Source organism: Borostomias antarcticus (assembly GCF_949987555.1).
Source record: "Borostomias antarcticus genome assembly, chromosome: 26".
Lineage (NCBI taxonomy): Eukaryota > Metazoa > Chordata > Actinopteri > Stomiiformes > Stomiidae > Borostomias > Borostomias antarcticus.
In genome coordinates this window covers 3,709,753-3,781,841 of record NC_140259.1, presented here as the reverse complement: position 1 = coordinate 3,781,841, position 72,089 = coordinate 3,709,753, and the positions used below count along the sequence as shown (strand labels likewise).

General features: G+C 45.1%; 1 protein-coding gene and 1 pseudogene across 2 annotated transcripts; one reads left to right on the top strand and one right to left on the bottom strand.

The window, feature by feature from the left end:
- The first annotated feature begins 24,143 nt into the window (after nucleotides 1-24,143).
- On the top strand, nucleotides 24,144-30,810 carry LOC311326314 (ribosomal RNA-processing protein 7 homolog A-like; annotated as a pseudogene). Its single transcript has 7 exons — nucleotides 24,144-24,204; nucleotides 24,475-24,617; nucleotides 24,942-25,067; nucleotides 29,441-29,564; nucleotides 29,680-29,777; nucleotides 30,040-30,251; nucleotides 30,387-30,810. The product of its transcript is annotated as a ribosomal RNA-processing protein 7 homolog A-like (transcript).
- Nucleotides 30,811-31,661: 851 nt separating this feature from the next.
- Nucleotides 31,662-34,771, bottom strand: LOC311326211 (zona pellucida sperm-binding protein 4-like; the record flags this gene model as incomplete). The annotated part of the gene is made up of 8 exons (XM_084459082.1): nucleotides 31,662-31,771; nucleotides 32,126-32,270; nucleotides 32,599-32,776; nucleotides 33,250-33,383; nucleotides 33,727-33,806; nucleotides 33,925-34,097; nucleotides 34,346-34,466; nucleotides 34,718-34,771. 8 exons carry the CDS (start codon nucleotides 34,769-34,771, stop codon nucleotides 31,682-31,684), a joined length of 975 nt encoding a protein of 324 aa, XP_084315208.1. The 3' UTR covers nucleotides 31,662-31,681.
- Nucleotides 34,772-72,089: the final 37,318 nt, after the last annotated feature.

Sequence of the window (72,089 nt, the reverse complement as noted above, 5' to 3'; positions counted from 1 at the left end):
TTCCTCCAATTTCTAAAGTGCTGACGGTAGGCCTCCGGCACTAATTCGTATACCTTAAGAACCGCAGACTTCACTTTAGCATAGCTCAGACTATCAACCCGAGTCAAAGAAGAATACGCTTCTTGAGCCTTTCCTGTAAACACACACTGCAACATAAGGGTGCGCTCAGCGTCAGGCCACCCACGCGTATCAGCAACTCGCTCAAACAAAGAGAAAAAAGACTCGGGGTCCTTCTCGTTAAACTTCGGCAACAGGCGCAAGTTGCGAATAACATCAAAGGAACTGTGGGACGTTCCCCCAAAAGTCTCGTCACCTACAGCATCACCTGGGAGTAGACCGTCCCTAATCAAACTCAACTTTTGGTGCTGCAAATCCAATCGAGCCTTCTCAGTTTCCTGCCTCATTTTTTCCTTCTCCATTTCAAGTTCATGCCTCATTTTTTCAAGTCTCAGCTCCTTTTCAATTTTCATTCCCTCATGGTCCATCTGCAGTTTAAGCAATTCCTTCTGTTGCTCAAAGGTAAGACTAGGGTTCATTACAGGAGACACGCCCTCACCCAATCTGTGAGAAGCCTCCCCAGCAGGCTTTGGCAATATCCTCATCTTTATCAGATTAGACACTAAACAGGCCTTGACCCCAGGCTTCAACGCCTCCACAATCTCTATGCCAAAATGCTCAGCGACAAGCAACAGTTGAGCCTTGGTATAGCGATCTAATAAATCATACGAGGGATCCTCAAGAAAATCCTCTACTCCGGACATGATTCACAAATTCACTTCAAGCTTTACGGGGAGTATGCATATACGGACCCAAGACGAGTCATAACACTGACAGGACGCATAGGAAGTAACCACTTCGTAACGGAGCGTACCCTCTATCTGACTGCCTAACGCAAATCTAGCTCAATAATCTCAACCCTAGTCTTCATGCAGTTTTAGCGGGAGGCTCTTTAAACCCTAGTTCAGTAGCCCGGTGAAGCTCCCAGCAAAGCTGATTACCCCACCTTACGGCTCTGAATGGGTCCCCGAGACAACTGCTCTAGCCGCACCACCGCAACATTACCGGGAGAGCACAGCAAAACCCAAAGGGGAGAAGCCGTAAGCCTAACCAGGGTAGCCCCGTAACTATCCGTCAAACGACAACCAATGTATACCCCTGCTTGCCCCAATATGCAAGTCTCGACCCAAATAAGCTCACCACGAAGCGACAAAACCGTCTCCACCCCACAAACAGAGGCAAAAATGCAAAACCAAGATCAAAAAATGAGTCATACAAAACAAACTACACAAGATAAACTACCAAAATTCCAAAGTGTGTGTCTCCAGAACGCTTACCAAACACGTTGCTTGAAATAACAGTCATATTCGCCAGTAGCCTACACATAGCAGACCACAAGTACGACGGGATTACCCAAGCGACGACGTCACAAACACTGGTTCATTCACAAGAAAAAGTGGCCTCCCTGTCAATTTACGAACACACAGGAGACCCACACCAATCAAGTGGACCAGGCTACAGGTGCGCCCCCCGCCAATCAAGGGAGCCACACAAACACAACACAACAATGAACTGCCCAGAACAAAACCGACGAGCCCCAATTTGTTACGACCAGGCTCATGGCCATAACAAAAAGGGAGACACACACCGAATATAAGTAAAATAATCAAGAATTTAATAGAACTATAAACTAAACAATAATCAAATGGGGTATGAAAATCAGTGTATCAGGCATGTAGGTGAGTGTATGCAGTGAAATGTATGGTGAAGAGGGTGTTGTATGGTGTAGCATAACCAAACCAAACAAAGACAAAATAATGGTGCTGGTGGAGCACACAAGCGTGTGGCCTGGAGCGCCCTTTATGGCCACACAGGATATGGCAGCTGTCCCGAATTGTCCTGATTGGCAAACACACAGGGTTACCCATAGAGGGCCAGAGGGCCGTCACAGTTACGTATTGTTTGTGTTGGCTGTGTTGTTTTCCTTTGGGCCCAGTATGTGTTTGGTGTTGTCTTGGTGTTGTTTTTGTCTCCCCCTTCTGTTTCTTCATTGTCAAGCTTCTAGCAGATGCGGCCGCCTGGTTCCAATCATCATTCATCATTCACACCTGTTCCGGTTCTCCAGCCCACCTCCCCAATCATCCAATCGCCTGGTGTCCCTCCCCTATATATATGTCCTTTTGTGTTCAGTTCTGTCTCTGCTACCTGAGCGGTGGCAGAGCTTTGGGTATGTAGAGCGGTTTGGTTTTGTTTAGCTTTCTTGTTTGTGTTATTGGTTAAGCTTTTGTTGGAGCTTCAATGTAGTATTATTAGTTGTTAACCTGATCCTTGTTTTGCTTACCAGCCCACTTTAGTTGTATTTGTTTGTTAACACTTTTTGTCTGTTTGCACACAGGGAGCAGTGCCTCTTCTGCCTCGAGCCACCAGGGGGCGTAACATAAATGGGGGCTCGTCCGGGATCTGTGATCCCTTCGGGCGGCCAATGGGGCAGTGTTGGTGTGCTGGGTGCACGTTAGTGGGCTGTTGGTTGAGTTAGTCTGGTTGTGTTGTTGGTTTTGGTTACTGGTTGTGACATTTGCCCTGTAGTCATGAGCGCCTTTAATTTGGAGGAGTTTCTTGGTGATCCTTCTTTGGAGCGCATAGATCGCTGTAGGAAAGAGGATTTGAGGGCTATTGCGGTCCACTTTGATGTTACTTTTTCAAGTAGTCTGATAAAAGCTCAGCTGAGAGAGGCTGTAGTACATTTGTTGGTTGAACGTCATGTGTTGGGTACAGGTGAAGGTGCTACTCCTGTCCCAGATGGTGATGGGCCTACTCCTATCTCTGACCCGCTCAGTTCTCAGCAGCCTCCTATGGATGAGGAGGTAGGGGAGATGAAAGAGTGAGTTTTCTGGGTCCGAGACTGGGACGGCGTCTGAGGAGGAGGTGAAGGAGGAGCCCGCTCTGATGGACAGTACTCCTATGAAAGAGGCTAACCCTCCTCGTACGTTTAGACGGTTTTCTCTTCCCCGGTTCTCTCCTCCCCCCTCCCCTCCTGGAGGAGGTGATGCCCAGCCTATCTTGAGGTTCGTTCGTTTGCAGTTAGAGGCGAAGGAGAGGGAGAGGGAGGCTCAATTCAACCATCAGTTGGCTATTCGGAAGCTGGAGTTAGAGACAGAAGTAAAACTGAAGCAAATGGAATTAGATGCTGTCACTGCTCGTTCCATCCAATCCTCTGGTTCCATTCCGTCAGTCTTACACTCTCCGCCGTCCTCTAGTCTTGTTAAGACAAACGATTCATCCGCAGTTGCGGGTGGTTTCAATGTCAGTAGACATATAGCCTTAGTCCCCCCGTTCTGTGAAGCAGAGGTTGATTCCTATTTCAACGCTTTTGAGCGTGTCGCTCAAACCAACAAGCAGACATTTTCCCGTAGCGAGAGGAGTTCAGCTCCCTTTGCCTCTCCAGCGAGAGAGCAGGCTGGTGTGCACCGCCCGTCATCTCCCCGGTCTACTCCACGGTTCACTCCCCGGTCTGTCACACCACGCGCTGATGAGGAACGAGTGTGTTGGCATTGTAACCAACCTGGCCACGTCAGGGCCGACTGTTTCATGTTAAAACGTAAAATGTCGCAGCCCAGCAAAAACCCCAAGGAGGTTGGGTTGGTACAAGCAATAGCGCCTCTGCCACCACAGTTGGGTGGAGTGTACGGTTCATTGGACCCTGGTTACGCACCGTTAGAGGTGTGGGTGTCTCTCAGTGGTACGGCGGCGGACCAGTGTTCAGTGTGTATCTTGAGAGACACGGGAGCAGCCCAGTCTTTCATACTCTCCGACATTCTGCCTTTTTCTGAAAAGTCATCCACTGGGTCTAGTGTTTTGGTGCAGGGCATTGAAATGAATTATGTGTCGGTGCCTCTCCATCTGGTGCACCTTAGTTGTGAGCTAGCCAGTGGAGTGTTTAAGGTTGCCGTGCGGCAGTCTTTGCCAATCAGAGGTGTAACGTTTTTGCTTGGTAATGATATTGCTGGTGGCAAGGTTATGCCCATGTTGGAGGTTCTGGAACATCCCATTGTTCTACAGCCTGATGTGTTGGCCCAGAGGTTTCCTGCAGTGTTCCCTGTGTGCGCAGTCACCCGTGCGCAGGCACGAAGACAGAGTGAGGTAGTTGACTTGGCTAATACCATGTTCGCGACTGAGTTATCTGGCGCGTCAGCTACCCCAGTTCCATCTACAGCCACTTCGCCTACTGCTGAGACCAGTGCTTGTACTCAGAGCATTCTCCAAAGACGAACCCTTGTGTCCGAGCATACCCAGCTACCTATGACACGTAGTCATCTGATGTCCTTTCAGAAGACAGATGTTGGGTTGACCAAGTGTTGGGAGGCTGCTCGGGAGTTAGACATGGGTGTGGCTACAAATAAGGATGTCAGCTATTTTGTAGAGAATGATCTCCTAATGCGGAGATGGAAATCCCACCGTGAGTCTGACAGTGAATGGAACACAGTGGTTCAGATTGTTGTGCCCACACCATATCGTCAGTCGGTTTTGACTCTGGCCCATGATTGCCCCTGGGCGGGTCATTTGGGCGTCACCAAGACCTATGACCGCATATTGCGCCATATCTTTTGGCCAGGTCTAAAAAAAGATGTGGTTTGTTTCTGCCGTGCGTGTCATGTTTGCCAGGTAGCGGGAAAGCCTAATCAGGCGATTAAGCCTGCCCCTCTGCACCCGGTTCCAGCTATTGGGGAACCGTTTGAGCATGTACTGGTCGATTGTGTTGGTCCATTGCCTAAAACAAAATCCGGCAACCAATTTTTATTGACCATCATGTGTATAGCCACCAGATACCCTGAGGCAATACATCTTAGGAAGATTACATCCCAATCTGTCATAAAAGCCCTGATCAAGTTTTTTTTCGACATTTGGACTTCCTAAGATTGTGCAAACTGTTCAGGGAACTAATTTCCTGTCAGGGGTATTTTAGCAGGTCTTAAAATCTCTTTCTATCTCTCTCAGAATCTCCAGCGCGTACCATCCTGAGTCCCAGAGGGCGCTGGAGCGGTGGCATCAGTCTTTGAAGTCGGTGTTGCGAAAGTACTGTACAGAGAGTGGTAAAGACTGGGACGAGGGTGTTCCCCTGGCTCTCTTTGCCTTGAGAGAAATTGTGCAGGAGCCGTTGGGTTTTAGTCCTGCTGAGCTGGTATTTGGTCACACTGTGAGGGGTCCTCTACGGGTGTTAAAGGACCAGCTCATGGGCACAAGCAGTTCATCTGACCAGAAACCTGTGCTTTCATATGTCAGTCGTTTTAGGGAAAGGTTACATGAGGCTTGTAGCATGGCTAGGGATAGCCTTTCGTCTGCTCAGAATGACATGAAGCGTCACTTTGACAAGCGCGCTCAGTCGCGTTCCTTTGAACCTGGTGATTCAGTGTTAGTCTTGCTGCCGGTTGTTGGTTCCTCAATGTGTGCTCGGTTCTCTGGACCATATACAATCGAGCGCCAGCTAAGTGAAACAGACTATGTGGTAAAAACCCCTGATAGGAGGAGGAACACCCGGGTATGCCATATCAATATGTTGAAGCGCTTTTATTCCAGAGAGGAAGCTCAGCCTACTGTGCAGCGTGCGCCTGTTGTGGTCACGCCTGCTGCTTTGGCGTCAGTTGTCCCCTCTAGTGTCTCAGTGGGTGCAGTGAGTGATGAGGATGGTCTGAGTCTGCGAACCGTTCAGCAGCAGACTCCTCGGTTATGTAACTCAGACATGTTAAAGAACCTTCATTCTCTCATGCCTCATCTTAGCCGAGAGCAGGAGGCTGACCTACTCCAGCTCATTTCAGAATTTCCCTGTCTGTTTGGGGATGTTCCCACGCGCACTAGGGTACTTGTGCATGATGTTGACGTTGGCGAGGCAAGACCTATTAAGCAACACCCTTATAGAGTCAATGCCTCCAAAAGAGCTCAGATGGAACAGGAGGTTGCATATCTTGTGCAACATGATTTAGCGCGCCCTAGTTCTAGTCCCTGGAGCTCTCCTTGCCTACTGGTGCCTAAGCCAGATTCCACTGTCAGATTTTGCACTGATTATCGTAAAGTTAACCAGGTAACCATGCCAGATTCATTTCCTATGCCGAGAGTAGATGACTGTATTGACACCATCGGTTCAGCCCAGTTTGTCACTAAGCTAGATTTGCTCAAAGGCTATTGGCAAGTTCCGCTGTCACCTCGTGCCTCCGATATTAGTGCATTTGTAACTCCGGATTCATTCCTACAATATACTGTGATGGCCTTTGGCATGAGAAACGCTCCTGCTACATTCCAAAGACTTGTCAATATTGTGTTTTCTGGGGTGTCCAACTGTACTGCATATTTGGATGACGTAGTTATTCACTCGTCTGACTGGTCATCTCATGTGTCCTCGCTGACGACAGTGTTCCAGCGTTTATCCGATGCGTGGATCACCTTGAATTTGGCCAAATGCGAATTCGGTAAAGCGACTGTCACTTATTTAGGGAAACAGGTGGGTGGCGGTGAAGTGCGCCCCCTAAAGGAAAAGGTTGCTGCTATTGTGTCTTTTCCTGTGCCAGCTAGGCGCCGAGAGTTGCGCCGATGTCACGGCATGACAGGTTACAACAGAGGCTTTTGTAGAAATTTCTCATCCGTTGCAGCTCCACTAACTGATCTTATTAGTCCTTTAGTTCCATTCGTATGGACAGATAAGTGTCAGGTGGCCTTTGGCAGCTGCAAAGCGCTCTTGTGCAGCGCTCCGGTTCTTATGGCTCCTGACTTAAGCAAGCCTTTCTCTATTGAGGTGGATGCTAGTTCTACTGGGGCTGGTGCGGTGCTGTCCCAGATGGATTCTACTGGGTTGGTCCATCCAGTTGGGTATTTCTCAAAGAAATTCAGTTCCTGCCAGAGCCATTATTCTACCATCGAGCAGGAGACCTTGGCTTTGTTGCTTGCAATTCAGTTCTTCGAGGTCTATGTTGGGTCTAGTGCTGAGCCTGTGGTCGTGTTTACTGATCACAACCCACTAGTGTTTTTACAGCGTATGTACAACCACAACCGACGACTAATGAGGTGGTCTTTGATTTTTCAGAATTATAATTTGGTTATTCGGCACAAGAAGGGCAGCGAGAATATCTTTGCTGATGCCCTGTCTCGTGCGTAAATTTGTGCGCCCAGAAGGTTTGTTCTGATGGGGGGGATTGATATGATGGGGAGGTTTGGAGTGTCGTCAGCTGTAGGCTGACTCTTTGTGGGGGGAAGTGTTACGTATTGTTTGTGTTGGCTGTGTTGTTTTCTTTTGGGCCCAGTATGTGTTTGGTGTTGTCTTGGTGTTGTTTTTGTCTCCCCCTTCTGTTTCTTCATTGTCAAGCTTCTAGCAGATGCGGCCGCCTGGTTCCAATCATCATTCATCATTCACACCTGTTCCGGTTCTCCAGCCCACCTCCCCAATCATCCAATCGCCTGGTGTCCCTCCCCTATATATATGTCCTTTTGTGTTCAGTTCTGTCTCTGCTACCTGAGTGGTGGCAGAGCTTTGGGTATGTAGAGCGGTTTGGTTTTGTTTAGCTTTCTTGTTTGCGTTATTGGTTAACCTTTTGTTGGAGCTTCAATGTAGTATTATTAGTTGTTAACCTGATCCTTGTTTTGCTTACCAGCCCACTTTAGTTGTATTTGTTTTAACCCTTTTTGTCTGTTTGCACACAGTGAGCAGGCCTTAGACACCCTGGGGTTTCCATTTCTTTCACCACATGTAGTTATTTTCTGTTAGAACCCCAGTTTTAGTTGTGGTCACCATTCCTTGTATTTTGTTGGGTGCTTTGCACCTGTTAAGGGAGGGGCGGGATTTATGTTTGGTTCTTTATTTTGGTGCCACATTTAGTTTCTCACTGACTTCCCTGTGTTGCCTTTGTTTGGTAATAAATTCTTTATAGCATAATCGTCTCTTGGTTTTGTGTACTTGCACCCTCACTGACCCATTGTGTCGCCCTATGTTGCGCTCTTCTACCTCGAGCCACCAGGGGGCGTAACAGTCTGAAAGACCCCGCCCCGGACATATCTCAGTTAAAGTTCCACTGATTGTTACACACCTGAGTGTGTGAATTTTTATCTCCGCATTTAACCGCAGTGGTGATCTAGCCCCCAATTCCTACCCTTGATGCTGAGTGCCAAGCAGGGAGGTCCCATTTTTATAGTCTTTGGTATGACTCGGCCGGGGATTGAACCCACAACCTCCCAGTCTCTGGGCGGCCACTCTACCACTAGGCCACAGAGCCAAACTGCTTCACTGAGTCCATAATCAACAAGGAATCGACAAGCAAGTAGGCGAAGGGGTATATTTTAGGAATGGAATGTGTCCCCTATGGTCGCTGTCCCATATGAAATGCTTTCTGTGTCCTTGTATAGTCAGACGAATCAGACGTCACTTTAAGTACAGAGAGAGAGAGAGAGAAAGAGACAGATGAAGAGAGAGAGAGAGAGAGAGTTGTGACAGGAAAAGGACATCCGTGGAAGACAACCACCTTAAAGACTATCAATAAGTATCCCTGCACATCGCGCACTGTACTTAAAAGTACCAGTTTAAATACATTTGTAAATATTCCTACACTTATTCATTCATTTCACCAATTTCGTATTTACATGTATATTTGAAGATTTTTGTGATGTTTACTTTGGCAATAAACGGACGTTTCCCATGCCAATAAAGTCATTTGAATTGAATTGAGAGCAGAGAGAGACAGCAGAGAGAGAGAGAGAGAGAGAGATGCAGAACGATTGTTTGCTTGTCATTGAAAATCGGCTTGTTATAAATTGTTTTGTCGTAATATCTTTGTTGATATCCTCCGCTTTTTCAATATGCAGTTATTTTTAGTGTTCACAACGACAACGGTCGGTTTCAAGGCTGTCCTGGCGCCTCGTCTTGGGGTCCTTTCAAATGTGCTACGAGTAACTTTTAGTCTCCAAAATAACTAGCCGTCCTTGAATATGAATGATTCATAGAAATCTATCAAAACCGCTTACAATACATCCCTCTCCATAGAAAACGTGGGCAAGATGAGTGGCGGATACGGATATAGGTTGCAGCATGCATCCGACCAGCCTTTTAAGCGCTCCTATTTGATTGTGAGTGTGTGTGTGTGTGTGTGTGGGGGGGGGGGGGGGCTGACTGAATTATCTTCGTGATTGAGTCTATTAGCCTAATTGTAAAAAAAAAAAAAAAAACTAGTTCAGTGTTAAACTATAGGCTGATATAAACAGTATAAAAAGTATTCACCCCCTTGAACTTTTTGACTTTTTATTGTGTTACAACGTGGAATCAAAATTGATTTAATGTCCTTTTTGTGTCACTGATTAACACAAAATACTCTACAATGTCACAAAAAAGAAAACATATTGACATATTTTCCTAAATTAATTACAAACAAAATACTTGCCACTAGCACATTTGTCAGCAATGTGGCCTCTGTCTTTGTGAGTTTCCAATCCCTGCCGCAGAGAAGCATCCCTAACATGATGCTGCCGCCTCCATGCTTCACGGTAGGGGTGGTGTTCTTAGGTTGATCTGCAGTGTCTAGGCTATTTGATCTAGGCCATGGGTCCTTGACCACAGACAAGAACAGACCTTTGGTGGCTAGGGCACTAGACCATGGGCACTAGACCGACCATGCACCAGGGCCGTCTGTTTGGGTGAGGACCGGTGGGAGGAGGATACGTGTCTCAGCCCTGTACTGCCACCTGGTGGCTAATATGTGATGTAAGTGACAGGCACACTCATTGGTTTAGTCCGATGTTCGCCTTGTTCTGCTGCACCTCAAATCCATCACAGACCCCCTGCAGCCCACAGAGCCAACCAGGGGCACCACTCCCCCACCTCGAGGACATCTACACCAGAAGATGCAAGACCAAGGCCAACAGGATCCTGAAGGGCAACGGGCTGTTCTCTCTGCTTCCAAAACAACCAGCTCAATGCTCTTAAGACAGTGGAGATGGTTCTATACTTCAGGAAGAACCCCCCCCCCCCCCCCCCCCCATCATCCTGAACGACTCCCTGGTCATCTCTGCGGAATCCAGTGGGAGCGAAACATCAGCTCCAAGGCACAGCAGAATGTATTTCCTGAGACAGCTGATGAAATACAACCTGCCAAAGACGATGATGGTAGGCTACTCTTATACACCCCCATTATCGAGTCCATCAGCATCCTCATCAGCAAGGCTCGTGTCCCCCCTCTGACTCTCCCTGACTCCCCACCCCTAACTCCGTCACCGCTATACTTGCACAAGACTGCTGATTGTAGGCTACTGTAGCCTACATAGCACGCACCGGCACCACAGTCCCATATGGTATCAGGGCTGCCAAGTCTCACGCATTGAGCGTGAGACACACGCATTTCAGGCTCTTCTCACGCTCACACGCCACACATAACAATTCTCACGCGGAGAAATGACCAACCCTTACATACTACAGGCCCGTAGCCAGGGGGGGATCGGGTGGATCGAACGAACCCCGCCTCACGACCAAAGGTGCAGAATTCAGGGCAAAAGTCCTTCCCCCGTCAACAACTCGCGCGACAATCACAATAAAAATGATCAATCCCCCCCCCGCTGTCAACAACTCGCTCGACAATAAAATTAACGGGGAAGGGGATAAATCTCACTCCAAGTTTTTGGTCAAACTTGGCAGCCCTGCTTTATGGCAACGTCTTTCCTAGTGGCTAGAAATAAGACGGATGACCGCTTACGGCTCACTACGTCTAGTACACTGTCAGAAATGTAACCAAAAGTGCCAATCAAGTGATTTTAGAACTCAACTGTGACTCACAAAGTTGGTAGTTTTGTCAAAAGAGCCTTGTAAATCGTGACGTCACAGAGCGCCCTTGTGACGTCGGCCAGGGGGTGTATAAAAGCCAGAGAGCCCCGGAGAGAGGGAGAGTGGAGGAGGAGGAGGCAGAGAGAGAGATAGAGAGCGCTCTCTCTCTCTCTCTAGCGCTCTCTATCTTTCTCTCTGGCTCCTCCTCCTCTCTCTCTCTCTCTCTCTTTTATAGGAGGATCCTCTCTATCTCTTTCTTTTCCTCTCTTTCTCTCTCTCTATCTCTCTCTTTTATAGGAGGATCCTCTCTATCTCTCTCTTTTATAGGAGGAGGAGGAAGAGCCAGAGAAAGAGAGAGAGGGGAGGAGGAGCCAGAGAGCGAGAGGAGGAGGAGGCGGGCCGGCGGGCCTCTCCTCCTCCTCTCTCTCTGGCTCCTCCTCCTCTCTCTCTGGCTCCTCCTCCTTCTCTCTCTATCTCTCTGGCTCATCCTCCTCTCTCCTCCTCCTCTCTCTCAATTCAATTCAATTCAATGGGCTTTATTGGCATGAAAGAACAAGTGTTCATATTGCCAAAGCAACCGTGGAATTACATAAATATACATATAAATTAAAGTCTTATACATAAAAAGCTAAATAAATATCAGTAACTCAAGAAAAAAAGGAAAGAAAAAGTACTCATCCTCTTCCTCCCACAAAAGCTCCAGTACATCCAGAACAGTGCTGCCAGGATCCGGATGGGAGTGTGTAAATACCATATCACCCCTATCCTGGCATCTTTGCACTGGCTCCAAATCAACATCCACATCACATACACATTATTAAACACGCAAGCTCGTCGTTGCGGAGTGGGATGGTCCTGTTTCTGCACTGTGTTGCCTTGTTAACCCCCCTCCCCTAGCGATTCAGCCCCATGGAGGTATAATTCAGCCCCGACAAAATGTAACAAATTAAAACGGAAGCAGTGGTGGTGTGTTGGAACACTGCGGATTAGGTAACACCTCCATGGGTAACACAGAAAACGTGTAACCTTGACAATTTCTTGCTGTTACTGCGAATGTCATCAAAATAAATACATTTTCTACCTTTTTTTATTTTTTATTTTTTAAATCTTGGAAAATACTTTTTCTCCCTCGGGGGGAGCCTGGCCAGCTGCAATCCCAGCAAGAAGAGGCCTTCTCTGAGTAAAGGGTGGCCCGGGCATGGCCCTCTTCTGGAATGTCTGTGTTACGTATTGTTTGTGTTGGCTGTGTTGTTTTCTTTTGGGCCCAGTATGTGTTTGGTGTTGTCTTGGTGTTGTTTTTGTCTCCCCCTTCTGTTTCTTCATTGTCAAGCTTCTAGCAGATGCAGCCGCCTGGTTCCAATCATCATTCATCATTCACACCTGTTCCGGTTCTCCCGCCCACCTCCCCAATCATCCAATCGCCTGGTGTCCCTCCCTTATATATATGTCCTTTTGTGTTGCTCCCAGGTGCTATCACAATTTAATTAAAATGTAGCCTACTTCTCTTTGTTCCTAGGAACGGGAGGCTAGTCTAATAAATCAACATTGAAGACTTGACAATTGAATAAAAAATGAGTGTTTTTACTTGGTTCTCCGCATCACCCACAGCCTACACGAAACTGCAGGTAGACTAATAAAACACAAGCCAGTGCATAGCTTACAGTCTATGACTAAATGCACAAGGCAAAATATGGCTCAAGCAGCTGTCATTCTGCAATATTTCATGATATCGGGGAAAGCCAAAGAGGGTTTTGGCGGTTTGTAAAAAGTCTTCTGAAGAACCTCTCGCTGTTCTCGCACAGCAGATTATTGTTTAATTCGCACACTGAAGTTCCATAATAGAATCTTAACATTCATTATGCCTTTTTCCAAGTGAATTGATCGGTCAGCGGGCAGTGCTTCATACGTTTTGATTCATCTGGAACTTAACCTGCCCCGGAGCAGGTTAGCTCGGCAGCATAAGTTACCACGGCGATATAGCACGGGGAAAGATGAACTACCTTCGTAGTACGGATAAACCAATCTTGAACCTGAAGTTATCGCGCTAACCCTGTAATCCTGTTTCGTAGTACAGGGCTCTGGTCTCTATCTCTAACCACAACAATTGCTGTTGTCCACAGAATGTACCAACCAAGGAATGTCAGCCTTATCTCATAAGTCTATGGAAGGGAGACAGTTTCACTCAGGGGTCAATCATCATAATTAGAAACAGCTAACAGGATCAGGTTAAACCAATACATTTCTCTGAAAATACAGCTATTTTCCTCACTACAATCTCAAATTGTACGTGTTGGTCAAAAACAATTCAAATAAGAATTTGAAGATATTATTACAATTGACCTTTCAAGTCTGCCTACACTTAGGTTACTTAGCTAAGAACCATTTTAATTAAAATTTACTTCTAAAGGCAAATACTTTACTTTCATATCTTCATATCAATATAATATCAAGATCCTAAATGTCCAAATAACCCACTGTGTCCTGGGTCTACTTATTCACCACCTAAAGGGAAGTGCAAAACAGCAAGTCATGAACGTTATCCAGAAACAAAAGTTGAACCCATTGCAGCAAAATAGCTCACATTACAGGAATCATCAGTGTAACTGCTTGAGCCACTGACCGCTACCATTAATGTTATGGAAGCTGCTACTAGTTGTTGTGAGCCCATGAGCTTACTGGCTATCCCGCTCTCATTGTGCTGAATTAGCATTGGAAGCATTGGAACTGATGTGTCCAGGTGACAAGACCCATCTTTATTTATCGGACATTACCGTCCTACCAGTCCCGCACAGAAACAAGCCAGCCAACACACATAAGCCAGGCGTGACCTGGCCTGGTTACTCAAGAACAGCACAAGAACTAAAACAGCACAATATTCATCCATCCCTACTTTTGAAGCTTCCATGTTGACAGACTGCCTCCAGGATAAACTGTAGCTGGCGTAGTATTGTATGAGCTCCTAGTAGTAATAGTCCAAAGGGTTTTCTAAAGAAACAAGCAAAAATTTACATTTTGACAGGCCAACTATTGTAACCAGAAGGTCTTCTGAATAAAAGCACACCCCATCTAGTCAATATCCTATTAATATGTTTCCAATGAAACAGTGGTGATTTAATTGCAGCAGTAAGGCTGGCAGATAGTTGTTGTATTATCAGCCTCTTTGATATTATGCAGGCTGGCCCACTAGTCCATCACATCTTCATGTGTTATTTGAAGGGTAGAAAATGCACTGTATCACAAAGTCCTTGAATAAAGAATGAATATGATATGGATGTAAATGTTTTTGTGTGCATTACTACGTTATCTGAACTTGGATGGTCATGTTTCAAGATTCCAAGTCAATCAAAATTCCCAAAGTTTATCCATCAAGGACTATCAAGGAAGTCTGATGGATGCTGGTCTCACCATTAGCCTGTTTAGAGACTTTTGAGAAGGGGCGAACCTTGGCCCCAGGGTGAAATCTCTTCTCCAGGTCTTTGGCAATGCCCTCACACAGCTAGCAGGCTTTCAGAAATTCTTCAAAAACAGTTGCAGTTGAGCTGTTCAAGATTTTGGAATGTGAAGGTTTTCAAAAAGGTTTTTCTGTGCTGGGGCGTATCTGCTCAAATATTGTACTTTAACTTTTAAAGCTCAGCTGCAGTGCCTCTGGGGATGGCAGATGACTTCACGAGGCTGGTCAATAATGTGAGGCTAGTCATCTGTTTTAGTGGTATTCTGGGTTTGGGCTGCAAAGGCTCTCACAGACCGGGAGACAAGGTTGGGAAGATGGAGACGGTATTGTATAACTTTATACTACACTCCAGTAGATCCCTGGGCTCACGAGAGATGAATGGTGCCTCCACACCTTGGGAGAACAGATGACACAGTGGTCCTGAGACTGATGAGACCTTTTTCAATTCTGACCTGATTCTGGAAGCTGAAGGTTCTTTGTCTTCTTGTCTGATCTTTCTGATTATAAGGAGATGCTAAGATTCATCAGCAGGGTTTTTGAGATATGAAATTCAGCCACAAACCCCCATACACACAAATGAACTCCCTACAGTACTTCTCTCAGGTTTGTTTATTAAAAAAGGTTTATGAAAAAATATACATCATGATCAAGTTTAAAATGCAGCTGTCCAGACATCCAACCAACAGTCACCAACAAATACATTTCCATCCCATGCCAGTGTTTGTTCCATGTCTGATGCACATTTCAAGTCTCGTCGTAATATGCGAGCTATATCGTGAGGGAATGGATGAAGGACTTAAACAAACTGATTGTAAGGACTATATATTGGAGAATTCAATCAATCAAAGTTTTATTTGTATAGCGCATTTCATACCCAGAGGCAACACAATGCGCTTTACAGAGAACAAGGGAGGTGGGCATACGACCCATTCTCTACATATTCCAGAGGGAAGCAAAAAAACAGTAATCACCCGGGGGCCAGATTAGAATATTGAGAATATTATTCTAAAAGAAAAGGGCAGGATTGCTGGAAAGTTCAGACTGGTGTGAGGAAGGTACTATTTGGTCGGGAACAAAAAAGATCAGTCCGCTTGGCTGATTAACTATCGTATCCACTAAGATGCTATATAGCTCAAACTCGTAAATCTCCTGTCTGATTGTTATAATGTGAAGTGAACACAGCATTACAATGTAGGCCTTTTCCTATTTTTTTCAAAAGCCTCTGGATCTGCCTATTACACTAGAACACAGCTCCAGATTTTGAGTGCTGAAACGTAGCCCCAGCCGTATCCTGAGGCCTCTGGGTTCAAGCTTCATTTTGGCTGCGGTAGTGTCATTGCTAGGCACAAATGTAGGCGAAAACGCAGTAGTGTAATCAAGGCCTAAGAAACCAGGTCCATTCCAAATTCCACGACAGGTCTTTCTCTTTCTCCAACTCCCTTCTCCTTCATCTATCTCTTCTTCAATAGCTGGTGGTGAACCTGAGAGGAGAGAGAAAGGGGGAATGAGAAAGAGAGAGAAAGTAGGGAGGGGGGGGGGTGGGTTTGTGTGGAAACTCTTCTTGTACTGTTCTCTATGTGTCGTTGTACAGTATGTCTAGTTGCCTTCCAGGGACAATAAAGATGTTCTGAATATAAACAATAAAGATGTTAAGAATATAGACTGATTTTCAGATCATAAAAGTCAATTTGATATCAAATTGATATCAAACACACACACACACACACACGCACATGCACACTATTGCTTACAAAGATGGGGTCCTTTTTGAGGCAGGCTTCAGTGAACTCACAGCTCTTGGATGAACTGTATGAACACGCTGGTGTCTCTTCAAGTGTCCTAAAGAAGTGAAGTTCTTTCCACACTGGTCACAGTGGTATGGCTTCTCTCCTGTATGAACACACTGGTGTGTCTTTAACTGTCTTGACAAAGTGAAGTACTTTCCACACTGGTCACAGTGGTATGGCTTCTCTCCTGTATGAACACGCTGGTGTGTCTTTAAGTGTCCTGACATAGTGAAGTTCTTCCCACACTGGTCACAGTGGTATGGCTTCTCTCCTGTATGAACACGCTGGTGTGTCTTTAAGTGTCCTGACTGAGTGAAGTTCTTTCCACACTGGTCACAGTGGTATGGCTTCTCTCCTGTATGACCATTCTGGTGTTTCTTTAAATCTCCTGACGTAGTGAAGTTCTTTCCACACTGGTCACAGTGATATGGCTTCTCTCCTGTATGAACACGCTGGTGTGTCTTTAAGTGTCCTGACGTAGTGAAGTTCTTTCCACACTGGTCACAGTGGTATGGCTTCTCTCCTGTATGACCATTCTGGTGTTTCTTTAAATCTCCTGACGTAGAGAAGTTCTTCCCACACTGGTCACAGTGGTATGGCTTCTCTCCTGTATGAACACGCTGGTGGGTCTTTAAGTGTCCTGACGTAGTGAAGTTCTTTCCACACTGGTCACAGTGATATGGCTTCTCTCCTGTATGAACACGCTGGTGTGTCTTTAACTCTGCTGACGTAGTGAAGTTCTTTCCACACTGGTCACAGTGGTATGGCTTCTCTCCTGTATGACCATTCTGGTGTTTCTTTAAATCTCCTGACGTAGTGAAGTTCTTCCCACAATGGTCACAGTGGTATGGCTTCTCTCCTGTATGAACACGCTGGTGTGTCTTTAAGTTTCCTGACATAGTGAAGTTCTTCCCACACTGGTCACAGTGGTATGGCTTCTCTCCTGTATGAACACGCTGGTGTGTCTTTAAGTGTCCTGACGTAGTGAAGTTCTTTCCACACTGGTCACAGTGATATGGCTTCTCTCCTGTATGAACACGCTGGTGTGTCTTTAAGTGTCCTGACGTAGTGAAGTTCTTTCCACACTGGTCACAGTGGTATGGCTTCTCTCCAGTATGAACACGCTGGTGTGTCTTTAAGTGTCCTGACATAGTGAAGTTCTTCCCACACTGGTCACAGTGGTATGGCTTCTCTCCTGTATGAAAACGCTGGTGTGTCTTTAACTCTGCTGACGTAGTGAAGTTCTTTCCACACTGGTCACAGTGGTATGGCTTCCCCCCTGTATGAACACACTGGTGTGTTTTTAAGCTTCCTGACTGAGTGAAGTTCTTTCCACACTGGTCACAGTGGTATGGCTTCCCTCCAGTATGAACACGCTGGTGTGTCTTTAAGTGTCCTGACATAGTGAAGTTCTTCCCACACTGGTCACAGTGGTATGGCTTCTCTCCTGTATGAAAACGCTGGTGTGTCTTTAACTCTGCTGACTCCCTGAAGTTCTTTCCACCCTGCTCACAGTGGCATGGCTTCTCTCCTGTATGAACACAATGGTGTGTCTTTAACTCTCCTGATGTAGTGAAGCTCTTCACACACTGGTCACATTGGTATGGCTTCTCTCCTTAATGAACACGCTGGTGCGTCCTGAGATTAGCCTTTAGACTGAAGTTCTTCCCACACTGGTCACAGTGGTACGATCTTGGCTTGTCAATGTCTCTCTGCCTCTGGCCAGGAGCTGCAGTGAGCGGGGTGTTGGAGGTGGTGAAAGGGAGTGATCAAGAGGAGCAGGATGGGAGAGTCTCTGGTCAGATCTCTCCGTTCCTTAGCAGAGAGATCTAGAGGTTGTCATGGCTGCTCTTGATGTGATTGTGGAGGGAGATCTGGGAGTTTTAGGAGAATTGGCACTCGGACAAGAAGTACACCTGGGGCAAGTCTGACATCACTTCTGCGATTGAGAGTGAAAGAAAGACACACAAACATTAAAATGATTATCACACATTTAGTACAAGTTCAAATACTGTATAGGGTGATTATATGTAGCTAGCGAAGGGGGGGGGGGGGGGGGACACAACCACATGACGACTTCAGATTGTGGACAGGAGAGAGAAAGATATGCAACAGGTTCCTCTGGCTGAGCTCGGAGGGAAAGCGACAGAGAGAGAAAAAGAAGTGACAAAATATAAATAGGAGAGAGGAGAGAAAACAAAATATAAATAGGAGAGAGGAGAGAAAACATGTAATACGTTGAAGCCCACGGTGTTAACTTAGATAGCTAGAATAAGCTAGCCAGCACTCCTTAATTTATGTCAAGCTACCATGTTCCATGGCAACTAAGAGCATTCCATTCTGTTCATAGATAGCGTGGCTGCCTAATATCGGCAATTTGCGTGCCCCACAACAGCAATTTGCACAGGCGCCATTGCAGTGCATCACATACTGTCCCCTGTATCGTTGCAGCCATGAGTGTCCTGAATTTCACGCTGTATGCCCACGTCTTGCCTGCTCTCTTGCACCATGGGAAAAAGACAGAGGAGAGAGGGAAGGCCGGAAGAGGAGAGCTACTTGGACAGCGGTTACTATTATGACTAGCAGACCTCTGGTTGTTTCAGCTTTAAGGAAAAGAAGTGGATGAGAGAGAGATGGAGATGACAGAGGGAAGGAGAGTCTAGGACAACTACCTCCAGTGGTGTTCTTTTTGTCCTAGAAGTAGTCGAAGGAGATGCTCTTGTATCTGTACTCCTGTCTGTACCAGACCAGCAGCTCCTCCCCGACAGCCAGCAGCCGACAGCAGCGATACAGGATCCCTCCACGGTACTGAAACGCTACCAGGTTCTGCTCTTCCTCAGTACAGGCACAGTTCACTTACCTAGGAGAAAGGGGGGATGGTTTCTTAAAAACAAACTGGTGAGGGAGGGAGAGATGGAAGGAAGGAAGGATGAAGGAAGAGAGGGAGGGAGAAAACCAAGTGGGTGAGATGTAGGGTCTGACTGTATGGAGGGAGGGAGGGAAGGACACTTTCAAGACTGGAGAGGTGGTTTATTTTGAGTGGGAGCAGCAGAATAGATTCTGGAAATCTGAGAAATCAACATGTGTTCATATTTCTTCACCTGATTGTAATGCCTAATTATTCTACAGTTTACACATGCAAAGATGGGTCCATTTCCTGATCTCTAAAAAGTCCTATTCTGCCTATTTTTGTCCTGTTTAATTGTTCATGAAATCTTTCCTTTTAACATAGCCTGTAAGAGCCAAATTCGGGTTAATTGGGTCAATGCGTTGCTCCTCCCATGTTAATAGGAACTGATGATATTTAGGTAGGAACTCACCTGTTGTTGGCTAGGTGTTGCTGCAGTTTTTGACCACACACACACTCACAAACATGCGTACCGGGTTGTTTGCTGGATTATTGATTATGGAAGGACAATAAATGGACCAAGTATTCGCACAGCAGTTTATTGTCCGACTACTTGATCAACAAACAAGGTAACGTAAAATGTGTCAATTAGATAAATCCGGAGTAGCAGCAAATGTCTTTTACAGTTTGGTTAAGGTGTTCAAACGTATTGGTTTTTGCTTTGGTTGAGTGTGAAGTGACCCAAGTTCTCTTTTTATTCCTGCCGTTTACTGTCATCCATTCTTGGTCTTTAGTATTTTGTATACATTTTTTATATTTGACTTTTATTTAACGAAGGGAGCCCACTCTGGTCCAGCAAGGTCTCAGACTTTTCCTGTAGTGTTGGCCCTCATCTTTGAACAGGTTTATGATTTTTAATCCTAATTCTCTTTTGATGTTCATCAGATTTATCTCTTGGCCTGTAGTCTTTATCAGATGTATCTCTTGGCCTGTAGTCTTTATCAGATTTATCTCTTGGCCTGTAGTCTTTATCAGATTCATCTCTTGGCCTGTAGTCTTTATCAGATGTATCTCTTGGCCTGTAGTCTTTATCAGATGCATATCTTGGCCTGTAGTCTCTTATTAGGCATTCCATAACCTCACACACACCCACATCTCAAGTACAACCCTCGGGCCATGCTGAGCTGTGTGTTTTGTACATTTTCCAGAAGTTTTCTCAATGTCCTTTAATAGTGTTTGATGTTTGCATCCCACAATGGCCAGTGGTGATGGTATATCCATTGTTTTCCTACTTTGTATTTCTGATTCAAACTTCTTAAACTAGAGTTTTTGTTTGAGAGTTTAGTTTTGCTCCAGGTCTGTGTCTGCCCTAGTGAGCAGATAGCCCTCCCCAATTTGAAAAGCTCTGCTCTTTTCTGTGGAGAATCACCACTATTTTAGATCAGGTAGGGGACTTATGCTCCGCCTATCCTATAGGCGTACTTGTATTTCCTGGTGGGTCTCAGTTTGTCTCTGAGCTTTCAACAGTATGGTACACTTCTCTGCTCCCTTTTTACACTGCGCCGCTAAAAAGCGTGGCAAGTCGCAATAAAATATCATTTGTTGTTACAATATAAATATACAAGCATTCCAGCTAATTCCAGTGATAGGAAATGCAACTTATACACAATTACACAGACTTTCTCCCAGATGATCTAACATCTACCATTTGATTCACAAAACATGTTCAGCTATAATTAACCTGTTAAAACTAAGATGCCTGGATAAAAAATAATGTCTCCAATGGATATATTTGACAAAAACAGGTTAATATGCAAGCCGGTTTTCATTTCATTGCATTTCACATAAACATGAACTTGTTCGTGGACGCCCGTAGGACAGAAAAGCACAACTGCGCAAGTACAAAAGCTACCGGAAATAGCCAAATGACTACAAATGTAACCAAGATGGCGCGGTTCAATAGGGTTTCACTTTAGATTCCTGGGGGCTTGGGCTCCACCCTCCTATGGGCTCGCTCTCGCTCCTCCCTGCTCAATCAATCAATCAAAGCTTTATTTGTACAGCGCTTCGTCCCCACGAGTGGCGAAACCGCAAAATCCGACGCCAAGTGACGTAATCTAAGCAGTAGGTGGCGATATAACTTCAAAAGTAAAGGCCCTTTTAACCAATCAGAAGCCAGAGTCAATACCGGAACAGAAGCGCGGAAAGGGAAATACGAAAACACAAACAACAATGGCGACTCACAGGGCAGAATATTTTGTTTGGACAGATAGTGAGGTAGAATTGCTCCTTAATGTCACCAATGAATACAATGTAAACACAATAAATAAATAAAAAATCTTTGCTCGTCCAGGCGCCTCTGTTCGTTGACCAGGTTAAGCAGCTGGATATGACACCCAAAGACTGCCGACAGCATGCTAATAAGTAGCAACAACATTTTTCTTACGTTTACCATTTTACCTCAACCACTAGCACATACGCAACCGCTGAAACCGGAATTGTTCTCCGGTTTCAAACGAACACGGTTTCAGGGGCCCGAAAGCTTGGTTGCATGTGGACGAACAGAACCGCGAAGACAAAGGCACGGGTGCAGAAGTACACGGGCTCGTGTGATCAATGCATAGCTACTAAAACCCCCTCCCATGAATTAAGAACGGTCCCTAAGATCACGATTCATCAGCTAGCGTGTTGACTTGGCTCCAGGCTTAAAACCCTTTAATGATTTTAAAGAACGAACCCTAAATGTATGAGAAATTCACTTTCTAAACCGAAGCCCAAAACCGTTGAGCTCTATTCTTAAATATAAAAGTTAACATACAACTTACCGAATTGAAGATTGTTGTAGCCTACAGTGAAAGGTTGGTGAAGAGGTTGTGATGGAAACGTGTGTTTACTCTCTAAAAAGAATGAAGAGCGTGTCTCTTGTTTCCTTCAGATGGATAAAGGATATGCTATTCCAAATCTTTACAGGCGTGACAAACGGGGAAAACGTCCCAAGGTAGAGAGAGACGGATTACAAACAGTCACGGCTACTTGACTACTTCTTTTGAAAGCCCTTAGCCAATCGGTGAAAGCCGGGAACAATGACGCGTTGAAACACGAGTAGCTAAGTGGCTCAATCAAGCCCCCAGGAATCGAAATCTAAAGTGAAGGCCTATTGAACCGCGCCATCTTGGCTAGATTTGTAGTCACTTGGCTATTTCCGGTTACTTTTGACTTGCGCAGTTGAGCTTCTCTGGCCGACGCGCGTCCACGCACGTTCCCGGCTCTCCCCGCTTTGATTTAGCAATGAAAACCGGCTTGCATATTAACCTGTTTTTGTCAAATATATCAATTGGAGAAATTATTTTTTGATCCTGGCATCTTAGTTTTAACAGGTTAAATATAATTGAACATGTTTTGTTTGCTAGTAGATGGTATTCATTCCGTTCGCGATAACGTTATTGCAGCCAGGCTAAATTCCTCCAGGGAGCCAGTGACAGGCGAGTTGAAGAGCTTCACTCCCCACCAGCAGGAGCTCTGGCCGCGGCTACCGCATCTTGGATAACCCGCTGAGTTCATGGCTGCTATTTCACACTCGCCCTTGATCAATCCCAATACCGATCCATGGTAATAATGAATCAATCGTTCAGATCAGATCGGCAGTGCTGCATGCATGTTACAACATCATTGTTAGCTTTATTAACATAACCATAGCCTACATTTATCTAGAGAGATAAATGTAGGCTATGGTTATGTTAATAAAGCTAACAATGATGTTGTAACATGCATGCAGCACTTCCGATCTGATCTGAACGATTGATTCATTGTTACCATGGATCGGTATTGGGATTGATCAAGGGCGAATGTGAAATAGCAGCCATGAACTCAGCGGGTTATCCAAGATGCGGTAGCCGCGGCCAATGCTCCTGCTGGCGGGGAGTGAAGCTCTTCAACTCGCCTGTCACTGACTCCCTGGAGGAATTTAGCCTGGCTGCAATAACGTTATCGCGAACGGAATGAATACCATCTACTAGCAAACAAAACATGTTCAATTATATTTAACCTGTTAAAACTAAGATGCCAGGATCAAAAAATCATTTCTCCAATTGATATATTTGACAAAAACAGGTTAATATGCAAGCCGGTTTTCATTGCTAAATCAAAGCGGGGAAAGCAGAGAGAGCCGGGAACGCGCGTCTACATTTCAGATAAATGTGAACTTTTTCGTGGACGCGCGTCGGCCAGAGAAGCTCAACTGCGCAAGTCAAAAGTAACCGGAAGGCCAGAAAAGCACAACTGCGCAAGTCAAAAGTAACCGGAAATAGTCAAATGACTACAAATTTTGCCAAGATGGCGCGGTTCAATAGGGCTTCATTGTTGATAGCGGCCAGTGAATGGAGTGGCTGTATCCAGTTTATATAATACATCCATGGGCTCAATGCAAGAATCGATAGCCGAAGCAGGAAGTGCACGTGCCAAAGAGATGCCGCAGGAAATCACATATAAATAACGTTCCGTCTTCCTACACTGTCAATTATTGCAGATTATTTTACAGCACTCAAACATTTGTTTTTCTCACACTGATTTAATTGCCTCAAACAAAATCGAAGACAAAAATAGGAGAACATCACTTTATCCCTATATCACTTGACTTGTAGCAAACTCTTAAAAGCCTGTATTCATAGCCGACATAAAATAAATCTATAGGCCTAGGTCTACGTCAAATGTAGCCTACATCATATATTCCTTTCCATTAGGCTGCGATATGCAAATGGCTCTTCACAAAAGAAGGAATGCTGCCAAAGAGGCATGGGAGTAAGTTATTAATTGATTTATGTATTTGTCTCGGGACAGTGTTATAGTATTCATTTAGTTAGAGTTCATTTGAAAAAACATATTTCCGTTTGGACTTTTGACCATTTCTCATCATACATGGATTTAATTATAGTGATTTATATTTGTATTATAAATCCTAAACATTTTTCCCATAAATCACCTAAACATGGTGACGGCCCTGTCCCGGTCGGTTCCGGTGGAGTGGGGAGTCCGTCCCACATTTGGCTTCCATTTATATACCCTCCCCCTCGGTTGAGAATGCCGTCCACAGCTGAGAGGACACTTCATTTGGAGGGACACTCGGTGGTGGAGTGGGAGTGGGTAAGGGGTGGTTTGGGATTGGGCCGAAGTAAATCGCTTCCTGGCCCCTTGGGGGTTGTATCGTTCTATTAATACATCCATGCTCTTGGGTCACTTCGGGGCTATGTACTTCCTATGTCAGAGGCCACAATAAAGATGGCGCCGTCCAAGACGCAACATGCCAGCCAGGCTTATATTATTCCAGGAGGATTTACTGGTAAGTAAAGCATTTGTTTCACGAATAAGGTTATAGAATGAGATAAACGCGTTAACCGATTTAAAAAAAAAAGATTGTCCAAATGCTAACGTAGCCCGAGCTCCATATAGGCTACATACGATGCGTGGTGTTCTTATGCCCGCTAGCTTACTAAAATGACTTTGTAATTCGTTAAATATTTGGCTTCTGCTGTATTTTATTTAATAGAAATGTTACTTAATAAAACATAAAACGTATTTTATTGACGTGTCCGTCTTCTCTGTCTGTCAGTGCTGTCCCTGCAGTTCAGTTCGGACTGTGCTGCGCAGCACAGAGTGTGCTTAAAAGAGCACAAGGTGCGAACAGAGAAGACCTCACAACGACCCTTCGACAGAACGCTGTTCGCCATCAACATTCCTCCCTATTGCACAGAGGTATAGTGTCACATCCATCTAGCTAGTCCCCACCTATTTATATATTAATACATACATGGTCTCCACTTACACTGGAGCTGAGTAGGGTGACAGTCTACTGCTACTGTGATTCAGCAGGGGTATCTAAAGTCGACTGAACATGCTTTTGTATACTGTTACATAAACAAAAGCTTACAGAGTCAATTGTGGCCTAGACTCGGCTTCCCCAGACTGCTGCATCCCTATCCAATGGGTGTAACCTTTAGAGAGAGTAATCCCAGTGTGGTCTGTACAGGAAAGATATATTCAGTGTGTTCTCTCCCACCATCGTTCTCCCTCCTCCAGAGTATCGTAAAGGAACTGTTCTCTCAGTTTGGTCCTGTTCAATCCGTGGAGCTGAGGGAGAAACCAGGGTCCTTGGAGCACTCAGGACCCAAACTGGCCAAGTACTTCACACCAGCACAGAAGCAAGTATGTCTCTCTATGAAGATCAAATGCATTAACACAATTGGCTGGATTGCACCTGTCGGAACATCCCTGCTTCCCAATAGATCCAGAGCAACTGTTTCCCTCAAATGAACAGAGAAGATCTGTCTTTGTGATGGACTTGGGTCTGGGCGATTGTGTCATACTTGTAGGGCACAATCCTCAGCAGGGCGGAGCCTCGAGGGGGCACATGTCCTCCAGGGCGCACTCGCTTTCACTCACGAAGAATGCAAGTTGCGCCTCGGAAGATAATAATGGAAATTGCAATTTATCGTCGTCATATCCCCTGTTGTTACGCGTAAGCACTTGTATGTTTGCCGATTTGATATAAACGCATGGCTGTGTTCTATACCTAGAGCCAAAACTGTTTGGAAATACTGCCCCTCCCAAGTGGGGGCAGATCTAACTGATGAAGACGTGGCCTTAAACTTTGCATCATTTATGATTGTTATTAATGTTCCTGAAGGCAACCTCAGATGATTTTTATGTGCCTGTATGAGGTAGGCCTATTTTTCATAATGGCCTACTATTAGTTCCAACTGTGCTTTACACACGATAACGCACCCAAAAAGGGACCCCGTTTAAAAAAAACACGTAACCACATACCCTAAATAATTTTATTCCCTTGCCAGACAACTTGGCTCACCAAGGAACGATTGCTTGTCCATAGTCGCTTGAACATTTGGACACTTTAGAAGTCAAATGTCATTGGAAACCAGTGCGCACAGCTCCATCTGAGATCAACAGGGATGATTTTACCCAGTCGCAACTAGACATCATTCGAACTACAAATAGGCTGCTTGTTGTTGATGTCACATTTGCTTTCGGACTTCTGTTCCACTCCTTTGATTTCTAGCCCTTTATTGACCAGGAGAAACACAAGAGTAACATATTGGCAACCGAGAGCAACAAGAGTTATGGAGTTGAATTGACACGGTTCTTATGACGCGTTGCCAAACCCTTGCACGGTACAAGGGTCCGCTCCTCAATGTGTTTTCCATGTTCGGCCTCTTCGCTTTAGTAGACTATACTGCCCTGCGTTGCCTGTTATTGTATGATATTCTAATATAACCAGCGGGCGTTGCAATAACATTCTGAACAAGACCTAGGACTAGCCTATTGACTGCAGAGGTAGAGACCTACTGCATAGAAAAATGATTAGAAATAACATAGTAATTTGCTATATAATAGTAGTAGTAGTAGTAGTAGTAGTGCTACACCATGAAGCCCAAGGTAGTCAATATGGATGAAAGACAGGTCATTTTTAGGTTTACATCATATCTGTGTGTGGTTAAATATTCTTTAAAAAAAAATAAAAAAAATAACCAAACTAATATAACAAAATATACATGTGTTAAGACAACTTACTACTTCCAAATAACTATAGGGCTGATGATGGTCACAGGGCTGATGACTCATGGCACATTGCCAGACTCCATGTTGTCGGTTACTCTTGTTCCAGTAATTAAAGACAAAGCTGGTAAAGTAGGTAGTATTGATAACTACAGATCCATAGCACTAGCCAGCATTCTGTCCAAAGTGCTTGAAAAACTGCTGCTTGAGAGGTTAAGTGTCTATATAACCACCACTGATAATCAATTCGGCTTTAAGCCCAGGCACAGTACTGACCTATGTACAGTATAAATGCTCTAAAAGAAGCGGTAGAGACACATAGAAGGCAGGGCTCTACTATGCTTATTGGTTTCATTGATGCATCCAAAGCCTTTGACCGCGTCCACCACTACAAGCTTTTTAACAAGCTTAAGCTTAGGGGTGTGCCTAGTATACTAGTACGCATCCTAGCTTACTGGTATGCTAACCAGCGGATGCAGGTAAAATGGGGGAGCATATTATTCACCCCGTTCAATGTTGGTAATGGGGTCCGGCAGGGAGGGCTTTTATCCCCAGCCCTCTTCAATCTCTATATGGACGACCTGTCTAAGCAGCTGGGGGGGTGCAGGACAGGATGCATGATAGGTGAGACCCTGATCAACCATTTTATGTACGCGGATGACCTGATGACCTGGCCATTCTATCCCCCAGTAGCGCTGGGTTTCAACATTTGCTTAATATCTGCTCAGTCTATGGTGTTGATTTTGATGTTAAGTATAATGCCAAAAAGAGTATGGTACTGATATGTAGGACTAAGGAAGACCTGGAACTTGAGTTTCCTGTGTTTCATCTCTCAGGGCAAACCCTGTGTGTGTCCAATAGTACAAAATACCTGGGACACATTATCACTGACACAATGGAGGATGACGCTGATATGTACAGACAGAGGAGAATGCTCTATGTCCAAGCTAATATACTGGTCACAAAATGTCACTACTGTACTGTTGATGTTAAAGTGACCCTGTTTAGAGCTGACTTCACCCCTCTCTATACAGCTCCCCTCTGGGTGAACTAGAAGAAGGAGAGCTTGCGCAAGCTGCAGGTAGCTTACAATGACTGCCTTAGGATTCTGCTGAAGAAACCCAGGAGTACCAGAGCCAGTGAGCTTTTTTGTAACCTTGGACTCACCACCTTCATGGCCCTGTTGAGGAACCTGACCTTCACATTTATGTGCAGACTTGACCGCTCTCTGAATGACATCATTGAGCTGATGACAGATCCTGGCCGTAGCTCTGTCAGGTACTTGTCTACCATCCGGGAACACTGGCATGAGTGCCTCTCTTAGCCTTTGTGCCTGTTATGTGCTTCTAATTGTGTGTGTGTGTGTGTATATATATATATAATGTACTGTCTTTACTGTGGGCTACGAGCCTGTAATAAAGTTTATATAGGCCTACATTTTACACATTGGTGTGACAGGTGTGTGAAAACCTGGCAGAAGCAGTGTTATTAATAAAGGATGATGTTAAATGATGTCTTATTTGGATATGTGCGTGATATTGTTGTAGGCTCCCGCAGGGCACGGTAGCCTATGAGTAATAATTGGTCAAGAGTTCATATAACACGTAATGTCACCTCCAGTAAATAATAAAAATGTAATCTACCGTACCTGAAAGACTTGGATACGTATTATATTACAGACAAACTATTCATTTAACATTTAAATGTAACTATTTTAACTATGACTAAAAACCAAATGATTCGGGACACAGAAGAAAATGGTAAATTGCGTTTATATCAAAAACGGCAAACATACAAGTACTTACTTGCAACAACATAGGGGATATGATGACAATAAATTCCAATTTCCATTATCTTATTCTGACACGCAACTTGAATTGCATTCCTTCACAAGTGAGACTGGCCCAATCCCAAACCACCCCCTACCCACTCCCACTCCGCCACCAAGTGTCCCTCCAAATGAAGTGTCACTCGCAGATGTGGAGGGCATTCTCAACCGAGGGGGAGGGTATATAAATGGAGAGCCAAATGTGGGACGGACTCCCCACTCCACCGGAACCGACCGGGACAGGGCCGTCACCATGGCATGTTTAGGTGATTTATGGGAAAAATGTTTATGATTTATAATACAAATATAAATCACTATAATTAAATCCATGTATGATGAGAAATGGAAAAAAAAACAAACACATATGTTTTTTCAAATGAACTCTAACTAAATGAATACTATAACACTGTCCCGAGACAAATACATAAATTAATTAATAACTTACTCCCATGCCTCTGGCAACAAGAAGAGGCATTTGCATATCGCAGCCTAATCAGTTGCTTTGTCTGTTCCATTGTCCCTGTAAATAATGGAATATATGATGTACATTTGATGTAGACCTAGGCCTATTTAGATTTATTTGATGTCGGCTATGAATACAGGCTTTTAAGAGTTTGCTACAAGTCAAATGATCTAGGGATGAAGTGATGTTCTCCTATTTTTGGTTTTATCTTTTGACACCACATTCTGCGATTTTGTTTTAGGCAGTGAAATCAGTGTGAGAAAAACAAATGTTTGAGTAAAATAATCTAAAATAATTAACAGTGTAGGAAGACAGAACTTTATATGCGGTTTCCTGCGGCATCTCATGGCACGTGCACTTCCTGCTTCGGCTATCGGGAGCTTGGACCGATGCAGGCTTGCTATTTAAGGGGTTGACAGCCCACTCACACTCCAAGCGCACTCCGCGCTAATTGGTTTGGGACGGCCCTTAACATGGCGAAGCTCGGCGTGAACGCCGGAGGGGGAGTGGATAGGGCGAAGGCTTAGGGGGTGGTTTGAGATTGGGCCAGTGAGCGTTTTTCTTCCTCATCGGACATCAGTGCACCCGGGACGTCATGCGCCGCCATGCTGAGGATTGCGCCCTACAAGCATGGAATTCTGGGGGACAGTGTCCTTGTCATACGGCGGCCTTGGTCAGTAACGTCCACCTTACCCCTGTGCTTGTGTCTTTCAGGGGTTCCGAGTGGGTTACATTGTATTCCAAAACGCCTCCACCGTAGCAGTGGCTAAGTCCCACCCCCACGATGTCCCACTGGTGGTCTCCACCGCGCAGCAGCCCATGAGAACGGGCGTACAGAGTGAGTAGCGCTGAATAAACTAGCTTGTGTTAAATATGTGTAGTGTTGGTTTTCTGAGAGGGAAGGATACTGTAAACTTGACATCCCCACGCTCACGAGGTTTGTATTTTCACAGAATGGATCCAACAGTACAGACGGGCGTTTGTTCAGCCAGACAAGCTACAGGAAGCGGTCGACTTCTTCATTCAGGGCTATGACAAGAGGAAAGACGAGGTGAGGTCTCTCCTCTTTATTTCCTCAGCCTCGTCGCATGGGTTGAGTCTCACGTCTTCCCTCTATTCACGGCATCTGTATATTTATATTCTTTTGCCCTCTGATTTCATGAAGTGCCATATAAATAACATCATCATCATCTTTGACATGTTCATGAGTCTCCGATCCCCTCAAATCTATGCATAACAGGAAGAACTTTTAGTCATTTCGGGACCATAGATGTCTGTGCCTGATAGTGCGTATGTTTCTCCCGCTCTCCCAGGAGGCGGAAAGACAGAAGAAGGAGCTGGAGGAGCAGGTGGCGGACGAGGAGGGCTGGGTGAAGGTCACCAGAGGAAGCCGCGGGGCCAAAGCCCGCCCGCGCGCGCAGCGAGGCGGCCAACCAGAGGACCCTGCATAAGGAGAACAGGAAGAAGCAGAGGAAGGAGCTGATCAACTTCTACACCTGGCAGCACAGGAACACGCAGAAAGAACGTATGTCATGGTTACGTCTCATTAGGACTGTGGCATTGCAAGACCGGTCACTGAACTGCACCTCACTGTGACCTTGGGAGAAAATCGGCTCAACAAACCTGAAAATATACTTAACCCCCGACCCCTCTCTTCCAGATATTGCTGAATTGAGGAAAAAGTTTGAAGAGGACAAGCAGAGGATCGCTTTGCTGAGAGCACAGAGGAAGTTTCGACCTTATTAAATCAACAAGGCCCTCTTTCTCCCCTGTTTTATCACCCTAGTTATTTTTGTCTGCAATAAATCATCCATCAGTTAAATCTATTTAGATGTGCTTTATTTATGTATGTATTATAGATATGCAAGTTCACTATAGAGTTTACCTCTCTGTATCACATTTAAATGAGTCATACGGTCAAGTGTGTTCTACTGGGAAGCCTTCATACAGTAATTTGGAGTGTCACTTCTATCGTGTACTCTAGTAATTCAGTTTACATTACACTCCCTATGAATCCCTCAGCCTGAATGTAATCTTTGTATCAAAGGTTCAAAAACCATTTGATGTATTGGAAATTAGAATAGGTGTGCATAGAAAACTGACAATTTCTGTATTATAGCACTAAAAAGAGACTTGAAATGGAGTGGAGGTGTTTTATTTTGGTTGTTCAGCGTCCTGGCTGGGATTATCATGCCTGGATTCCTCCTCAGTGACATTGTGTGTTTGTTCTGCTGACGCACGTCTCCTTATCCTCCGCCAAGCAGAGAAGAGCAGGATGAATACGATGGACGGACAAATGACAGCAATGGTGTATAAGGACACCTCTAACACTAAAAGAGAGGGAGCAGGAACACAAGAAAATGTATTAGTATAGAATACCGTGAATATTACCATTTGTTACTATTTTACTGGATTCATTGTGTGGGTTATTTAACTACAACATATCACATATACATGTTGTCTTTCTGCTATACTTCTGTCTGTTCTTTGAAGTATTTTTAATGTTTTCATGTTTCCTGCATGTGTGCCAAAGCTGTAGCTGGTAGGAGCGTACCTGTGCCCAGCCGAGCCACTGGCTGTTTCTCCGGTCCAGTTCCCCTCTGACCGAACAGCAGAGGGCCGAAGGAGACCAGCTGGGCCTGCTGAGAGTCGAGTCCGCTCCGCTGCCTCTCCCCGTCAGACACTGTCAAGAGCAGGACGCCACTTCATCGCTACAACATAACTGGATTGGTAGCCATAGTGGTTAACAATTGCCCGGATCAAAAATGCATCTCTCCCCCCCCCCTTGAAGATACCATGATCGCACATGATTGGATAATGTAAAAAGTAAAAGCATGTGGTTCTCTACATATGTGTCACCGGTCTAGTCATGGCAGGTCAGTGGTTTTTCTGGGAAGGAAGTATTCTAAGGTTGCATGTTTTAAGATTCCCATATGGGGCTTGAGTGCAGTATCTCTATGGCAGCAGCCACTCACAGGGGATGGAGCAACGTTGTGCACACTCAGTGTCCTCTGTGCAGATCTCCACCCAGCAGTAGAAGTACATCTGAGAGAGAGGCAGAGATGGAAAGAATATAAAACTACGTAAATAAAGAAACTTGCTAAGTAAAGAAAATGAGCTGATTTTTAAATAAAAAACGACATTATCTAGAGTAAATGTAATCAGATACTGTCTGACTCTAGTAATAATCAATATAGAACTGCAACAAGGCTTCACCCATGGTAGGCTATATCATAAATAACCAATTCCTGTCAACCAATCAGCTTAGACTAAGTTCAGAACTACTGCAGACAAAGTGTGTACAGTATACGTATCGTATATATAGCAAAATAGCGATCAGAGCTGAGAGATTAGAGGATCTGAAATGTCATGCGTTTCATCTCCACACCGGGCCAGTACCTCCTCCATGCTGGGGTGCCCTGTCTCAGGGTCCAGGAAGGCGAAGGTCTTGACATTGAACCTCCTGACCTGCGAGTGGGAGGTGGTCTTCGCCATGCCGTTCTTGGGGATGGAGCTCCTCATGTTGTCTAGGGGGTTAGGACACCTGACAGGGTGGGGCAGGAGAGACAATGCCAGTAAACACCTATGGAATCCACTAGGTTAATTTGAAAGAGAGCACAGTAGGGATCCATCATCTATCAGTAGGGAACCATCTAATTATAAACATTAAATGATAACACGGCATAATATATAGTGTATAGAGAGGATATCCAGGTATCCAAGTCAATAGGTCCATTCACACAGGCAAAACGTAATCCGCATATCTCCAGGGATCCCTTGGTGCAAATGGAGACGCATCGGTGCGGATCCAGATCGTAGTGGTGTAGCAGGAAAGGCGCTTGTGTCCTCCCTCCTCTCCCATCCACCCTCACCCATCGTAGAGCAGTGTCCACACAGAGTGCCTGGAGGCCGGGTAGGCGAAGCAGTCGCGGACGCGCAGGGAGAGGTCGGGGTCGGGGGGCGCGATGGACACCTCCACGTACACTGGCTTCCTCAGGGACAGCGTCAGGGGCAGCTGGTCCCCGGAAAGAAAGGAGGTGAAGGATTCATCTGGAACACAGAAAAGAGGGGAGTGGGGGGGGGGCAGGGGGGAGACTCACAGCGAAAGAGAGTGCCTGAACTCCGGGTCATGTTCACTGTTCAAGGGGACGTTCACTTGCCTCTCAAAGTTAAAAGCTTAAATCAGTGGTCAGAATCAAAATTAGTTTTATCGCCATGCAGTTTTTCAACGTACTAGGAATTTGCTTTCGGTTGCGGTGCAAAACATGGAGACAAAATGCTAGTGGAAAAAGAATAAACTAAGAAAAAGAACATACAAAAAGTAGTGTGGTCGGTGTATATATAGTGAATGTGCAGAGTGTAATGTGTATGCGAGTGTGTATATGGTGTGTGCGGCGTGATATGTGAGTGAGGTGCGTCCTATACAGTGCATTCACTATTGTGTTTGCTCCCTACTTCATGTTCATTAGGTTCACAGTTCCCTCCTCGTTGGGTGCTGGTGAAGATGCTGTACCAGGCAGTACCTGTGGCTATTCTCATCTGGACTCTGACCGACCCCAGAGCAGTGACTGGCGGAGGGTTAATGGTGGGACTCAGGGAATGCAGGTCTTTGTGCTGCTGGTCGTTTGATGCCTCATACTGACACTGGACCTGCAAACTGGAAAACCCAGATTCTTTAAAAGCCAGACTCCGGAATGTGATGTCTCTCTTCTGAAATGAGAGGGGCAAAACCCGCTAGAGATGATCAAATAACGAGCTATTCAACCTCCTGCCAGAGCCTTCAGGCTTAAAGTGATCACAGAAATGCACAGCCACTGAAAAAGAGGGTTATATCTCCCTTTCTTTCTTCTCTGGTCGGTGAGTGCCCCGTTTTCTGGGGGATGAGGCTGCATTGCTTGAGTCTGACTTTAACATCGAACAGCAATGATCATCTCTCAAGTCTCTTACAATGAATCGGCTAGTTGAACCTCAACCAAGAAGGAAGGCCAGAAAGCATGTACCTGAAGGGTGAATGTTTAGAAGAAGTACTGGTCTCCAGTTCCTCCACCTCCAACTCATAGCTTATCACATCCCCCTCCATCTGTAAACACAAAACAGGTGGCAGTAGAACACCTCTGATATATTTAGTTAGAACCCCTGTCTAAAGATAGCCTTTTAAGGCAACATTATTATCACCTTCATAGATAACTAGAAGTCACCTTCATCTTAGTGCCACAGTCCGTCACCCCGACCTTGAAGACGGCTGTATCTGGGGTAGTAACGACGGGGGAGCACTGAGGCTGGCCGTTGACCACCAGGCTGCTGGGGTTGATTGGGGGATAAGCGTCGGAGGCCCTCACCCAGAACACAAAATGTCCATCCTGGGAGCAGGCTGATGGCAGAGCGAAAAGGACAGATCATCAGTTACCCTGAATGTGAAGTCACTGGAAGATGACACTTGCCAGAGGTGCCTCTTTTTCAGTTTATGATGTCACATCCCAGAATCTAATAGTCATGCAAATGGTGTTGACACTATAATTTTTGTAATCCTCATTACATGCAAGATAAATTCAGTATCTGTAACAGTCCAATCATAGCCTATATCTCTGTCACAAGCCAAACGCCATCCACCTGCCTTACCATTCATCCTGTAGTAACAGGTGAAGTTCTGAGCATCGTAGCAGCATCCTAGTTTGAAACAGGCATCGCCAGAGACATGCTGGGGTCCACAGGCCACTTGCAGGGCTTTATTAATCTCACACTGGCCTGGTGGTGCTGGAGAAGAGCAGGTTCACTGAATGGACTTTTGATACAGAAATGACTGGTCAAAATGACTAATCACTAGAGGGATGTAGAATGGCTGGGAGTTTTTGAGGTGACGAAAACTGCACGTGTCTATGGTCTTTAGTGAACATACACAGTGTAGCTTCGGTTAACTTTATTCTAATCGTATGTGGACAAGGGTTTAATGGCTTCCTGTTTTGAGAGCTGCGGGTTGGAGCTCCCGCCCACCTCGATGCTCATCAGCTCGATCATGGACAGCGCCTTAGGGTGAAAGGTGATCATGATTATAAGGGCCCACTAGCAAGCAGGGCCCACAAAAAAACAAGAGGTCCCTCTTTCTATGATGAAATTATTCTGCATGTAGATCAGTCACACTAATGCTGCATCACAATTCAAATTAAGCCACAAATAATGCAATACAGATGAAACAAGTTTTAATTTACTGAGCAATATCCCCCTTCTTAAATGGTTTGGTCCATGCCATGGTTCATGCTAGCAAGTCTCACCTCTTTTGACATTAACGTCACTATACCGGCTGGCTGTCAAATACTAGCACTAATAGCCTAACGTTAAATCATACACATCGTTAGACTAGTGTGTGAAGAAAGTGCTAAGCTAGGTAGCTAACGTTAGCTAGTAAGCTTATGTTCTGGTAACAACTCGATCTGGTTAGCTAGCTGCTAGCTAACGTTAGCTACCATAAACTAGACAGCTACTGCTAGCTACAGTTCTAGCAACCAGCCAACTACTGTAGGTAAGCTAGCTGCTAGATAACGTTAGCTACCATTAACTAGACAGCTAGCTACAGTGCTAGCAACTGTAGCTAGTACTATCAGGCCTACCAAAGAAAGCAATCTCTAAGCTACAAATGATACAGAATGCTGCAGCACGAGTCCTCACTAAGACTAGACGAAGGGCACACATCACACCAGCCTTAAAATCACTACACTGGTTACCAGTCAACTCTAGAATAGACTTTAAAATACTATTACTAGTCTATAAATCTCTCCACAGTCACTCACCAGAATATATTTCAGACATGCTTGTTAAGTACATGCCCAACAGACCACTCAGATCCTCAGGTACTGAACTTTTAAGAGTTCCAAAAGCCAGGACCAAGAAACACGGAGAGGCAGCTTTTAGTTTCTATGCCCCCAACCTCTGGAACACCCTACCGGAGTGCCTAAGAAGGGCCGAAACAACGGAGGTCTTCAAGCGAGACCTCAAGACGTACCTTTTCGACCTAGCCTACAATCACTAGCTAGGACCTTGAGACACAGAAAGGCAGCCTCAAACCTACCTGTGAATCCTCTGTATACATTGGTATTTATCCTGCTATGCAATGTATGTATATCAAGTAGTGTACAGAAGCTGGTTATCCTGAAACAGGCTTGTTCTGTTCTGACAGCTGTGTTGCTTCAATGACTCAGTGTGCTACTAACCGTTTTCTGCCTCCCCTAGTGCCTCTCTCTCTCCCTCCTATCCTCTAACCAGGTCCAGTGTCAGCTGTGGAGCTGTGGATATCGTAGTATTTAGTACACACACACACGTACACACAGACACATCAGTCCACATCCGGCTTAGGCCTGGACCTGATGCTCTTAGCCTTTCTTGCTCTGAAAATTTAATGTAATTTATTGTTCTTTAAATGTTCTTAGCCATTAGACAAATATATTCCAAGAGCTTGCCCCAGGTTGCCTGTTTCAATATCTCTGTGGTCTGTATGGCTCTATGTGCTACTAACCCTGTTCTGCCTTCCCTCTCCCTAGTGCCTCTCTCTCTCTCCCTCCTATCTTCTAACCAGGTCCAGTGGATGCCCCACTGTCACAAGCAGACCTCCCGGAGTCCGATAGATACCCCCGTGTCTGCTGTGGATGTCGTAGCATGTCCGTAGAATGTTCTCTCTCCTATGATGCTTTTAGCCTCTCTCACTCTGAAATGTAATTTAATGTAATGTATTGCTTAATAAATGTTCTTAGCCGGTAGACAAACATACTCCTGGAGCTTGCTCGATCGCCTTGTTGAGAGGGGTCAGGGAAGAATTTTTACAGCTCACTTATCTGGCCCCCGGGTGATTACTGTTTTTTTGCTTCCCTCTGGAATATGTAGAGAGTGGGTCGTATGCCCACCTCCCTTGTTCTCTGTAAAGCGCATTGTGTTGCCTCTGGGTATGAAATGCGCTATACAAATAAAGCTTTGATTGATTGATTGATTGATTGATTGATTGAGCAACCAGCCAACTACTGTTCTGGTAAGCTAGCTGCTATAAAACGTTACCTATCATTAACTATACAGCTAGGAGCTACAGTGCTAGCAACCAGCCAACTACTCTTGTAAGCTAGCTGCTAGATAACATTACGCTACCATTAACTAAATGACAGATTAACTAGACAACTACTACAGTTCTAGTAAACTAGCTTTCACTAGCCAGCCTCAACCACTGCAATGTTCTAGTGAGGTGGCTACTGTTAGCTAGCTTGCCAGCTGGCACATTTGCAAATCCTTCCCGTGCAAATAAATACATAAAAATCCAGTAGCAGCAGCCAGGACACGTTTCCACTCGCATGAATGCTTAAATTATAATGTGCTATGTTAGCTAGCCGGTCCTGTTGACATGTCTTTTTAAAACCTTTATGTGCTGCTACTCACAGAATCAGCTGTGCCCCCCTCTGATCTAGACACCCACTCCCAGCCCCAAGAAGATCCTTTAGATGGTGAGTGAGTGACTGGTAGACACTGGTTGGCTATTAAACTTATTACTAAACTACTGTACTGCTATGAATAGCAAAATGTAGATGTAAGTTAACCCAGGTTAAGATAGCCTACATATGAAACAGTTACATTACGTAAAGAAATCCATGGTTAATAAATAAATAGTGTTAAGTTAATTAATAGAAATTCATATAGAGTTGATTTCTTTTTAAATCCTTTATGTCCTGCTACTCACAGAGTCAGCTGTGGCCTCATCTGACCTAGACACCCACCCCCAGAAGATGCTTTAGACGGTGAGTGAGTGAGGTAGACACTGGTTGGCTAGTTAAACTTATTACTGAACTACTGTACTGAATAGCAACATGTAGATGTAATCCAGGTTAAGATAGCCTACATATGAATGCTCGTGAAATAAGAGAGGCGTTTATTAGCTAATCAACAGCCGCCTAGCCAGCTTCCTGTAAACTCTACAGTGCTACATAGATTTATAAGTCTTAAGAAGACACTGTTCTGGTCTTACTGTCTACAGAGCCAGGCCCTAGCCAGTTAGAAACAGAGAGTGAAGGGAGTGAAGAGGCTCATAGTAGTTCCAGTCATGAAACTGCTACAGACAGAGACAGTCCAAGCACAGGAAGTACACAAGTAAATGTCTATGGAGAGGTAAATTGGAAAAAGAACATAGAGAAACAGAAAAATTAATACAAAATGATACATAAAAAATGGGGGTCAAAAAAAGGGGTCGAAAAAAGTGGTGACGAAAAGTCGGAGGGGTAGGGGCCCACACCAATATTCTTTAAGGTGGCCCAAAATTCCTAGTAACGGCCCTGATCATGGATGTATTAATAGAACTGGATGCGGTGACTACGTTGACAGTGTCCTGGCTTGAACCCAATAGGCCTCTGCTTTCACTCATGTGTGTATCTAATGATGTTACAGTAAGAATAGACAAAAGTTGAAACAATTACTAGGTTAAAATATACTACACTACAATACAGTACATGTAACAAAATGGCACCACCAGGGCCTACTGAGAGTAAGGGTTAGTAATATAAGTCTACCACACATTCTACATTCTAAACTGGGCTGCAAAAAAGGCACATTGAGGTACAGTATTGCAGTACCTTTTACTTTTATTTAACCAGGCAGGCGTTTAAGAACAAGTTCTTATTTACAGAGGCGGTCTGGCAAAAAGCCTCTTGAGGGAAGGAGGTTAGTGGGCGGAAAAAATAAAACAAGGTTAAATATAAGACAGTTGAAGAAAAACGGCATACATTGACACATCACAACACATATATAAAACAACATGCAACACTACAATGAGCAATCACCAGCACAGACATACAGCAGCAGCAAATTATCAGCAAACATGCAAGACAGTTAAAAGACAGTTAAGGACAGCATACATGGAAGCATCACAATACCTATGGAACATACAGCATACAACTAAGCATCACCACCACAATCTCTTCAGCAAACACGCAGGACAGTTAAAAAAACAAACAGTTAAGGACAGGACACATTGAAGCATCACAACACAAATATAACATAACATGCAGCATACAATTACACAGAACACAACACCGAGCCTCACACAGGCATGGTAAAACAGGCATAACACAGAAGAGGAGTACAAGTGGAATGAATGGCAAAACAACTGAGGGAGGATGTTATATGGTGGAAAAGCATTTACACGAATCGGCGAGAGTGAGTGAGATGGCATTTTTGAAGGTGGGAATAGAGATGAATTTGTCCAGTTTTGCAGAGCATTCCAGTCAGAGGCAGCAGCAGTCTGGAATGATGCAAGTCCCAGAGAGGTTTTGGAGTTGGGTATTTTCAGTTGGATGTAGAGAGAGGACCGGGTGTTGTATGTGACAGGGAGAGAATGCAGCAGGCGAGACATGTAGGGTGTTGACCGGTGAAGAAGGGTCTTATAGATGAGGGTGAGCCAGTGAATGTTGCGTTGGGTGTGTAGTGAGGGCCAGTTTAACAGGGAGTAAAGAGTGCAGTGGTGCATGTTGAAGGGGGCGTTTGTGGCAAAGCGGATAGCAGAGTGGTAAAGAGTGTTGAGTTTGGAGAGTGTGCCCTTACATGCAGACCTGTATATTGTGTCACCAAAGTCAAGTGTGGGGAGAATGGTCATATTGATAAGGGTGAGTTTGGCGATGGAGGAACAATTTCTGTAGAGGAACCCTAGTTTGGCCTTGACCTTCAACTGTAGCATTGAGATGTGGTGAGAAAAAGATAGAGTGGAGTCTAACCAGATGCCCAGGTATTTATAGGTGGTGACGTGATCCAGGATAGCTCCCTCAGAGGTAGTGATGTTTAACGGTGAAGGGGATGGAGCACCCTTCCGGTGGAACCACATGGCCTTTGTCTTATATGTATTTAGTGACAGTTTGAGTTGGGTAAAGGCATGTTGTACCTGGAGGAAGCTATCCTGGAGAGTGGATTGAACAGTGGTGGGGGAGGGGCCTGTGGCATAAAGAATTGTGTCGTTGGCATAAAGATGAATGAGTGAGTTGCCAGCAGCCAGTGGTATGTTATTGATGTATATGGAAAACAGGGTAGGACCAAGTATGGAACCTTGAGGGACACTCTTGGTGACTGGGAGGGGGTGTGAGACAGAGCTATCAAACCTTACGCGTTGCACCCGGTGGAAAAGATAGTGAGAAAACCATGCCAGTGAATGATTTGTGACCCCAATACTGCTCAGCCTGCTGATAAGAATGGTGTGGTCAACAGTGTCCATAGCTTTGGCAAGGTCAATGAACATTTAGGGTAGCTGTAGTGCACCCATACCCATACCCATACCAGACTGCACCCCGGATAAGATGCCATACACGTCCAGATAGTCTGAAGTTGTTTGTTCACAAGTTTCTCAAATACCTTGGACACACAGGGCAAGATGGAGATAGGCCTGTAATTATTAGGGTCAGATTGCTCACTGCCCTTAAACAATGGAAGCACAATTGCTTCCTTCCAGTCTGCAGGTATTTCAGCCGTATGGAGGGAGAGGTTGAAAAGGTCTGCCAAAGGAGCTGCAATGATGGGGTCCACAGTTTTAACAAAAAATGCAGCAATCTCATCGGGCCCAGCAGATTTTGGGGGGTCTAGCGCTGACAGTTCCCTAAGAACCTCCCCCTCTGAAACAGGATGGAGGTGGGGGGGGGGGCATGGGGGGGCAAACAGGACTCTGGGTGACTGAAGGCAATACAGTAGGACCTGGGGACAGACTGTTCTCTGATGTACATGCAGGATTTAGCGACTCAAAGACAAAGCCAGATTTAATGAAGTGACCATTAAATATATCAGCCATGGCGTTCTTATCTGTGATGATGAGATTGTTCTTTCTGAGTGATAGGGGGAGGGGTGACGGCTTGTTCTCAAGTTTTCTCACTGTTTTCCAAAAGAAGTTGGGATTGGAGCTCCTTATAATACCCAGATTTGGCCTGACGTACAGCTTTTGAGGCCTTGTTTCGGAGCTGACGGAATTTGAGGCAGTCCGTGGCAGACTTTGATAGCCGAGCTTTGTGCCAGGCATCATTTTTTTTTGCTTTAGGAGCACTGTCAACTCGTGAGTGAACCAGGGACTGTGTCGATTTTTCACCCGTTGTTTTTTGAAGGTGGTACACAGGTACATAGAGTCAGCAATACAAACAATCTACAAAGTCTATAATCTAGCTGCACCATGTCAAATCAGGAGTATGCCATGTTAATGAAATAGTAGGTAATTACAGTAGGTACAGAGTATACAAACATGACAGATTACATTACATTACAGTCATTTAGCAGACGCTTTTATCCAAAGCGACTAACAATAATTGCATTTAACGTAGGAAAAGCCAATGTACTACTACTTGCCAGAACTCATGAGTGCATCTTCTTTCTAAAACACGTGACTAAGAGAATAATCTAGTGCTGAAGGCAAAGTGCAAGAATAGCAATCTAAAATACAGTGCAATACAATACAATGAAATACAATAAGTGCTTAGGAGGGAGGATTGTGGTAGTACTTCTTGAAGAGATGAGTTTTGAGCCTGCGATGAAAGATGGGCAGCGACTCTACTGTCCTGACATCAGTGGGCAGTTCGTTCCACCACTGCGGGGCCAGGACAGAGAAGAGCCGTGACCGTGTCGATCGACCGCAGGGGCCTCGGAGTGACGGGGCAACCAGTCGCCCCAAGGTAGCAGAGCGTAGCGGTCGGGAGGGGGTGTAGGGTTTGACCCTGGCCTGGAGGTAGGAGGGGGCTGTTCCTTTCATTGCCCTGTAGGCTAGAGCCAGAGTTTTAAACTGGAATCGCGCGGGCAGTCTTCCCGTCGCAGGATTTTTCCCCGCTTTAACCCATGAGGAGTATAACTGAGAACAAGCCCCATTGGGACACATTCATCTCTATCGTGGCCGGTTAAATCAATACCCATAACTCGTGGTCTGGGGGGCGGTAGGCGAACAATTCAAACTGGTGGTTGTACTTAAGCCCTTTCAGGCATCATTCCTACTCTGCTCATATCGAGCTAAATTCGTCCAGACTTAAGTTAGACGCGAGCCTCTGAGCACAGCTTGCTATGTTTGTCTTGACTGACACGTTTTGTAGCCCTCCGCTTACGTTACAAGCTAACTAATATCATTATCTCAGATTAAAAGAACAAAACGTGTGATGCATTCGGTCACCATTTTATTTCGGCTGGTTATTTATTTGAGAATACAGCGCTGTCCTCTGCAAATGTAGCTAACGTTAGATCCATTTTCCCCTCATAACATCTTGCGGTCAGCAAAACTTCCACCTGCCTCACGGCCACTTCATAATAAGCTTGCTAGCCACCTCAAATAGTTAACCAAATGTTACATAGCTCGCTCGATAATGAGGATTGATAAGCAGTGTGGTCGTAAACTTTCACAGGTTCATTGCCGAGTATTCATAAATGTTCAAACTGTGTAGTAAGTTAGTGCACATAATACAAACCTTCATTCTTTACCGAAGGCACTGTCGGTAATGCAGGGCAGGCACGTCGTGTCTTGACTCTTTGCTGTGGATATGGGAGCACAAGTGCTGCAGTTCACTTGCATTAGAGCTCCCTCTACTGGATAATTGTAGAAATATCCGTTTTTATTTTATTTTACAGCGTTTAAGTGGAAAATACAGGCGGAAATAATGTTTTTTAAATAGGGACATGTCGGCTGCATAACGGCCGATACCGATGTCGTTAAAAAGGTCTAAAAACTCTAGTTGAATGTACAAAATCAAAAGACAGCTATTGAGAGATATGAAAGCAGCAAGGTCTCTCTCTCCCTCTCTCTTTCTCCCTAGGCTACCAGAGCCCATTTAGTAAGCCTAGGGTACAACAAAGCCTCAAAAACAGATACCCTATACATTTTGACACTTTTATTAAACTATTACAACAAACAAAAAAGAAAATATCAGAGGTTTCTGTCAGTCTCCTCCTATTGGCCAGTCTGCACCTCCTCAGTCCCCTCCATGCTGCCCCAGTTCACCTGGAGGACTGCCCCTAATGAATTCCTCGCAGAAGGCAGAACATGCTGCTCCTAGGAACGTAACTCCCACAGCAAGGACTATTTTAGCCGAGGTCTTAGCTGAGAAGTCCCAGAACCCGCCGGTCTTCTTCTGTGCGCCGCTGTCCAAAGCGCTGACCCTTGTCGGTGTTTCGATCATGGGGATGACCAGGGCTACTCTCGTCTTCTGGTGGGCGTTGGTGTTCTTTGTCGCAAATGTCATAGCTAACAGGTCCCAGACCCAGAACATGCTGGTCTCCATCTGCTGGGCGTCGGGCGTCTCTGTCCCCGTTTGAAGACCAGCGAAGCGGCCGTCGTCATGGTCCAGTAAGTGGCAGTCGTGGGTGATGAAGACGCGGTCCGTTCTAGTGGGCGGAGAGGCAGCCCACTGGTCAGGCACAGTGAGAGACATCAGTGTGTCTCTGAAGGCCTCGATGTCCGAAGGATCGATCTTGACCGCAGCCACCAAGAGAGCAACTCCAATGAGAAGCTTTAAATGCGGAAAAGCCATCAGGAAAGTCTGAAACGTTCACAGGAAATTAATGGTGAATGCACTCCAGGAGGAGACGGAATGTGTGATGGATCTTTACTTATTTGCTGTCTTTTATATGGCTATGATTGTTCTATGATGTCATAGATGAAAGCTGTGGAATCATCATTGAATGATCATCAGCATTAATTGTGCGTGTGTTCTATTAATACATCCATGGCTATGAAGCACAGCTTAAGCAGCTGCATTGGTTTCCACGGTGACGTGTCTCCTGAGGCGTGACTTGACCAATCAGGGGCCTCATTTATCATTGAGGTACGCCTTTTTTTACACGGTCTTTTCCGAGATTTCTGGCGTACGCACTCTTCCGCCCCAACAACGCGATCTATCAACCAAAAAGGGCGTATATTTAGTCGCCCTTTTACACGCTTTTCTACGACACCTTTCGACTCGGCGTACCGATTTAGACGGGGTTTTACACCCTTTTTGAACACAGGGGGAACTGGCGACGCCGGTGGTGCGTCGGTGAATTACAATGTTTGATGGAGAGAGGAAGAGCGAGAGTTTATAAACGCACAATCATGTAGGCTAATAGCCCAATTCAGCACAAACATATATCGCAATGCAAGATCGTGTCCTCTAACCGGCTCATTAATGGTCCGATATGGATTTGTTCCCCAAACTTAACCTATGCGCTGTCCCAAACCTTTCTGCGCAATATGTCCTCACACACCTAATGCAGGCACTCCATCAAACGGCAATAGTTGACCAATTAGATTATCATTAATATGTGATCATGTGGACCCGTTTGCTGTTTGGTAAGCATATAAATGACAGTCCTCCTGTGCGTAATGCGAGGCCAAATTAATCCGGCGCTACTCGGCATACTGGCCGAGATAGAACTCCAAAGAGGTGGCGGCGATGGCGACTGCACCCACATATTCATAAAGGCACCATCAGTGAATGAATACGTCTATGTGAATCGCAAAAATGTGCACATTATAAATACCCAAATCATATGTGACGCCGACATGGTCATCACAAGTGTAGTGGCACGGTGGCCTGGCTCCACACACGACTCATTCATCCTGGCGCACAGCAGGGTAGGGCTAGACTGGAGGCAGGCGCTGCGCGTGACGGCTTGCTTGTTGATGAGTGCATATGCCAAGATACATATTCTTTTTTTCCTAAACTTTAATCTTTATTAGCATTTTCCATCCATACAACGACAATACAATAAAACAAAAAACACAATAATATAACAGCTTATGGGTACTTCCATCAAGTCACAATGCAGCTATTTTCTCTTACTCAAATATTACAATTTCAATATTAGTGGTATCATCACACTTCCTTCTATAATCCATCCATTTTTCCCATCTCCCTTCAAACTTTCCTTCCTGCATCAATGCATGCGTGAACTTCTCCATAACATAAATCTGCTCCACAACACCCAGCCACTGCTCCTTGGTTGGGCGTTCCACCTTATACCAAGCCCTCGTTATTGTCTTTTTACTAGCAACCAATAGTACTTTCACTAGGTATCTGTCCCCTCCTTGTACATCATCCTGTGTTATGTTTGCCAAGATACATATTCAAAGCTGATAAGAATGAGAACCAGTCAAGACCCCACCACAAAATGAGGACTCAAGCCCTCAGCCCCCTCCCCGTCATGAGGGTTAACAGCGGGGCCAAAGGGCCCGCGCTGAGGTCATGCGCCAGCTATGAAGACACAAACAAGTAAGGTTCACATTGTTACCATTTTATTGTCTGTTGGTGGGTGACTGTGTGAGGTGTTTGAGTGCGTTTGTGAGTGAATGTGTGAGGTCCGTGAGTGTGGTAGTGAGTGACTGTGTGAGGTCCGTGACAGCATGTGTGGGAATGAAGTGCAGTGAAGATGTCCTGTTGGCTCTGGTGGTGTAGTGTGGTGACCTCCACCAACTGCTGCACAACTGCCCCAATCCCTTCTGCCATGTCCCTCTGGGCCTCTAGGGTCCCCGTCTGGGCCTCCAGCACAGCGTCTGAGAGGAAGCCCAGACGGTTTCCCTCAGGGACCCTTGAGGCAGGGACGCTGGCAGCCGGAGGTGGAGGCGTGGGCGGTGGAGACGGAGGCGCTGGAGATGGAGATGGCACTGGAGGTGGAGGCCGGCGCGCTGGAGGTGGAGGCACTGGAGGTCGTGGCGCTAGAGGTGGAGGCTACAACCGGCGGGGGCATGAGGCCGTCAGGTCAAGGATCACTGCAGACTCCCCCTCCTCTGAGTCCCACCCCACGTCAGAGTCTGGGGAAAGTTCAGTCATTTTCTTTGAGTTTGTCTGTAAACTTTATTTTCCATTAAACATTTTATTGTGTAGCCATATTCATTTGATATGTGTTCCTGTTGACAGCCAAATAAATGCTTAAGTGTGATTAACTGGGTGATTTAGATGAGAGTCTTAATTTCCCAGAGGGGAAAATGTTTAATGTGGTCTAACATTATGAAGTGATCATCTGTGTTATCGTTCCCTGTTTTTGGTCCTAAATCAATCATAGCCTACCACAGAATGTGTGGAATGTTGGCTTTCCTCACAGCCACATAATACAGAATGTCCGTTTAGCCTACGGCAAATACAGGATGCACGAAACGTAGGCCTACAGTAGGCTACCTAAACTGGGGGACTGCCCACTGTTCCGACATACCATTGTTCCGACGTCTCACTAGTCCGAAACTTGTTCACCGATCGTCAGACATCCCATTGTTCCGACGGCTCAAGAGTCCGACCGACAATGGGATGTTTCGGACTAGTGAGACGTCGGACTAATAGGATGTCGGAACAATGGTATGGCACCCTAAACTGTAGGAGCAATCAGACAAAGGTAGGCTAGTACAAATACCTTCCGAAGATGATTGTTTTCCTCGCGTGGACCTCACCAACAAGCACATGCTGAGAATGACACTTCATTTGGAGGGACACTCGGTGGTGGAGTGGGAGTGGGTAGGGGGTGGTTTGGGATTGGGCCTTCCTGTCAGTCTCTGAGAGAGATCACTTCCTGTCACAGTCTGAGAGAGATCACTTCCTGTCACAGCCCCTGAGAGCTATGAACAGGCCCCCAGGATTCAAAATCTAACGTGAAGCCCTATAGGACCGCGCCATCTTTGAGAAAAACGCGTCATTGGTACCTTTGACATTCGCAGTCAAAGGTATCAATGACGCGTTCTTGTAGTCCATGAACAGATGTGAAATGTGAACGCGCGTTCATGGCTCTCCCCATCTTAGTTTTAACAGTATAATTGTGACTGAACATGTTTTGTTTGCTAGTAGGTGGTGTTCATTCTGTTCACAACAGCGCGATGGGCAGCCAGGCGAAATAGCTTCAGGGGACCTGGTCCCAGGCGAGTTGAACAGCTGTCCACCCAGAGACGAGATCGCTCGTTGCGGCATGAAGTTCGCGGCTAACCCGCCGAGCTCGGGGGGCTCACAGGCCAGGGCGGAGATGTATTACCAGTAGGCTAATTATAGTGGAATTGCTGAATGACAGTTTATCATTTCATCTTTATGCCTACGCAACATCAACTCATTTCCATGTATGTGAATAAAGTTAATTCCAGTTATCTACTAAATATCACGTCTCTGTCCATTTCTGGAAAAGGCAAATCATTTCTGTCAAATGATCACTCAAGTTTTATCGACACCAACCCCACAACTGTTTTGAGTGAGTTTGTGAAAAGCGCTATATACATGAAATGCATTATTGTTATGCATAGGATGTTGTGCTGTGGTCATTTTCATTAACACATTTGATTAATCAGTCAATAGTATTAAGCCCTTTTTTGCTGGTTTTCTGTTTGCAGTGTTAAGTGTATTATGCAGCCTACTCCAAAATGTAGCCAAGCGGCAATCAAGCGCGATGTGGCCTTTAGTGGTGTCGACTGCCCTGTCATTTGCTCTGACATTGGTTGTGTCAGATTAATTTTATTTTAATTTAGGTTTTTGTCAATGTGCCTCTGACAGTAGGCCTATTGCTCTCCTTCTCTCCGTGCGTGCCATTGCTCTGTGTGTGTGTGTGTGTGTGTGTGTGTGTGTGTGTGTGTGTGTGTGGGTGGGGGGGGGGGGGGTTAGAGCGCAGGAGAGTTCTTAAGTCTACCCAGCTGGTCCAATCTAGCTATGAGCGCGTTCACGGTAAAAGGGGAGGTATTTGCTCGAAATGACCAATCGCATACCTTAGTATGGGTATTCGGACATGGCCATGGACAAGGCAAACAATACGCATAACCAAGTTCCGTCCACCGCATTTCACACAAGAGGAGCAATAATATAGAAATATGAACTATAGGCTAGATCATTGCTCTATAGGCTAGAGGCACGAGTAGGCTAGATCATTGGGCTATGCCTATTCTTATGGCATGTAAAGCAATTGTAGCCTATATTAATATATATTATTATTTCAGCTGCAACCCCTAGACTGGCAGGGGACGCTTAAATAAAGCAAATGTAGGCTATAGTTTTTAATAGTTTCAGGTTGGAGTAGACAATGTGAAGTCTCTATACAAGAGGAACTAGAGATAAAACAGGCTATTAAAATGGAAAAAGTGAAGCTCGGGGTGGAGAAGTAGGCTGATTGTCAGGCATTGGTGCTATCACAATTTAATAAAAATGTAGCCTACTTCTCGTTGTTCCTAGGAACGGGAGGCTAGTCTAATAAATCAACATTGAAGACTTGACAATTGAATAAAAAATGAGTGTTTTTACTTGGTTCTCCGCATCACCCACAGCCTACACGAAACTGCAGGTAGACTAATAAAACACAAGCCAGTGCATAGCTTACAGTCTATGACTAAATGCACAAGGCAAAATATGGCTCAAGCAGCTGTCATTCTGCAATTTTTCATATGATATCGGGGAAAGCCAAAGAGGGTTTTGGCGGTTTGTAAAAAGTCTTCTTAAGAACCTCTCGCTGTTCTCGCACAGCAGATTATTGTTTAATTCGCACACTGAAGTTCCTTAATAGAATCTTAACATTCATTATGCCTTTTTCCAAGTGAATTGATCGGTCAGTGCTTCATACGTTTTGATCCATAATCTGGAACTTAACCTGCCCCGGAGCAGGTTAGCTCGGCAGCATAAGTTACCACGGCGATATAGCACGGTGAAAAATGACCTACCTTCGTAGTACGGATAAACCAATCTTGAACCTGAAGTTATCGCGCTAACCCTGTAATCCTGTTTCGTAGTACAGGGCTCTGGTTTCTATCTCTAACCACAACAATTGCTGTAGTCCACAGAATGTACCAACCAAGGAATGTCAGCCTTATCTCATAAGTCTATGGAAGGGAGACAGTTTCACTCAGGGGTCAATCATCATAATTAGAAACAGCTAACAGGATCAGGTTAAACCAATACATTTCTCTGAAAATACAATGTCTTTGGCAATGCCCTCACACAGCTCGCAGGCTTTCAGAGATTCTTCCAAAACAGTTGCAGTTGAGCCATTCAAGATTTTGGAATGTGAAGGTTTTCCAAAAGGTTTTTCTGGGCTGGGGCGTATCTGCTCAAATATTGTACTTTTAAAGCTCAGCTGCAGTGTCTCTGGGGATGGCAGATGACTTCACGAGGCTGGTCAATAATGTGAGGCTAGTCATCTGTTTTAGTGGTATTCTGGGTTTGGGCTGCAAAGGCTCTCACAGACCGGGAGACAAGGTTGGGAAGATGAAGACGGTATTGTATAACTTTATACTACACTCCAGTAGATCCCTGGGCTCACGAGAGATGAATGGTGCCTCCACACCTTGGGAGAACAGATGACACAGTGGTCCTGAGACTGATGACACCTTTTTCAATTCTGACCTGATTCTGGAAGCTAAAGGTTCTTTGTCTTCTTGTGTCTGATCTTTCTGATTATAAGGAGATGCTAAGATTCATCAGCAGGGTTTTTGAGATATGAGTTTTGAGAAAATGAGCCAAATTCAGCCACAAACCCCCATACACACAAATTAACTCCCTACAGTACTTCTCTCAGGTTTGTTTATTAAAAAAGGTTAATGAAAAAATATACATCATGATCAAGTTTAAAATGCAGCTGTCCAGACATCCAACCAACAGTCACCAACAAATACATTTCCATCCCATCCCAGTGTTTGTTCCATGTCTGATGCACATTTCAAGTCTCGTTGTAATATGCGAGCTATATCGTGAGGGAATGGATGAAGGACTTAAACAAACTGATTGTAAGGATATTGGAGAATTCAATCAATCAATCAAAGCTTTATTTGTATAGCGCATTTCATACCCAGAGGCAACACAATGTGCTTTACAGAGAACAAGGGAGGTGGGCATACGACCCATTCTCTACATATTCCAGAGGGAAGCAAAAAAACAGTAATCACCCGGGGGCCAGATTAGAATTGAGAATATTATTCAAAAAGAAAAGGGCAGGATTGCTTGAAAGTTCAGACTGGTGTGAGGAAGGTACTATTTGGTCGGGAACAAAAAAGATCAGTCCGCTTGGCTGATTAACTATCGTATCCACTAAGATGCTATATAGCTCAAACTCGTAAATCACCTGTCTGATTGTTATAATGTGAAGTGAACACAGCATTACAATGTAGGTTTTTTCCTATTTTTTTCAAAAGCCTCTGGATCTGCCTATTACACTAGAACACAGCTCCAGATTTTGAGTGCTGAAACGTAGCCCCAGCCGTATCCTGAGGCCTCTGGGTTTGAGCTTCATTTTGGCTGCGGTATTGTCATTGCTAGGCACAAATGTAGGCGAAAACGCAGTAGTGTAATCAAGGCCTAAGAAACCAGGTCCATTCCAAATTCCACGACAGGTCTTTCTCTTTCTCCAACTCCCTTCTCCTTCATCTATCGCTTCTTCAATAGCTGGTGGTGAACCTGAGAGGAGAGAGAAAGGGGGAATGAGAAAGAGAGAGAAAGTAGGGAGGGGGGGGGGGTGGGTTTGTGTGTTAACTCTTCTTGTACTGTTCTCTATGTGTCGTTGTACAGTATGTCTAGTTGCCTTCCAGGGACAATAAAGATGTTCGGAATATAAACAATAAAGATGTTCAGAATATAGACTGATTTTCAGATCATAAAAGTCAATTTGATATCAAATTTATATCAAACACACACACACACACATACACATGCACACTATTGCTTACAAAGATGGGGTCCTTTTTGAGGCAGGCTTCAGTGAACTCACAGCTCTTGGATGAACTGTATGAACACAGTGGTGTCTCTTTAAGTGTCCTAAAGAAGTGAAGTTCTTTCCACACTGGTCACAGTGGTATGGCTTCTCTCCTGTATGAACACACTGGTGTCTCTTTAAATCTCCTGAAGTAGTGAAGTTCTTTCCACACTGGTCACAGTGATATGGCTTCTCTCCTGTATGAAAACGCTGGTGTGTCTTTAACTCTGCTGACGTAGTGAAGTTCTTCCCACACTGGTCACAGTGGTATGGCTTCTGTCCTGTATGAACACACTGGTGTGTCTTTAAGCTTCCTGACTGAGTGAAGTTCTTTCCACACTGGTCACAGTGGTATGGCTTCTCTCCTGTATGGACACGCTGGTGTGTCTTTAAGTGTCCTGACTGAGTGAAGTTCTTTCCACACTGGTCACAGTGATATGGCTTCTCTCCTGTATGAAAACGCTGGTGTGTCTTTAAGTGTCCTGACATAGTGAAGTTCTTCCCACACTGGTCACAGTGGTATGGCTTCTCTCCTGTATGAAAACGCTGGTGTGTCTTTAACTCTACTGACGTAGTGAAGTTCTTTCCACACTGGTCACAGTGGTATGGCTTCTCTCCTGTATGAACACGCTGGTGTGTCTTTAACTCTACTGACGTAGTGAAGTTCTTTCCACACTGGTCACAGTGGTAGGGCTTCTCTCCTGTATGAACACACTGGTGTGTCTTTAAGCTTCTTGACTGAGTGAAGTTCTTTCCACACTGGTCACAGTGGTATGGCTTCTCTCCTGTATGGACACGCTGGTGTGTCTTTAAGTGTCCTGACTGAGTGAAGTTCTTCCCACACTGGTCACAGTGGTATGGCTTCTCTCCTGTATGAAAACGCTGGTGTCTCTTTAACTCTGCTGACATAGTGAAGCTCTTCCCACACTGGTCACAGTGGTATGGCTTCTCTCCTGTATGAACACGCTGGTGTGTCCTTAAGTGTCCTGACATAGTGAAGTTCTTCCCACACTGGTCACAGTTGTATGGCTTCTCTCCTGTATGAACACGCTGGTGCGTCTTTAAGTGTCCTGACGTAGTGAAGTTCTTCCCACACTGGTCACAGTGGTATGGCTTCTCTCCTGTATGAACACGCTGGTGTCTCTTTAACTCTGCTGACATAGTGAAGCTCTTCCCACACTGGTCACAGTGGTATGGCTTCTCTCCTGTATGAACACGCTGGTGTCTCTTTAACTCTGCTGACATAGTGAAGCTCTTCCCACACTGGTCACAGTGGTATGGCTTCTCTCCTGTATGAACACGCTGGTGCGTCTTTAAGTGTCCTGACGTAGTGAAGTTCTTCCCACACTGGTCACAGTGGTATGGCTTCTCTCCTGTATGAACACGCTGGTGTCTCTTTAACTCTGCTGACCTACTGAAGTTCTTCCCACACTGGTCACAGTGGTATGGCTTCTCTCCTGTATGGACACGCTGGTGTGTCTTTAAGTGTCCTGACTGAGTGAAGTTCTTCCCACACTGGTCACAGTGGTATGGCTTCTCTCCTGTATGAAAACGCTGGTGTCTCTTTAACTCTGCTGACATAGTGAAGCTCTTCCCACACTGGTCACAGTGGTATGGCTTCTCTCCTGTATGAACACGCTGGTGCGTCTTTAAGTGTCCTGACGTAGTGAAGTTCTTCCCACACTGGTCACAGTGGTATGGCTTCTCTCCTGTATGAACACGCTGGTGTCTCTTTAACTCTGCTGACATAGTGAAGCTCTTCCCACACTGGTCACAGTGGTATGGCTTCTCTCCTGTATGAACACGCTGGTGTCTCTTTAACTCTGCTGACATAGTGAAGCTCTTCCCACACTGGTCACAGTGGTATGGCTTCTCTCCTGTATGAACACGCTGGTGCGTCTTTAAGTGTCCTGACGTAGTGAAGTTCTTCCCACACTGGTCACAGTGGTATGGCTTCTCTCCTGTATGAACACGCTGGTGTCTCTTTAACTCTGCTGACCTAGTGAAGTTCTTCCCACACTGGTCACAGTGGTATGGCTTCTCTCCTGTATGAACACGCTGGTGTGTCTTTAAGTGTCCTGACATAGTGAAGTTCTTCCCACACTGGTCACAGTGGTATGGCTTCTGTCCTGTATGAACACGCTGGTGTGTCTTTAACTCTCCTGATCTAGTGAAGTATTTTCCCACACTGGTCACAGTGGTATGGCTTCTCTCCTGTAGGAACACGCTGGTGTGTATTTAACTCTGCTGACGTAGTGAAGTTCTTCCCACACTGGTCACAGTGGTATGGCTTCTCTCCTGTATGAACACGCTGGTCTGTCTTTAACCTTCCTGACTCCCTGAAGTTCTTTCCACCCTGCTCACAGTGGCATGGCTTCTCTCCTGTATGAACACAATGGTGTGTCTTTAACTCTCCTGATGTAGTGAAGTTCTTCCCACACTGGTCACAGTGGTACGATCTTGGCTTGTCAATGTCTCTCTGCCTCTGGCCAGGAGCTGCAGTGAGCGGGGTGTTGGAGGTGGTGAAAGGGAGTGATCAAGAGGAGCAGGATGGGAGAGTCTCTGGTCTGATCTCTCCGTTCCTTAGCAGAGAGATGTAGAGGTTGTCATGGCTGCTCTTGATGTGATTGTGGAGGGAGATCTGGGAGTTTTAGGAGAATTGGCACTCGGACCAGGAGTACACCTGGGGCAAGTCTGACATCACTTCTGGGATTGAGAGTGAAAGAGAGACACACAAACATTAAAATGATTATCACACATTTAGTACAAGTTCAAATACTGTATAGGGTGATTATATGTAGCTAGTGAAGGGGAGGGGGGGAACACAACCACATGACGACTTCAGATTGTGGACAGGAGAGAGAAAGATATGCAACAGGTTCCTCTGGCTGAGCTCGGAGGGAAAGCGATAGAGAGAGAAAAAGAAGTGACAAAATATAAATAGGAGAGAGGAGAGAAAACATGTAATACGTTGAAGCCCACGGTGTTAACTTAGATAGCTAGAATAAGCTAGCCAGCACTCCTTAACTTATGTCAAGCTACCATGTTCCATGGCAACTAAGAGCATTCCATTCTGTTCATAGATAGCGTGGCTGCCTAATATCGGCAATTTGCGTGCCCCACAACAGCAATTTGCACAGGCGCCATTGCAGTGCATCACATACTGTCCCCTGTATCGTTGCATCCATGAGTGTCCTGAATTTCACGCTGTATGCGCACGTCTTGCCTGCTGTCTGGCACCATGGGAAAAAGACAGAGGAGAGAGGGAAGGCCGGAAGAGGAGAGCTACTTGGACAGCGGTTACTATTATGACTAGCAGACCTCTGGTTGTTTCAGCTTTAAGGAAAAGAAGTGGATGAAAGAGAGATGGAGGAGAAGACAGAGGGAAGGAGAGTCTAGGACAACTACCTCTAGTGGTGCTCTTTTTGTCCCAGAAGTAGTCGAAGGAGATGCTCTTGTATCTGTACTCCTGTCCGTACCAGACCAGCAGCTCCTCCCCGACAGCCAGCAGCCGACAGCAGCGATACAGGATCCCTCCACGGTACTGAAACGCTACCAGGTTCTGCTCTTCCTCAGTACAGGCACAGTTCACATACCTAGGAGAAAGGGGGGATGGTTTCTTAAAAACAAACTGGTGAGGGAGGGAGAGATGGAAGGAAGGAAGGATGAAGGAAGAGAGGGAGGGAGAAAACCAAGTGGGTGAGATGTAGGGTCTGACTGTATGGAGGGAGGGAGGGAAGGAAACTTTCAAGACTGGAGAGGTGGTTTATTTTGAGTGGGAGCAGCAGAATAGATTCTGGAAATCTGAGAAATGAACATGTGTTCATATTTCTTCACCTGATTGTAATGCCTAATTATTTTACAGTTTACACATGCAAAGATGGGTCCATCCCTGATCTCTAAAAAGTCCTATTCTGACTATTTTTGTCCTGTTTAATTGTTCATGAAATCTTTCCTTTAACATAGCCTGTAAGAGCCAAATTCAGGTTAATTGGGTCAACGCGTTGCTCCTCCCATATTAATAGGAACTGATGATATTTAGGTAGGAACTCACCTGTTGTTGGCTAGGTGTTGCTGCAGTTTTTGATCACACACACACACTCACAAACATGCGTACCGGGTTGTTTGCTGGATTATTGAATTATTGATTATGGAAGGATAATAAATGGACCAAGTGTTCGGACAGTAGTTTATTTTCCGACTACTTCATCAACAAACACGGTAACGTAAAATGTGTCAATTAGACCAATCCGGAGCAGCAGCGCCATAGTGGCTTAAAGCACTAGGCTTAGCCTTCACGTAGCCTTTTTATTTGCATCTGATTGTATATAGGCCTCTGGATTCATTGAGAGTTGCTTCTCTATGAACTTCCTTCTATTAGTTCTATCACACAGTCCCTTATCATGTCTGGATCCTGCTGTTTCTGTCTCTCTAGTGGCATGCTGTTCAGCATTATGCTCATCTCTGGTTGCGTGTGGATCTCTCTCCATCTGTCTCTGCCTAGACGTATGCTTTCTAAGAGCTTCTTTATCTCTGGTTGCTTGTGCGTCTGTATCTATCTGTGTAGCTCTGCTGGCTGGCTGCTCTGCAGCATGTTTAGTTCTGTCTGCTTGTGCGTCCCTCTCTGGGGTTGTTTTGTCCCTCTGCTACTTTCTCTTGTACTGTCTCTTCTCTTTTCTCATTAAATCCATGTCATAGTTGGACTGGCAATTAATGGACTAATTGAGCTGCTAAATGATTTCCTTTTTACAGGTTTTGCAAATGTCTTTTACAGTTTGGTTAAGGTGTTCAAACATATTGGTTTTTGCTTTTGTTGAGTGTGAAGTGACCCAAGTTCTCTTTTTTATTCCTGATGTTTACTTTCATCCATGCTTGGTCTTTAGTATTTTGTATATATTTTTTAATTTGACTTTTATTTAACGAAGGGAGCCCACTCTGGTCCAGCAAGGTCTCAGAGTTTTCCTGTAGTGTTGGCCCTCATCTTTGAACAGGTTTATGATTTTTAATCCTAATTCTCTTTTGATGTTCATCAGATTTATCTCTTGGCCTGTAGTCTTTATCAGATTTATCTCTTGGCCTGTAGTCTTTATCAGATGCATCTCTTGGCCTGTAGTCTGTATCAGATGTATCTCTTGGCCTGTAGTGTTTATCAGATGTATCTCTTGGCCTGTAGTCTTTATCAGATGTATCTCTTGGCCTGTAGTCTTTATCAGATGTATCTCTTAACCTGTAGTCTCTTATTAGGCATTCCATAACCTCACACACACCCACATCTGAAGTACAACCCTCAGGACAAGCTGAGCTCAATTTTTTAGTGTGTTTTGCACATTTTCCAGAAGTTCTCTCAATGTCCTTTAATAGTGTTTGATGTTTGCATCCCACAATGGCCAGTGGTGATGGTATATCCATTGTTTTCCTACTTTGTATTTTTCTGATTCAAACTTCTTAAACTAGAGTTTTTGTTTGAGAGTTTAGTTTTGCTCCAGGTCTGTCTGCCCTAGTGAGCAGATAGCCCTCCCCAATTTGAAAAGCTCTGCTCTCTTCTGTTGAGAATCACCACTATTTAAGATTAGGTAGGGGACTTATGCTCCGCCTATCCTATAGGCGTACTTGTATTTCCTGGTGGGTCTCAGTTTGTCTCTGAGCTTTCAACAGTATGGTACACTTCTCTGCCCCCTTTTTACACTGCGCCACTAAATAGCGTGGCAAGTCGCAATAAAATAACTTTTTTTTTTACAATATAAATATACAAGCATTACAGGTAATTCCAGTGATAGGAAATGCAACTTATACACAATTACACAGACTTTCTCCCAGATGATCTAACATCTACCATTTGATTCACAAAACATGTTCAGCTATAATTAACCTGTTAAAACTAAGATGCCTGGATAAAAAATAATGTCTCCAATGGATTTATTTGACAAAAACAGGTTAATATGCAAGCCGGTTTTCATTTCATTGCATTTCACATAAACGTGAACTTGTTCGTGGACGCCCGTAGGACAGAAAAGCACAACTGTGCAAGTACAAAAGCTACCGGGAATAGCCAAATTACTACAAATGTAGCCAAGATGGCGGTTCAATAGGGTTTCACTTTAGATTCCTGGGGTCTTGGGCTCCACCCTCCTATGGGCTCGCTCTCGCTCCTCCCTGCTCAATCAATCAAAGCTTTATTTGTTCAGCGCTTCGTCCCCACGAGTGGCGAAAACCGCAAAATCCGACGCCAAGTGATGTAATCTAAGCAGTAGGTGGCGATATAACTTCAAAAGTAAAGGCCCTTTTAACCAATCAGAATCCAGAGTCAATACCGGAACAGAAGCGCGGAAAGGGAAATACGAAAACACAAACAACAATGGCGACTCACAGGGCAGAATCTTTTGTTTGGACAGATAGTGAGGTAGAATTGCTCCTTAACGTCACCAATGAATACAATGTAAACACAATAAATAAATGAATAAATAACTATTTGCTCGTTCGGGCGCCTCTGTTCGTTGACCAGGTTAAGCAGCTGGATATGACACCCAAAGACTGCCGACAGCATGCTAATAAGTAGCAACAACATTTTTCTTACGTTTACCATTTTACCTCAACCACTAAAAACATACGCAACCGCCGAAACCGGAATTGTTCTCCGGTTTCAAACGAACACGGTTTCAGGGGCCCGAAAGCTTGGTTGCATGTGGACGAACAGAACCGCGAAGACAAAGGCACGGGTGCAGAAGTACACGGGCTCGTGTGATCAATGCATAGCTACTAAAACCCCCTCCCATGAATTAAGAACGGTCCCTAAGATCACGATTCATCAGCTAGCGTGTTGACTTGGCTCCAGGCTTAAAACCCTTTAATGATTTTAAAGAACGAACCCTAAATGTATGAGAAATTCACTTTCTAAACCGAAGCCCAAAACCGTTGAGCTCTATTCTTAAATATAAAAATGAACATACAACTTACCGAATTGAAGATTGTTGTAGCCTACAGTGAAAGGTTGGTGAAGAGGTTGTGATGGAAACGTGTGTTTTCTAAAAAGAATGAAGAGCGTGTCTCTTGTTTCCTTCAGGTGGATAAAGGATATGCTATTCCAAATCTTTACAGGTGTGACAAACGGGGAAAACGTCCCAAGGTAGAGAGAGACGGATTACAAACAGTCACGGCTACTTGACTACTTCTTTTGAAAGCCCTTAGCCAATCGGTGAAAGCCGGGAACAATGACGCGTTGAAACACGAGTAGCTAAGTGGCTCAATGCAAGAATGTATGTCTGCGGGTTGGAGCTCCCGCCCACCTCGAAGTTAAGGAGGGTATCACGGATATGAATCAAGAGAACATGAAATAGCCTATGCCTCCCCAGGGGCCTCATTTATCATTGTGGATACACCCTATTTCATTTACACCTGATTTTTGTACTTGCTTTGTAACGGCATACATTGACACATCACAACACATATATAAAACAACATGCAACACTACAATGAGCATTCACCAGCACAGACATACAGCAGCAGCAAATTATCAGCAAACATGCAAGACAGTTAAAAGACAGTTAAGGACAGCATACATGGAAGCATCACAATACCTATGGAACATACAGCATACAACTAAGCATCACCACCACAAACTCTTCAGCAAACACGCAGGACAGTTAAAAAAAACCCAGTTAAAGACAGCACACATTGAAGCATCACAACATAAATATAACATAACATGCAGCATACAATTACACAGAACACAACACCGAGCATCACACAGGCATGGTAAAACAGGCATCACACAGAAGAGGAGTACAAGTGGAATAAATGGCAAAACAACTGAGGGAGGATGTTATATGGTGGAAAAGCATTTACACGAATTGGCGAGAGTGAGTGAGATGGCATTTTTGAAGGTGGGAATAGAGATGAATTTGTCCAGTTTTGCAGAGCATTCCAGTCAGAGGCAGCAGCAGTCTGGAATGATGCAAGTCCCAGAGAGGTTTTGGAGTTGGGTATTTTCAGTTTGATGTAGAGAGAGGACCGGGTGTTGTATGTGACAGGGAGAGAATGCAGCAGGCGAGACATGTAGGGTGTTGACCGGTGAAGAAGGGTCTTATAGATGAGGGTGAGCCAGTGAATGTTGCGTTGGGTGTGTAGTGAGGGCCAGTTTAACAGGGAGTAAAGAGTGCAGTGGTGCATGTTGAAGGGGGCGTTTGTGGCAAAGCGGATAGCAGAGTGGTAAAGAGTGTCGAGTTTGGAGAGTGTGCCCTTACATGCAGACCTGTATATTGTGTCACCAAAGTCAAGTGTGGGGAGGATGGTCATATTGATAAGGGTGAGTTTGGCGATGGAGGAACAATTTCTGTAGAGGAACCCTAGTTTGGCCTTGACCTTAGACTGTAGCTTTGAGATGTGGTGAGAAAAAGATAGAGTGGAGTCTAACCAGATGCCCAGGTATTTATAGGTGGTGACGTGATCCAGGATAGCTCCCTCAGAGGTAGTGATGTTTAACGGTGAAGGGGATGGAGGAAACTTCCAGTGGAACCACATGGCCTTTGTCTTATATGTATTTAGTGACAGTTTGAGTTGGTTAAAGGCATGTTGTACCTGGAGGAAGCTATCCTGGAGAGTGGATTGAACAGTGGTGGGGGAGGGGCCTGTGGCAAAAAGAATTGTGTCGTCGGCATAAAGATGAATGAGTGAGTTACCAGCAGCCAGTGGTATGTTATTGATGTATATGGAAAACAGGGTAGGACCAAGTATGGAACCTTGAGGGACACTCTTGGTGACTGGGAGGGGGTGTGAGACAGAGCTATCAAACCTTACGCGTTGCACCCGGTGGAAAAGATAGTGAGAAAACCATGCCAGTGAGTGATTTGTGACCCCAATACTGCTCAGCCTGCTGATAAGAATGGTGTGGTCAACAGTGTCCATAGCTTTGGCAAGGTCAATGAACCTTTAGGGTAGCTGTAGTGCAACCATACCCAGCGTGAATACCAGACTGCACCCCGGATAAGATGCCATACACGTCCAGATAGTCTGAAGTTGTTTGTTCACAAGTTTCTCAAATACCTTGGACACACAGGGCAAGATGGAGATAGGCCTGTAATTATTAGGGTCAGATTGCTCACTGCCCTTAAACAATGGAAGCACAATTGCTTCCTTCCAGTCTGCAGGTATTTCAGCCGTATGGAGGGAGAGGGTGAAAAGGTCTGCCAAAGGAGCTGCAATGATGGGGTCCGCAGTTTTAACAAAAAATGCAGAAATCTCATCGGGCCCAGCAGATTTTGGGGGGTCTAGCGCTGACAGTTCCCTAAGAACCTCCCCCTCTGAAACAGTATGGAGGGAGAAACTAAGGGGGGGGGGGCATGGGGGGGCAAACAGGACTCTGGGTGACTGAAGGCAATACAGTAGGACCTGGGGACAGACTGTTCTCTGATGTACATGCAGGATTTAGCGACTCAAAGACAAAGCCAGATTTTATGAAGTGACCATTAAATATATCAGCCATGGCGTTCTTATCTGTGATGAGATTGTTCTCTCTGAGTGATAGGGGGAGGGATGACGGCTTGTTCTCAAGTTTTCTCACTGTTTTCCAGAAGGAGTTGGGATTGGAGCTCCTTATAGTACCCAGATTTGGCCTGACGTACAGCTTGTGCGACCTTGTTTCGAAGCTGACGGAATTTGAGGCAGTCCATGGCAGACTTTGATAGCCGAGCTTTGCGCCAGGCATCATTTTTTTGCTTTAGGAGCACTGTCAACTCGTGAGTGAACCAGGGACTGTGTCGATTTTTCACCCGTTGTTTTTTGAAGGGGGTACACAGGTACATAGAGTCAGCAATACAAACAATCTACAAAGTCTATAATCTAGCTGTACCATGTCAAATCAGGAGTATGCCATGTTAATGAAACAGTAGGTAATTACAGTAGGTACAGAGTATACAAACATGACAGATTACATTACATTACAGTCATTTAGCAGACGCTTTTATCCAAAGCGACTAACAATAATTGCATTTAACGTAGGAAAAGCCAATGTGCCTGAAGGCAAAGTGCAAGAATAGCAATCGAAAATACAGTGCAATACAATACAATGAAATACAATAAGTGCTTAGGAGGGAGGATTGTGGTAGTACTTCTTGAAGAGATGAGTTTTGAGCCTGCGATGAAAGATGGGCAGCGACTCTACTGTCCTGACATCAGTGGGCAGTTCGTTCCACCACTGCGGGGCCAGGACAGAGAAGAGCCGTGACCGTGTCGATCGACCGCAGGGGCCTCGGAGTGACGGGGCAACCAGTCGCCCCAAGGTAGCAGAGCGTAGCGGTCGGGAGGGGGTGTAGGGTTTGACCATGGCCTGGAGGTAGGAGGGGGCTGTTCCTTTCATTGCCCTGTAGGCTAGAGCCAGAGTTTTAAACTGGAATGCGAGCCGCTACAGGCAGCCAGTGTAGGGAACGGAGAAGGGAAGTTGTGTGGGAGAACTTGGGGTGGTTGAACACCAGGCGAGCAGCAGCTTTCCCCCCTCCTTCCCCGATCAGACTGGTCTGGACTGGTCTCTCCTGCAGTTTACGGCCTTGTAGCGAGATAAGCGGCCGATGGTTCGGCGCCCTGGGGTCTGTTAAAACCCGGAAAGCTGTTTTACCTCAGTCCATGTTCCAGATCTGAAGAGTTTCCAGGTTTTACTCATTGCAGAAGTCAGGCTTACTCAGTTAGCCAGCTTTATGAAACAGACTCCGGGGCCCCGTACTACGAAGCTCGTTCAACATATCCAGGATAACTTTTCGCTAGCTCGCTTAAACCGGACAACCGCAATCACGGATAAACGGTACTACGACGGTGGCTATCAACTCGTTAAGTGCAGCGCACAGTATTGCAGTGCCCTCATTTAGGCCACTGTAGTTTTCTTGTATGTTTTATTACATAAAATGTCAAGAGCACTTTTGGCACCTAGAAACCTCCTGTCAGGGCAGGAGGTTTCACTCGCGCGGGCAGTCTTTCCGTCGCAGGATTTTCCCCCGCTTTAACCCATGAGGAGTATAACTGAGAACAAGCCCCATTGGGACACATTCATCTCTATCGTGGCCGGTTAAATCAATACCCATAACTCGTGGTCTGGGGGGCGGTAGGCGAACAATTCAAACTGGTGGTTGTACTTAAGCCCTTTCAGCATCATTCCTACTCTGCTCATATCGAGCTACATTCGTCCAGACTTAAGTTAGACGCGAGCCTCTGAGCACAGCCTGCTATGTTTGTCTTGACTGACACGTTTTGTAGCCCTCCGCTTACGTTACAAGCTAACTAATATCATTATCTCAGATTAAAAGAACAAAACGTGTGATGCATTCAGTCACCATTTTATTTCGGCTGGTTATTTATTTGAGAATACAGCGATGTCCTCTGCAAATGTAGCTAACGTTAGATCCATTTTCCCCTCATAACATCTTGCGGTAGCAAAACTTCCACCTGCCTCACGGCCACTTCATAATAAGCTTGCTAGCCACCTCAAATAGTTAACCAAATGTTACAAAGCTCGCTCGATAATGAGGATTGATAAGCAGTGTGGTCGTAAACTTTCACAGGTTCATTGCTGAGTATTCATAAATGTTCAAACTGTGTAGTAAGTTAGTGCACATAATACAAACCTTCATTCATTACCGAAGGCACTGTCGGTAATGCAGGGCAGGCACGTCGTGTCTTGACTCTTTGCTGTGGATATGGGAGGCACAAGTGCTGCAGTTCACTTGCATTAGAGCTCCCTCTACTGGATAATTGTAGAAATATCCGTTTTTATTTTATTTTACAGCGTTTAAGTGGAAAATACAGGCGGAAATAATGTTTTTTAAATAGGGACATATCGGCTGCATAACGGCCGATACCGATGTCGTTAAAAAGGTCTAAAAACTCTAGTTGAATGTACAAAATCAACAGACAGCTATTGAGAGATATGAAAGCAGCAAGGTCTCTCTCTCCCTCTCTCTTTCTCCCTAGGCTACCAGAGCCCATTTAGTAAGCCTAGGGTACAACAAAGCCTCAAAAACAGATACCCTATACATTTTGACACTTTTATTAAACTATTACAACAAACAAAAAAGAAAATATCAGAGGTTTCTGTCAGTCTCCTCCTATTGGCCAGTCTGCACCTCCTCAGTCCCCTCCATGCTGCCCCAGTTTACCTGGAGGACTGCCCCTAATGAATTCCTCGCAGAAGGCAGAACAGTGCTGCTCCTAGGAACGTAACTCCCACAGCAAGGACTATTTTAGCCGAGGTCTTAGCTGAGAAGTCCCAGAACCCGCCGGTCTTCTTCTGTGCGACGCTGTCCAAAGCGCTGACCCTTGTCGGTGTTTCGATCATGGGGATGACCAGGGCTACTCTCGTCTTCTGGTGGGCGTTGGTGTTCTTTGTCGCAAATGTCTTAGCTAACAGGTCCCAGACCCAGAACATGCTGGTCTCCATCTGCTGGGCGTCGGGCGTCTCTGTCCCCGTTTGAAGACCAGCGAAGCGGCCGTCGTCATGGTCCAGTAAGTGGCAGTCGTGGGTGATGAAGACGCGGTCCGTTCTAGTGGGCGGAGAGGCAGCCCACTGGTCAGGCACAGTGAGAGACATCAGGGTGTCTCTGAAGGCCTCGATGTCCGAAGGATCGATCTTGGCCGCAGCCACCAAGAGAGCAACTCCAATGAGAAGCTTTAAATGCGGAAAAGCCATCAGGAAAGTCTGAAACGTTCACAGGAAATTAATGGTGAATGCACTCCAGGAGGAGACGGAATGTGTGATGGATCTTTACTTATTTGCTGTCTTTTATATGGCTATGATTGTTCTATGATGTCATAGATGAAAGCTGTGGAATCATCATTGAATGATCATCAGCATTAATTGTGCGTGTGTTCTATTAATACATCCATGGCTATGAAGCACAGCTTAAGCAGCTGCATTGGTTTCCACGGTGACGTGTCCCCTGAGGCGTGACTTGACCAATCAGGGGCCTCATTTATCATTGAGGTACGCCTTTTTTTACACGGTCTTTTCCGAGATTTCTGGCGTACGCGCTCTTCCGCCCCAACAACGCGATCTATCAACCAAAAAGGGCGTATATTTAGTCGCCCTTTTACACGCTTTTCTACGACACCTTTCGACTCGGCGTACCGATTTAGACGGGATTTTACACCCTTTTTGAACACAGGGGGAACTGGCGACGCCGGTGGTGCGTCGGTGAATTACAATGTTTGATGGAGAGAGGAAGAGCGAGAGTTTATAAACGCACAATCATGTAGGCTAATAGCCCAATTCAGCACAAACATATATCGCAATGCAAGATCGTGTCCTCTAACCGGCTCATTAATGGTCCGATATGGATTTGTTCCCCAAACTTAACCTATGCGCTGTCCCAAACCTTTCTGCGCAATATGTCCTCACACACCTAATGCAGGCACTCCATCAAACGGCAATAGTTGACCAATTAGATTGTCATTAATATGTGATCATGTGGACCCGTTTGCTGTTTGGTAAGCATATAAATGACAGTCCTCCTGTGCGTAATGCGAGGCCAAATTAATCCGGCGCTACTCGGCCTACTGGCCGAGATAGAACTCCAAAGAGGTGGCGGCGATGGCGACTGCACCCACATATTCATAAAGGCACCATCAGTGAATGAATACGTCTATGTGAATCGCAAAAATGTGCACATTATAAATACCCAAATCATATGTGACGCCGACATGCTCATCACAAGTGTAGTGGCACGGTGGCCTGGCTCCACACACGACTCATTCATCCTGGCGCACAGCAGGGTAGGGGCTAGACTGGAGGCAGGCGCTGCGCGTGACGGCTTGCTTGTTGGTAAGTGCATATGCCAAGATACATATTCTTTTTTTCCTAAACTTTAATCTTTATTAGCATTTTCCATCCATACAACGACAATACAATAAAACAAAAAACACAATAATATAACAGCTTATGGGTACTTCCATCAAGTCACAATGCAGCTATTTTCTCTTACTCAAATATTACAATTTCAAAATTAGTGGTATCATCACACTTCCTTCTATAATCCATCCATTTTTCCCATCTCCCTTCAAACTTTCCTTCCTGCATCAATGCATGCGTGAACTTCTCCATAACATAAATCTCTTCCACAACACCCAGCCACTGCTCCTTGGTTGGGCGTTCCACCTTATACCAAGCCCTCGTTATTGTCTTTTTACTAGCAACCAATAGTACTTTCACTAGGTATCTGTCCCCTCCTTGTACATCATCCTGTGTTATGTTTGCCAAGATACATATTCAAAGCTGATAAGAATGAGAACCAGTCAAGACCCCACCACAAAATGAGGACTCAAGCCCTCAGCCCCCTCCCCGTCATGAGGGTTAACAGCGGGGCCAAAGGGCCCGCGCTGAGGTCATGCGCCAGCTATGAAGACACAAACAAGTAAGGTTCACATTGTTACCATTTTATTGTCTGTTGGTGGGTGACTGTGTGAGGTGTGTGAGTGCGTTTGTGAGTGAATGTGTGAGGTCCGTGAGTGTGGTAGTGAGTGACTGTGAGGTCCGTGACAGCATGTGTGAGGGAATGAAGTGCAGTGAGGATGTCCTGTTGGCTCTGGTGGTGTAGTGTGGTGACCTCCACCAACTGCTGCACAACTGCCCCAATCCCTTCTGCCATGTCCCTCTGGGCCTCTAGGGTCCCCGTCTGGGCCTCCAGCACAGCGTCTGAGAGGAAGCCCAGACGGTTTCCCTCAGGGACCCTTGAGGCAGGGACGCTGGCAGCCGGAGGTGGAGGCGTGGGCGGTGGAGACGGAGGCGCTGGAGATGGAGATGGCACTGGAGGTGGAGGCCGGCGCGCTGGAGGTGGAGGCACTGGAGGTCGTGGCGCTAGAGGTGGAGGCTACAACCGGCGGGGGCATGACCGTCAGGTCAAGGATCACTGCAGACTCCCCCTCCTCTGAGTCCCACCCCACGTCAGAGTCTGGGGAAACAATTTCAGTCATTTTCTTTGAGTTTGTCTGTAAACTTTATTTTCCATTAAACATTTTATTGTGTAGCCATATTCATTTGATATGTGTTTCTGTTGGCAGCCAAATAAATGCTTAAGTGTGATTAACTGGGTGATTTAGATGAGTCATAATTTCCCAGAGGGGAAAATGTTTAATGTGGTCCAACATTATGAAGTGATCATCTGTGTTATCGTTCCCTGTTTTTGGTCCTAAATCAATCATAGCCTACCACAGAATGTGTGGAATGTTTGCTTTCCTCACAGCCACATAATACAGAATGTCCGTTTAGCCTACGCCAAATACAGGATGCAGGAAACGTAGGCCTACAGTAGGCTACCTAAACTGGGGGACTGCCCACTGTTCCGACATACCATTGTTCCGACGTCTCACTAGTCTGAAACTTGTTCACCGATCGTCAGACATCCCATTGTTCCGACGGCTCAAGACTCCGACCGACAATGGGATGTTTCGGACTAGTGAGACGTCGGACTAATAGGATGTCGGAACAATGGTATGGCACCCTAAACTGTAGGAGCAATCAGACAAAGGTAGGCTAGTACAAATACCTTCCGAAGATGATTGTTTTCCTCGCGTGGACCTCACCAACAAGCACATGCTGAGAGTGACACTTCATTTGGAGGGACACTCGGTGGTGGAGTGGGAGTGGGTAGGGGGTGGTTTGGGATTGGGCCTTCCTGTCAGTCTCTGAGAGAGATCACTTCCTGTCGCAGTCTGAGAGAGATCACTTCCTGTCACAGCCCCGAGAGCTATGAACAGGCCCCCATGATTCAAAATCTAACGTGAAGCCCTATAGGACCGCGCCATCTTTGAGAAAAACGCGTCATTGGTACCTTTGACATGCGCAGTCAAAGGTATCAATGACGCGTTCTTGTAGTCCATGCACAGATGTGAAATGTGAACGCGCGTTCATGGCTCTCCCCATCTTAGTTTTAACAGTATAATTGTGACTGAACATGTTTTGTTTGCTAGTAGGTGGTGTTCATTCTGTTCACAACAGCGCGATGGGCAGCCAGGCGAAATAGCTTCAGGGGACCTGGTCCCAGGCGAGTTGAACAGCTGTCCACCCAGAGACGAGATCGCTCGTTGCGGCATGAAGTTCGCGGCTAACCCGCCGAGCTCGGGGGGCTCACAGGCCAGGGCGGAGATGTATTACCAGTAGGCTAATTATAGTGGAATTGCTGAATGACAGTTTATCATTTCATCTTTATGCCTACGCAACATCAACTCATGTATGTGAATAAAGTTAATTCCAGTTATTTACTAAATATCACGTCTCTGTCCATTTCTGGAAAAGGCAACTCATTTCTGTCAAATGATCACTCAAGTTTTATCGACACCAACCCCACAACTGTTTTGAGTGAGTTTGTGAAAAGCGCTATATACACGAAATGCATTATTGTTATGCATAGGATGTTGTGCTGTGGTCATTTTCATTAACACATTTGATTAATCAGTCAATAGTATTAAGCCCTTTTTTGCTGGTTTTCTGTTTGCAGTGTTAATGTGCCATTGCTCTGTGTGTGTGTGTGTGTGTGTGTGTGTGTGTGTGTGTGTGTGTGTGTGTCTGTGTGTGTGGGTGGGTGGGTGGGTGGGGGGGGGGGTTAGAGCGCAGGAGAGTTCTTAAGTCTACCCAGCTGGTCCAATCTAGCTATGAGCGCGTTCACGGTAAAAGGGGAGGTATTTGCTCGAAATGACCAATCGCATACCTTAGTATGGGTATTCGGACATGGCCATGGACAAGGCAAACAATACGCATAACCAAGTTCCGTCCACCGCATTTCACACAAGAGGAGCAATAATATAGAAATATGAACTATAGGCGCAACACAGTCACTACTGCCAAAGGAAGGAAAGCTGGAAAAATACTGCCTACGTTTTAGCATCATCCTCCACATGAACACGAGTAGGCTAGATCATTGGGCTATTCTTATGGCATGTAAAGCAATTGTAGCCTATATCAATATATATTATTATTTCAGCTCTGCTAGACTGGCAGGGGACGCTTAAATAAAGCAAATGTAGGCTATAGTTTTTAATAGTTTCAGGTTGGAGTAGACAATGTGAAGTCTCTATACAAGAGGAACTAGAGATAAAACAGGCTATTAAAATGGAAAAAGTGAAGCTCGGTTGGAGAAGTAGGCTGATTGTCAGGCATTGGTGCTATCACAATTTAATTAAATGTAGCCTACTTCTCTTTGTTCCTAGGAACGGGAGGGTAGTCTAATAAATCAACATTGAAGACTTGACAATTGAATAAAAAAATAGTGTTTTTACTTGGTTCTCCGCATCACCCACAGCCTACACGAAACTGCAGGTAGACTAATAAAACACAAGCCAGTGCATAGCTTACAGTCTATGACTAAATGCACAAGGCAAAATATGGCTCAAGCAGCTGTCATTCTGCAATATTTCATGATATCGGGGAAAGCCAAAGAGGGTTTTGGCGGTTTGTAAAAAGTCTTCTGAAGAACCTCTCGCTGTTCTCGCACAGCAGATTATTGTTTAATTCGCACACTGAAGTTCCATAATAGAATCTTAACATTCATTATGTCTTTTTCCAAGTGAATTGATCGGTCAGTGCTTCATACGTTTTGATCCATAATCTGGAACTTAACCTGCCCCGGAGCAGGTTAGCTCGGCAGCATAAGTTACCACGGCGATATAGCACGGTGAAAAATGAACAACCTTCGTAGTACGGATAAACCAATCTTGAACCTGAAGTTATCGCGCTAACCCTGTAATCCTGTTTCGTAGTACAGGGCTCTGGTCTCTATCTCTAACCACAACAATTGCTGTTGTCCACAGAATGTACCAACCAAGGAATGTCAGCCTTATCTCATAAGTCTATGGAAGGGAGACACAGTTTCAATCAGGGGTCAATCATCATAATTAGAAACAGCTAACAGGATCAGGTTAAACCAATACATTTCTCTGAAAATACAGCTATTTTCCTCACTACAATCTCAAATTGTACGTGTTGGTCAAAAACAATTCAAATAAGAATTTGAAGATATTATTACAATTGACCTTTCAAGTCTGCCTACACTTAGGTTACTTAGCTAAGAACCATTTTAATTAAAATTTACTTCTAAAGGCAAATACTTTACTTTCATATCTTCATATCAATATAATATCAAGATCCTAAATGTCCAAATAAGCCACTGTGTCCTGGGTCTACTCATTCACCACCTAAAGGGAAGTGCAAAACCGCAAGTCATGAACGTTATCCAGAAACAAAAGTTGAACCCATTGCAGCAAGATAGCTAACATTACAGGAATCATCAGTGTAACTGCTTTAGCCACTGACCGCTACCATTAATGTTATGGAAGCTGCTGCTAGTTGTTGTGAGCCCATGAGCTTACTGGCTATCCCGCTCTCATTGTGCTAGATTAGCATTGGAAGCTTTGGAACTGATGTGTCCAGGTGACAAGACCCATCTTTATTTATCAGACATTACCGTCCTACCAGTCCCGCACAGAAACAAGCCAGCCAACACACATAAGCCAGGCGTGACCTGGCCTGGTTACTAAAGTACAGCACAAGAACTAAAACAGCACAATATTCATCCATCCCTACTTTTGAAGCTTCAATGTTGACAGACTGCCTCCAGGATAAACTGTAGCTGGCGTAGTATTGTATGAGCTCCTAGTAGTAATAGTCGAAAGGGTTTTCTAAGGAAACAAGCTAAAATTTACATTTTGACAGGACAACTATTGTAACCAGAAGGTCTTCTGAATAAAAGCACACCCCATCTAGTCAATATCCTATGAATATGTTTCCAATGAAACAGTGGTGATTTAATTGCAGCAGTAAGGCTGGTGGATAGTTGTCGTTTGATCAGCCTCTTTGATATTATGCGGGCGTTCCCACTAGTCCATCACATCTTCATGTGTTATTTGAAGGGTAGAAAATGCACTGTATCACAAAGTCCTTGAATAAAGAATGAATATGATATGGATGTAAATGTTTTTGTGTGCATTACTACGTTATCTGAACTTGGATGGTCATGTTTCAAGTTTCCAAGTCAATCAAAATTCCCAAAGTTTATCCATCAAGGACTATCAAGGAAGTCTGATGGATGCTGGTCTCACCAGTAGCCTGTTTAGAGACTTTTGAGAAGGGGCGAACCTTGGCCCCAGGGTGAAATCTCTTCTCCAGGTCTTTGGCAATGCCCTCACACAGCTCGCAGGCTTTCAGAGATTCTTCAAAAAAGTTGCAGTCGAGCTGTTCAAGATTTTGGAATGTGAAGGTTTTCAAAAAGGTTTTTCTGTGCTGGGGCGTATCTGCTCAAATATTGTACTTTAACTTTTAAAGCTAAGCTGCAGTGCCTCTGGGGATGGCAGATGACTTCACAAGGCTGGTCAATAATGTGAGGCTAGTCATCTGTTTTAGTAGTATTCTGGGTTTGGGCTGCAAAGGCTCTCACAGACCGGGAGACAAGGTTGGGAAGATGAAGACGGTATTGTATAACTTTATGCTACACTCCAGTAGATCCCTGGGCTCACCAGAGATGAATGGTGCCTCCACACCTTGGGAGAACAGATGACACAGTGGTCCTGAGACTGATGAGACCTTTCCAATTCTGACCTGATTCTGGAAGCTGAAGGTTCTTTGTCTTCTTGTGTCTGATCTTTCTGATTATAAGGAGATGCTAAGTTTCATCAGCAGGGTTTTTGAGATATGAGTTTTGAGAAAATGAGCCAAATTCAGCCACAAACCCCCATACACACAAATGAACTCCCTACAGTACTTCTCTCAGGTTTGTTTATTAAAAAAGGTTTATGAAAAAATATACATCATGATCAAGTTTAAAATGCAGCTGTCCATTCATCCAACCAACAGTCACCAACAAATACATTTCCATCCCATCCCAGTGTTTGTTCCATGTCTGATGCACATTTCAAGTCTCGTCGTAATATGCGAGGTATATCGTGAGGGAATGGATGAAGGACTTAAACAAACTGATTGTAAGGACTATATATTGGAGAATTCAATCAATCAATCAAAGCTTTATTTGTATAGCGCATTTCATACCCAGAGGCAACACAATGCGCTTTACAGAGAACAAGGGAGGTGGGCTTACGACCCATTCTCTACATATTCCAGAGGGAAGCAAAAAAACAGTAATGACCCGGGGGCCAGATTAGAATATTGAGAATATTATTCAAAAAGAAAAGGGCAGGATTGCTTGAAAGTTCAGACTGGTGTGAGGAAGGTAATATTTGGTCGGGAACAAAACGTCCGCTTGGCTGATTAACTATCGTATCCACTAAGATGCTATATAGCTCAAACTCGTAAATCTCCTGTCTGATTGTTATAATGTGAAGTGAACACAGCATTACAATGTAGGCCTTTTCCTAGTTTTTTCAAAAGCCTCTGGATCTGCCTATTACACTAGAACACAGCTCCAGATTTTGAGTGCTGAAACGTAGCCCCAGCCGTATCCTGAGGCCTCTGGGTTCGAGCTTCATTTTGGCTGCGGTATTGTCATTGCTAGGCACAAATGTAGGCGAAAACGCAGTAGTGTAATCAAGGCCTAAGAAACCAGGTCCATTCCAAATTCCACGACAGGTCTTTCTCTTTCTCCAACTCCCTTCATCTATCTCTTCTTCAATAGCTGGTGGTGAACCTGAGAGGAGAGAGAAAGGGGGAATGAGAAAGAGAGAGAAAGTAGGGAGGGGGGGGGGGGGTGGGTTTGTGTGGAAATTCTTCTTGTACTGTTCTGTATGTGTCGTTGTACAGTATGTCTAGTTGCCTTCCAGGGACAATAAAGATGTTCTGAATATAAACAATAAAGATGTTCAGAATATAGACTGATTTTCAGATCATAAAAGTCAATTTGATATCAAATTGATATCAAACACACACACACACACACACACACGCACACGCACACTATTGCTTACAAAGATGGGGTCCTTTTTGAGGCAGGCTTCAGTGAACTCACAGCTCTTGGATGAACTGTATGAACACGCTGGTGTCTCTTTAAGTGTCCTAAAGAAGTGAAGTTCTTTCCACACTGGTCACAGTGGTATGGCTTCTCTCCTGTATGAACACACTGGTGTCTCTTTAAGTGTCCTGACGTAGTGAAGTTCTTTCCACACTGGTCACAGTGGTATGGCTTCTCTCCTGTATGAACACGCTGGTGTTTCTTTAAATCTCCTGACGTAGTGAAGTTCTTTCCACACTGGTCACAGTGATATGGCTTCTCTCCTGTATGATAACGCTGGTGTGTCTTTAACTCTGCTGACGTAGTGAAGTTCTTCCCACACTGGTCACAGTGGTATGGCTTCTCTCCTGTATGACCATTCTGGTGTTTCTTTAAATCTCCTGACTGAGTAAAGGTCTTCCCACATTGGTCACAGTGGTATGGCTTCTCTCCTGTATGAACACGCTGGTGGATCTTTAAGTGTCCTGACTGAGTGAAGGTCTTCCCACACTGGTCACAGTGGTATGGCTTCTCTCCTGTATGAACACGCTGGTGTGTATTTAAGTTTCCTGACGTAGTGAAGTTCTTTCCACACTGGTCACAGTGGAATGGCTTCTCTCCTGTATGACCATTCTGGTGTTTCTTTAAATCTCCTGACTGAGTGAAGGTCTTCCCACATTGGTCACAGTGGTATGGCTTCTCTCCTGTATGAACACGCTTGTGTGTATTTAAGTTTCCTGACGTAGTGAAGTTGTTCCCACACTGGTCACAGTGGTATGGCTTCTCTCCTGTATGAACACGCTGGTGTGTATTTAAGTTTC